The 72,089-nt window shown below is 44.9% G+C and overlaps 1 protein-coding gene across 1 annotated transcript; it reads right to left on the bottom strand.

The window, feature by feature from the left end:
• Positions 1-30,838: 30,838 nt before the first annotated feature.
• LOC141072950 (uncharacterized) lies at positions 30,839-69,035 on the bottom strand. Its single transcript, XM_073560234.1, has 6 exons — positions 68,967-69,035; positions 59,220-59,327; positions 59,010-59,100; positions 36,301-36,625; positions 35,054-36,190; positions 30,839-30,848 (listed from the first exon to the last, which is right to left on the bottom strand). Exons 1-6 carry the CDS (start codon positions 69,033-69,035, stop codon positions 30,839-30,841), a joined length of 1,740 nt encoding a protein of 579 aa, XP_073416335.1.
• Positions 69,036-72,089: the final 3,054 nt, after the last annotated feature.

Here is a 72,089-nt window from a genome sequence, read left to right as displayed (position 1 = left end):
TAGTAGAAAACCCTCAATTCTAGCTCCAACCCTAACCCCAACACATCCCTAATCCCAACCCTAATTCCAATCCCAACCCTAATGCTAATCCCTAACCTTAATCCTAACCCTAATCCCATGCCTAACTCTAATCCTAATCCCTAACCCTAATTCCAACCCTAACCCTAATGGAAAAATGAAAATAAATATATTTTCTTTATTTCCTTTTATTTCCCTAACTAAGGGGGTGATAAAGGGGGGGTTATTTACTATGTTTTTTTTATTTTGATCACTGTGATTGGGTTTATCACAGTGATCAAAATGTACATTGAATGAACGAATTCAATCTGCTGGCCATTTTCTTCCAGGACCAAGATGCCGGTGCCCACCGAAGGAGGAAGAAGGCACGAGGACCACCGGGAGGTACCGGGGGGATCGGGGACTCTATTTCTCTCTCTTCTGATGTGCGATTACATCAGAGGAGAGAGAAATTAAATGCAAAATTGCGGCTTTTTTTGCGGTTGCCGTTATACAGTGGGGAAAAAAAGTATTTAGTCAGTCAGCAATAGTGCAAGTTCCACCACTTAAAAAGATGAGAGGCGTCTGTAATTTACATCATAGGTAGACCTCAACTATGGGAGACAAACTGAGAAAAAAAAATCCAGAAAATCACATTGTCTGTTTTTTTTTCATTTTATTTGCATATTATGGTGGAAAATAAGTATTTGGTCAGAAACAAGCAATCAAGATTTCTGGCTCTCACAGACCTGTAACTTCTTCTTTAAGAGTCTCCTCTTTCCTCCACTCATTACCTGTAGTAATGGCACCTGTTTAAACTTGTTATCAGTATAAAAAGACACCTGTGCACACCCTCAAACAGTCTGACTCCAAACTCCACTATGGTGAAGACCAAAGAGCTGTCAAAGGACACCAGAAACAAAACTGTAGCCCTGCACCAGGCTGGGAAGATTGAATCTGCAATAGCCAACCAGCTTGGAGTGAAGAAATCAACTGTGGGAGCAATAATTAGAAAATGGAAGACATACAAGACCACTGATAATCTCCCTCGATCTGGTGCTCCACGCAAAATCCCACCCCGTGGGGTCAGAATGATCACAAGAACGGTGAGCAAAAATCCCAGAACCACGCGGGGGGACCTAGTGAATGAACTGCAGAGAGCTGGGACCAATGTAACAAGGCCTACCATAAGTAACACACTACGCCACCATGGACTCAGATCCTGCAGTGCCAGACGTGTCCCACTGCTTAAGCCTGTACATGTCTGGGCCCGTCTGAAGTTTGCTAGAGAGCATTTGGATGATCCAGAGGAGTTTTGGGAGAATGTCCTATGGTCTGATGAAACCAAACTGGAACTGTTTGGTAGAAACACAACTTGTCGTGTTTGGAGGAAAAAGAATACTGAGTTGCATCCATCAAACACCATACCTACTGTAAAGCATGGTGGTGGAAACATCATGCTTTGGGGCTGTTTCTCTGCAAAGGGGCCAGGACGACTGATCCGGGTACATGAAAGAATGAATGGGGCCATGTATCGTGAGATTTTGAGTGCAAACCTCCTTCCATCAGCAAGGGCATTGATGATGAAACGTGGCTGGGTCTTTCAACATGACAATGATCCAAAGCACACCGCCAGGGCAACGAAGGAGTGGCTTCGTAAGAAGCATTTCAAGGTCCTGGAGTGGCCTAGCCAGTCTCCAGATCTCAACCCTATAGAAAACCTTTGGAGGGAGTTGAAAGTCCGTGTTGCCAAGCGAAAAGCCAAAAACATCACTGCTCTAGAGGAGATCTGCATGGAGGAATGGGCCAACATACCAACAACAGTGTGTGGCAACCTTGTGAAGACTTACAGAAAACGTTTGACCTCTGTCATTGCCAACAAAGGATATATCACAAAGTATTGAGATGAAATTTTGTTTCTGACCAAATACTTATTTTCCACCATAATGTGCAAATAAAATGAAAAAAAAACAGACAATGTGATTTTCTGGATTTTTTTTCTCAGTTTGTCTCCCATAGTTGAGGTCTACCTATGATGTAAATTACAGACGCCTCTCATCTTTTTAAGTGGTGGAACTTGCACTATTGCTGACTGACTAAATACTTTTTTGCCCCACTGTATGGTTAATAACGGCCATCGCAAAAGGCGGGGTCGGTAAAAACCGACCTGAATCATGTTCTCTAGGGTCTCAGCTACCCCCGGCACCCGAGACCCCAGAGAAAATCCAACTCTGGGGGGGGCACTATTTACTTTTTCCACAGCGCCGTTAATTAACGGCGCTGTGGTTTAAGTACCCTTAACAACCACCGTTAAAAGGCGTATCGGCAGTCGTTAAGGGGTTAAATAATTAACATAAAGTATTTAATAAATATTGTCGGGGCGACTTTGATGATAAGTAACCACTGGGTGGTGTTCTATTTTTTCATCTATGTGTTTATTATGGAACAATGTAACATCATGATTATTTTTATACACCATCAGTGGTCTCTACATTTGCATTAATAGAGGCGATTATTTATTGCCGTATATTGCTAATAGATTGCTGGACGCTATGTCCTTGTCTGTATGTTTTCCTTATCAATCATACTGGTAGCAATTTATGGTTATTTTTGGCTCATTGTGTATCAATAGGCAAATGCTATTGTTGTATTGTGAGGGCTAGCAGTAATAGCCCTAATTTAGGGTTACCTTTACTATAATTATATTTGTGGGCCTATTGCCCGGGTTACTCTTGCATTGCATTCTGTGTTCATTAAGGTTTTTTCCCTTCCTTCATATCTTTTCTATCTGGCATTGTTTTCCCAAAATGTTATCATACAATGTTAGGGGACTCAACAGTCCAAATAAGAGGTATGCGGTATGGAAGGAGATCAACCGAACCCGTGCCAAATTGGTATGCCTCCAGGAGGTTAAACTGGCCTCTGATCGACACCCGGTCTTCCAGCACAAGAACTTTCCACACATGTACAAGTCACTGTCCACAAAGAAAAAGGCTGGGGTCATTACACTGGTAGGTGGCACCGTTCCTTTTCAGCTCATCAAAGAAATACCTGACTTGTTGGGCAGGTTTCATATACTCATATGCTTACTCCATGAAAGGCCATGCACAATAGTGAATGTATACGCACCTAACAAGGGACACATTCGTTTCTTGAACAAGCTAATCAAAAAAATAGACAAAGTCAAAACAGGCGATCTGATCTTACTAGGCGATTTAAATATTGTCCCAGATAGTAGCATTGATTCATCCTCATTAGTTCGCCACAAGGTTCCAGCTTTGAAAAACTGGTTAATTCAAAATGAGCTTTATGATGCTTTTCGTTGCTTGAACACATCGTCTCGTGAGTATTCTCACTTTTCAGATGTACATAAGACAGCATCTAGAATCGATCTACTACTTACTAATATATTTACTTTAACCAAAATTAAAGATATACGGTTCATGCAAAAGACCATCTCGGATCATACCCCGGTTCTCGCTGAGTTCCTCGTGGGTCCTCCCTCTGACAAGCCATTCCGCTGGAGACTTAACCCAGCCTTGTTATGTATACCAGAGTACAAGCAAGAGATAGAAAACGTTCTCTTAAACTACTTCAAGGAGAATGTATCTGGTGAAGTAGATCAGTTCACGGTCTGGAACGCCCATAAGGCGGTCCTGAGGAGATGCCTTATGCAGATCCTCTCTAACCATAAGAAGAGAAATAGGGAAAAAATTACAAACCTACAGGCCCAAATTAATGATCTAGAAAAAAAACAAACCAGCTTGAAAGTTCCTTCCCAAACCATCCAGGCTGAGATTTTGAGACTCAGACAGAGTTTGAGATCTGAAATCTACCAGGAATACGATGCAGCCATCAAAGCATCTAGGTATAAATCGTATACATCTCTCAACAAGCCTACGAAGTTTATGATGAGGAAATTAAAAAGAGAAAAAAACAAGGATAATTAAGATTGCATCTCCCTCGGGTGATCCCAAAATTCACCCTAGGGACAATGTCAACTCGTTTGCAGATTTCTTTAGAAATCTTTATAATCTGAAAGATGACCCCCAAACACCGGTGGTTAACTCGAATTTTGTGGATTCTTTTCTACAGAGTATCGATTTACCAAGAGTTGATGAGCTGGACTTGAATTATGTCAATAGCCCTTTTACAGAGAGTGAAATAGTTGACGTTATCAAGAAACTGCAGTCCCAAAAATCACCAGGGCCGGATGGCTTCTCTGGGGAATACTATAAATCCTTTCCAAAAATTCTGGCTCCACAGTTGGCTTCCGTCTTTGGTCTGGCATCCTCTCAAGGCTCCTTCCCAAAGGAGATGTTAGAGGCAACAATTGTCATGATTCCAAAGGAGGGGGGAGACCCCGAGAGGATACAGAACTATAGGCCAATCTCGCTCATAAACAGCGATATTAAAATCTACTCAAAGATCATCACAAACCGACTAAAAAGCATCCTTCCACGTCTGTTGGTGGATGATCAAATAGGGTTCACAGAGGGCCGCCAGGCCTCAGATGGGACTAGAAGGGTGTTGAACCTGATAAATTTAGCTAACAACTCGAGAACCCAAACTGCTTTTGTGGCACTGGACGCCGAGAAGGCATTTGATAGACTAAACTGGCTTTATTTAAAAGCAACTCTCGCTAGATTTGGCTTTGACGAGAAGTTTCTATCAACAGTCTTCGCCCTATACTCGGGTCCTAGTGCCAGTATCTATGCAAACAACTTCCTTTCTGACTTGTTCGACATTACTAATGGCACGAGACAGGGATGCTTCCAGTCTCCCCTTCTATTTGTGCTTGCCATAGAGCCCCTAGCCGAAAAAATTAGATTAAACAATGATATTAAAGGCTTTGAACTGCCATCACGAAATTTTAAAATCTGGTTATTCGCAGATAACGTCTTCCTCACACTTCTTGATCCTGCAAATTCCATTAAAGCCCTTTCAGATAAACTAGAAAAATTCTCTAGCGCATCCTATTTTAAGATAAACCCACACAAATCCAAATTTATAACTCTAAACATTAAACAAACCGAAATTAACGAAATAAAGACTCAAACCCAGTTCATTTGGGAGGAGAAAGAGATTGTCTATCTAGGCATTAGAATAGCATGATCAATCCAAGCCACAGTTAGGGCCAATTTAGACAGCATTATAAAGACTATTACAGGCAATCTATCCTTTTTGGCTCAGTTAGAGACTTCCATTTTTGGGAAGATACTGGCAGTCAAGGCCTTTATCCTTCCCAAAATTTTATACATATTTAGGACTTTGCCAGTTAGCTTTCCACGCCAATCCATTGATAAAATTCAAGAGCTCATCCGACTATTTATTTGGAAAGGTAAGAAAGCAAGAATATCTGCAGACTTACTTTATAAAAATAAAAAACATGGGGGCGCAGGACTGCCCAACATATATGCTTATTATCAGGCCTCACTTATTAAACAGAGCTGGCACTGGTTTATGGAAAACATGACACATCCGGCTTGGTATGGCTTGGAGAGAGATGCTAGTGATAGAGGTTCCACGCGAAAGCTTTTCTTTTACTTCCTTCTGCAAAAGCACAGTGCGAACTCATGGCATCCTATATTTCGGTCGACTAAAAATATCAAAAAAGCAGAGCAAATCTTAAAACTACCCCTATCTTCATTTGCACTGATGGATGATCTCCCGATGCCGGAGGTATGGGGGAAATCTGGAATCAAAAAGGTTGGGGATGTTTTTAGTGGAGTGGAGTTCTTGAAATTCAGTGAGGTCAAGGCTAAATTTAATCTACCGTCATCTGAGGTGGTCTTTTACACCATGTTGAAAGACAGAATTTGTAAAATCATAAAAGGGAAGACTTTAAACTATGAAATGCTAACTTCACTGTTGTGCAACCTTAAAAATAAAAATCTCTGGAGTCTGTGTAATTTGTATAGATCTGTCGTCAAGGACCTAACGAGCCACAAAAACATATATATGAAGAGATGGGAGTCCGATTTAGGTGCTGATATCTGTCTCGAGAATTGGAACGATGCCATCAAAATCACTTACAATTCAATGGGTCTTCACGAGGGTTATTTTAAACTGTTAGGCTGTGTGCCCACGATGCGATTTTTAAGCTTTTTTGCCGCGATTTTCGGCACGAAAACACTGTGAAAATGTTTAAAAATTGTGTACAGAACTCACCCCATGCATTCCTATGGCACTCCGCACATGCTGTGCTAATGCTGCGCTTTTTTCCGCGGTGGAATCGTATCGCGGAAAAAAATCGCAGCATGCTCATTCTTTTGTGCGGAATCGCAAAGCATTGCCGCGATTCCGCACCCATAGGAATGCATGAGAATCGCTTACTTCCCGCATGTGGCTAGGCCCACCATGCGTGAAGTTAAGCGTCTCATGTGCGGTTGGTACCCACGGTGTGGAGGAGACTGTCCTCCAGGCCCTGGGTACCATACCCCTGTAAAAAAAAGAATAAAAAATAAAAAATTGGGGTATATTTACCTTCCGACGTCCCGTGCTGCCTTCCCGGCCTCAGCGTTCCCAGTAATGCCTTGCGGCAAGGTCCTGTGATGACGTAGTCTCGCGTGACTCTAGCGGTCTCGTGAGATCGCTATAGCAACGCGAGACCAACGTCATCACAGTTCTCGCAAGGCATCGCTGGGAACAGGAGTGCCGCTGAGACTGCGCGGGACGTCGGAAGGTAAATATACCCCGATTTTTTTTAAATTTTTTTTAGCATTTTTAACATTCTATCTTTTACTATTGATGCCGCATAGGAGGCCTCCATAGTAAAAAGCTGGTCACACTCGTCAAACATAATGTTTGACAAGTGTGACCAACCTGTCAATCACTTTCCAAGCGATGCTTCAAATCTCTTGGAAAGTGCTTGAATATCGCATGCGAAAATCACGGCAAAATCGCGAACATAATCGTGGTGAAATCGCGCTGAAAAAAACGAGCGATTTCTGGGAAGGAGTCCGGTTTTCATTGTCCGGATTAAATCGCTATGTGGGCACATAACCTTGTTGGGGTATAGTAGCACCTATTTAAGGCTATCACATTTTAACACAGAATTATCTTCCTTGTGCTGGAGAGGCTGTGGACATCAAGGGAACCTCTACCATATATTTTGGGGTTGTTCAAAGATCACAAACCTCTGGTTCCAGGTCACACAGCACATTAACCTCATTACTAAGTACTTCACAATTACGCCTGAAAGAGCACCTCTTTCATTAGACATGGAACAATTTGATGATTCGGTAAGATACATTATCATACACATCCTCTTAGTGACTAAGACCATGTTAGCACAATGGTGGAAGAAAGTCGAGGTTCCTAAGTTTTCGGACATACTTGATCAGATAGGCCAGCATAGCGATTTAGAATGCAGATTTGCGATTAACAACAATCACATCCACAAATATACAAAAAAATGGAAGACTTGGAACAACCAATTCCATATCAAATAGACCTATTAAGAGGTATTATATTTTGAGGCCTAAACATGGCCGATGTACTGGAGTACCGGGATGTTGTATCTCCTTCCAAGAATGTTACCCCATAATAAGGATTGGCGATTTTCTTTTCCTTTTATGTTGTTATTCGCTATATGCTATTTATTGCCTATTTGTGGGTTCTCTAGTTTTAAATTTTTTCCGTACCTGTACAAGGTTCTTTACTTCCCATTCCCTTTCCTCCCATCCTTCCCTTACCCTGTTTAATTACTGAAAACCAATAAAATTATTTGAAAAGAAAAGCAATGTCTGACTTTCATTTGTTCATTTTCATAGATTTATTATTTATTACTTTTGTATGATTCAAGTTATTTCTGTGACCATTGTGGATTTTTCCATCATAAAGCGAGGGGTACCAACAATTTTGACCACGTGTGTATATATTACATAGGGTACACTTAGGCTGCTTTATACATCACATAGGATACCCTGAGAAGGCTGCATGCATCACATACTGTAGTATCTGCAGAGACTGTTGTATACATCAAATATGAGACATTAGATTGCTGTTTATACTGTACATAACATAGGAGACATGAAGGCTGCTGTGGATATCATATAGAAGAAACTGAAACTGCTGTACACATCATAGGAGACACTGAGACTGCTGTTTATACATAAAATTAAGGGTCTAAAAGTGTATCAAGGTAACATCTATCCTATTCCCTATTAATACCGATGTTAGCTGCCTTTAGTGTAGGGATAGCTGCTAGTTATCATCTGCTGGAAAAGAGTGTTCATTCTGGTCACACACATCTCTTCCACAGTCAGTTGCTTTTTGCATGCACTCATTGACAGATTCCTGTTTTTTAATAATCTGTATGCAAAAATTAACTGATTTAATGTGTCCATTCGCAGTTTCACTGTAGCAACTGTATGTAAGAGACAGTGGTGGGAGACTTTATGCTACTGGAGCTAGAATTACCACTTCTGAACTCTCCAGTGCTTTATTTCCATCCATTTTTGGGTGCTTCTTTAAGTATGTTTGGGTTCATTGTCCTGCTAGAAGACCGATGACCTAGGATGCAAACTAGACCAGGAACTAGACCAGGAACTGTACAAGAGATGTCATGCTTGTGTCTTACGGGAGCGGATGGACTATGACTATGAAAAGAGAACTGTATATATATATATATATATATATATATATATATATATATATATATGTGTATACAGTAGTATTCTTGTCACAGGACTCTCCATCTTCGCTGGTCCTGCACGACCCCAGCTCCACTGACCCATAGTCCTTCCGTTCCTGTAAGAAGCGAGTTTTCTTACACAGCCGTGCCAGTCCCTTACTGCTCCGGGTAGCCAGACATGGGAAAAAGGAATAGCTGCCAAAATCAACATCACTTTTCATCCTGATCTGGAAAATCAGCCAAGAGTTCACATAGAATCATTTTCCCTTCAGTCCTGACCCCTTGGGTCACAAATGTTCCATTCTGGTCCAGAGGACCACTCAATTGTAATTTTCTCTGTCCTGGCCCTTTGGGCCCATTCAGCACACAGGTGTTTCCCCCTCCCTTCTTTGAGACCTCCAAGACTTACACAGTCCGTGATGTTTAACCCTATCAGGGTTGTAGTCCTGTAATCCAACAGGGGAAAGCGCAATGGGTGCACAAAACTTGGGAAGGGGGAAACAAAATTCTCTCTTCTTCAACTGCAGCTAGTCTGACCACTTTCACAAAATTCTCTCTTCTTCAACTGCGGCCAGTCTGACCACTTTCACATCCGGCTCCTGCACGCAAAACACAAACAGTCTTCATTCAGGCATTAATCCAGACGTTATCTGGGCAACTTCTAGGGCTCCTGCCCTCAGGGATGCAGAACAGTCCCAACAGCTTCATGTTCATAGGTGAAACAGGCACAACTGCAACAGCATTCCTATTGTGGAAGGGGCTAGTTTCAATCACTGTCCCTTTATCCTGGGTGGGTACCGGATTCCTCCCGGTCCCATTCATCATCAGCCCATATGTCAGGTGCTCCAAGTGGCACCCATTCTCATGGAACATCAGAACCATGAACTGCAGGCCGCATCCGCTCAGTGGGCCTCAGGTGCAGGGCCTCCCGCACCCGATCCCACTCTACATAAGCCCGCAGCGCAACTTCTCGCGGGGGCAGGAGATGCACTGCCACTGAATAGAACCCCCGAGGTCCTTTTTCTTTGAGGAAGGCCACCCGATGTCCCTCCTGCAGTGGCCGTTGGTAGCAGATGGAGCTGGCGCTCACAAAGACCTTATGAAAGGTCCAGGAATCCCGTATGAACCCGTATCCTGCTGCCTGGTTGGTATGCACCAGGATGCCGTCTGTCTCTCTGCCTGCCATGTCTCCTTCTCCCGGCCACCGCAACTCCTTCCATATCTCCTGCTCCCGACACTTCTTGGCCTCAACCACCTCCGCAATCCAGGCTGCCTGCCCGGGAGATGGATAGGGGCCCTCCCCTTGTGGCGGTTGAGAGGGGGCCAAGGAGGAACGGGGTCGCACATCCGCCGATGAGCGCTGCAGCTTCGGGGTCACAGCACGCATAGGGAGTTTCCGGGGGTTGCAGGAGCGTCGCCCTTCATCCCTTTGTGGTGGTCCCGATTCAGGGGGAGGGGGAACGGGGGCGCCGGGCCCGGTAACATTCACCGATACTCCCGATGCCTCCCAGCCGACCACTTGAGGCCACTCCGATACCAGCGTTCTGTCACTGAGCCCGTGGATGAGGTCGGGGTGTCCTCCAGGTCGTCAAAAGCCAGGTCCCGCAGCGAGGATTCCTCCCAATCTGCTTCTCTCTCTCCCCATGGCCTAAGCTCTCCTTCCAGTTCAACCTCCGACTCCTGGGGCTCAGGTCCCCAAGGCCAGATTTCCGGCAGCCTCCAGAACTCTCCATGATCCTCTGCGGGGAAGCGGTCCAGCTGAAACGCCTCCCCGAAGTCGCATACTCTCCACAGATGGCCATGGTGAGCCTTCTCCTGATCTCTCCTCCATCGCCACTCGATGCGGCCGCTGCAGGCCCATGTGCAGAAGTGTTCCATTTGTTACGCCTTTGTCTGCTGTAATGGTGTCTGCCAGCCCGCCACGTGGGATCTAGCTTCCTGTCCCCCCCATGGCCAGGGAGGGGCCGGTCCTTGCCGCTCCTCCTTCAACTCCTCAGTCTCTTCCCATTCAGGGATCTCATCCAGGATCTGCATCTTCTTCTTCCTTTTCCTCTTCCACTCCCACCGTGGGAGGGTTCTGCCCAAACCAGAGGGGTACCAGGACATCAGGCTTCTTTCACAGCGGCCGAGTTCTGGGGCCACAGGGATTTTTTGCGCCAATTTAGGGACAAGACGCCCACGATGGGCGTAGCTGTCGCCAGCCTCCGTGCCACTTTCTGCGCCGCTGGTACTCACAGCTACCATCTTGACCATGCTGGGGTTTCTTCCATCTTCTTTAGGCAACAGTCCGTCACCCTGCTCCCAGTGCCACTTTGTAACGGAGGCCCAGGTGCCAGCTGTGAGGAGGGGCTTTAACTCTTCAGCACCCGGGCTATCAGAAACTACAACTTTGGAGTGTGTTTTGGTGTTGGTGCGGCATGCGTGTAGTTCTTCACCCACCTGCGGGACCGGAGCCTGGTCAGGATACAGTGTCCCATGGGGCTGCAAACACACACAAATATCTTCAGGAACCTTTTTCTGGCAAACCTTAATAGATGCAAGTTCTCTTTTCATAGTCATAGTCCATCCGCTCCCGTAAGACACAAGTATGACATCCCCTGTGCAGTTCCTGGTCTGGCCCTGCCATTTCTTGTCCTGCACATTCTCTATCTCCAAGGCCTGAAGAATCCTCCCGTTGGCATCCACTGGATGTTCCCCGTCTACGTTGCCCATCTTAGGCAAAAGTGACAGACTGCTGCTTGCAGTCTCAACTGGACCTTAGGTCCCTGTCAGTTCCAGACGGTGTCCCCAGACTCCAACCTCCTGGCTTCTCCTGAGAGTGCTCCCCAGAAGGTCTGTTCTGTCATCACTAAATGAAGCAGACTTCACGTAGCTTTACAGGCAGCTAAACTGCTATACCAGGGTCCAATAAGGAGACTGTAGGTTGAATCTGTGCTTTATTGAATGTAATGGTATACTGGCGTTGTGAAACTACAAACAAAAACATATATGCATACAATCAGTACTGGTTTCATCAGGGATTCAAATATACATAATACATCATCTGCACTAATAGCTAACCAGGGGGAACTAACTAAGCAGGCTAATATGAGACAGGAATTGGATACAGGAAACATAAATACATACCAGCGATGCTGCCACAAGGGGAGAAGAGAAATGAGATGCTTCCTGAATGCAGGCAGAAGGAAAATAGTGGACTGGGGGGAAAATGGGGCTGAACTAACCATAATCCTTTGCAAAAGGCTACCAGGGTGCATTGCAACCTTACCGGAATGCACTGCAAACGGAGGGAAATAACAAATTGAAAGTAAAACACACAATAACACTGCGGTTATGACTGGTCACTAGATGGAGCCAGAAAACACTGTAAACATTGCCAAGCAGAATAATCAGGGATTATGAATTAAATGTCAGAGACAGAATAAGGCCACTTCCAACTATCTTCCGTATACTCCAGACCACTGAACTGCGTCTTGCCTGTTCTCACACTCCACTACAACTGACTTGACTCCTCACACACATCTTACCTAATCAACTATATCCTATCTACATTTCTCTATATCTATGGCAACGACTTATATTCTAACCGTACAGTGCCCCCTAGTGTCCCAATATCCTAACTACATACCTATGCTGTCACTGTATTACTTTCTGTGTGTGTTTGCAGCCCCATGGGACACTATATCCTGACTAGGCTTTGGTCCCGCAGGTGGGTGAAGAACTACACACATGCCGCACCAACACCAAGACACACTCCAAAGTTGTTTCTGAGAGCCCGGGTGCTGAAGAGTTAAAGCCCCTCATCACAGCTGGCACCCGGACCCCCGTTACATCAGGCGGCATTAATCTTCTTAAAGTGGCATTATTAAACAGTGGATCCCCTAATCCGTTGTAGGCTATGGTGTGAGTGGATGGGCTGCCAAGAATTACGACGCACCCTAATACCCCTTTCATAAGATGTACAGGAGGGCCTCCATAAAAAAGGTAGCATTGAATGCAAGGCCTGCCCCACTACCAATTCATATGCACCCCATTACACCTTGGTACCCACATACTGGATGGGACCAGGAAAATCCACATCACCATATTGATTTGGTACTCCCGTACTCTTTGTTTTACACATTGCCAGCAAGGTCAGCCTTGCTGCATAGTCATATTCATCGCATTACACCTTGGTACCCACATACTGGATGGGTCCAGGAAAATCCACTTCACCATATTCATTTGCTACTCCCAGGGGCGTAACGACCACGGTCGCAGCAGTCGCCACTGCGACCGGGCCCGGGGAAAGTCAGGGGCCCGGCAGGTCAGACCATGATATCTTCCAACCGTCCTGATTCTCGTGGGACAGTCCTGTTTTTGACCCCCTGCTTCCCGCCTGGGAGTCTATTTTTCCTGCACGCCACTGAGCCGCCACACCCCCCCATGCACCCCATCCTCGCCCTCACAGATAGACCCAACGCAGCCCCCCACAACCTGCAATGATGACCTAGGCTGTGTTCTTTTCTGTGTGCACAGGACCTGTGATGAGGTCACAGGAAGGGAGGAGTCATGGGTCACATGGTCAGGGGCCTCCATGTCTGCAGGACTCTGCTGTGCTGGTTGTCATGGTGCTGGATGAGGTAAAGTCTCTGTATGGGGTCAGGAGGGGTTTACAGTGTGGATGTAGCAGAGCTGTGTGTGTACAGAGCAGAGCCATGTATGTACGAGGTGTATGGAGCGCAGCCGTGTGTGTACAAGGTGTACGGAGCGGAGCCTTGTACGTAGGAGGTGTACGGAGATGAGCTGTGTGTGTACGAGGTGTATGGAGCGGAGCCATGTGTGTACGAGATGTACAGAGCAGAGTCGTGTGTGTATGAAGTGTACGGAGCGGAGCCGTGTGTGTACGAGATGTATGGAGCAGAGCTTCGTGTGTACAAGGTGTACGTAACGGAGCCACCTGTGTACAAGGTGTACATAGTGCAGCCGCGTGTGTACGAGGTGTATGGAGTGGAGCCATGTGTACGAGGTGTACTGAGCGGAGCCGTGTGTACGAGGTGTATGGAGCGGAGCCGTGTGTGTACGAGATGTACGGAGCAGAGCCGCGTGTGTACGAGGTGTATGTAGCGGAGCCATGTGTGTACGAGATGTACGTAGAAGAGCCGCGCGTGTACGGAGAGGAGCTGTGTGTGTACGAGGTGTATGGGGCGGAGCCGCGTGTGTACGGAGTGGAGATGTGCATGTACGAGGTGTGCGGAGTAGAGATGAGTGACTTTGCCTCCGGGAGGGTCGAGTTGGGTTTGGGACCACCCGACTTTACAAAAAGTCGAGTCGAAGTAAATCGGCCGACTATCGGCAAAAGTCGGAGTTCCGACCGAAACCCGACCCCAATGCAAGTCAATGGGGAATAAAAGTCGGCAGTGAGTGGAGGACAGTAAGCACACCTACAGTGCCCATTTCAATGGCAATTACATCAATTCTTATTACTTAAGCTTGTCAACCTTAATTTACTTTATAATAATAGTAAAGCATTGAAAACTGGGGGTTATTTGGCTAAAGTAGGGGGGGGGGGGTACAGCCCAGTTAGGGAGGTGGAAAAACTGGCATATGTTGAGGTGTAGGCTGGACGTTCAGCAGCTGCAAATGGAGGAATTGGAGAAGTCGGAGGAAGAGGAGGACAAAGCGAGCCATTTTGCTGGCAACCTATGTGTCATCAGGGGAAGGTGGTACAAAATCCTTTGAAACCCAGGCATGGTTCCTTTTAATGAAGGTGAGATCACCTACATTTTGGGTCTACAGCCGGGTCCTTCTTTCTGTCAGGATTGATCCAGCAGCACTGAAGACTCTTTCTGATAGCACACTACCAGCAGGGCAAGCGAGCTCCTGAAAGGCAAATTGTGCCAATTCAGGCCAGGTGTCCAGTTTACAGGCCCGGTAGTCAAAGGGGAATGAACTGTGAGTGAGAACATTGATAGGGGAGGAGAGGTAATTTTGAACCATAGTTGACAACTGCTGTCTCCTGTCTGTTGGAATCGATTCATTATTACCAATCGTGTGAGCGGTACTCGATAAATCAGTCCACAACATGGTCATGAAACCCCTGTCTCCAACGCCACTTCGGCTGTGTGCACCACGAACACCTCTTCCATGTTGCCAAGTATGGCTCGTGGTAGAACCTGCACCGCTGCGGTGTGCTGGGAATGCCTCTAACAAACGGTTTACCAGAGTTGCTTGTTTGTTCGCCAGTATTAGCTCTAGGTTCTCCTGTGGCATGATGTTCTGTAATTTGCGTTTATAGCGTGGATCGAGGATGCTGGCCAACCAGTAGTCGTCATCCTTCATAATTTTGGCAATGCGGGGTCCCTTTTTATGATCCGCAAGAGATAATCACACATGTGGGCCAATGTTCCAGATGTCAATGATGCACTGCCAGTGGTGGGTGGAGGAGCACGTTCTGCCAAATCCACATCGCTCCAGTCACGCACAAACCCTGTACCTGACCTTGGCAAGCCAACATTTTCTCTTGCCCCCTGAGAAGCATCCTCCTCCCCAAAATAATCATCCCCCTCATCCTCCTCCTCTTCCTCTTCTTCCTCCACCTCGTCCAGGACAGTTCCCTGAGCAGACAATGCCTGACTGTCATCAAGGCTTCCCTCCTCCTCCACTGCAGACGCTTGATCCTTATTGTGCGTCAAAGTTTGCATGAGCAGACGCATAAGTGGAATGCTCATGCTTATGATGCTGTCGTCTGCGCTTACCAGCCGTGTGCATTCCTCAAAACACTGAAGGACTTTACAGAGGTATTTCATCTTTGACCACTGCACACCCGACAACTCCATGTCTGCACTCAAACTGCCTGCCCATGTATCCTCCCACAAATGCATTACAGCTGGTCGCACAGCCTCTCAACCATGTGCATGGTGGAGTTCCACCTTGTTGCAACGTCTATGATTAGGCGGTGATTGGGGAAGTAGAGCGATCGCTGCAGCCTCTGCATATGACTGGAGTCTACAAGCGAGCTACGGATGTGTGAGCACAGTCTTGGCACCTTATGGAGCAGGGCTGGTAACTCCAGATGATTATTTATGAAGCACTGCACCACCAGGTTCAAGGTATGAGCCAGGCAAGGTATGTGTATGTGAGTTTTGCCAGGGCTATGGCCACCACAAAATTACGTCCGTTATCACTGACTACCTTGCCTGGCACAAGATGTAGACTGCCCAGCCATAATTCAGTTTCTCGCTGCAAGTAGTCGGCCAGTACCTCCGCGGTGTGTCTGTTGTCGCCCAAAGACATCATCTTTAAAACAGCCTGCTGACGCTTACCACTAGCTGTTCGACAGTGGGACACCTCGTGTGCAACACTGGCAGCTGCGGATGGAGTGCTCGTGTGACTGCGCTCTGTCGACGAGCTTTCGCTTCTGGAGGAGGAGGAGGCGGAGGGTCGAACGCCTACAGCCAACTGTTGCCTATGCCATGGGCTAGGCAGCACTATCCCACCGCCGCTGTCCCCTGTGGACATTGCATCCACCAGATTCACCCAGTGTGCAGTGATGGACATGTAACGGCCCTGGCCATGCCTACTGGCCCATGCATCTGTTGTGAGGTGCACCTTTCCACTCACTGATTGTTTGAGTGCATGGACAATGCGGTCTTTCACATGCAAGTGGAGGGAAGGGATGGCTTTTCTAGAAAAGAAGTGCTGACTGGGTAGGTCATAGCGTGGGAAAGCGTAGGCCATGAACTCTCAGAACGCTGCGCTTTCAACCAAACGGAAGGGCATCATCTCTAATGAGATCAGTTTGGCAATGTAGGCATTCAAAGACAGTGTACGTGGATGAGAGGATGAGTACTTTCTTGTCCTACTCAGAGTCTTTGCTAGGGTGAGCTGGACTTGAGAGCTGCATATGGTGGAACTAGCAGTGGACATGGCGGACTGAGAGGGGGTTGGTGATGGTGGTGGTGGTGATGGCCTAGATGCAGTCTTTCATTGGAAAAACATTGTGATTCCCTGACTGCTTTGGCCTTGTGACGACACCTCAACATTTCTTGCTGGTGGTGTGCTAACTGGTGGGCTTACAGTGGGGGAAGCGATGTAGTGTTGCTGGCTACCTTCAGTCGGAGCAGGTGCACGTGAGCTACCTGAGGTTTTGTAGTCCGTCCACACTTGCAAGTGCAGGGTGTTTACATGTCTAAGCATGCAACTGGTATTCAAATTTCGGAGATTTTTCCCTTGGCTAAAGTTCCTTCCGCACTTTTTACAGATAAACTTTGCCTCATCAATAGGATTTTGGTCAAAAAAGTGCCACACTGCACTCTTCCTACTATGGGAAAAATTTTCAGGGCTTGCACGCTGTGCTAACTTGACCGTCTGGCCAAGCTGTCCTGCAACTCTTTTTGTTTTTTTAACACGTTTTTGGACTGCTACGGGCCTGCCAGATAACCGCAGCTGCGATGTCGATGCCTGCTGCGGATCCTCCTCCTCTTCTGAGCTATTGCCAGCGGCACCCTCTTCCCCCAATAGATGCCAATCTGGGTCAACAACTGGGTCATCCATCACCTCCTCTTCAATTTCATCTGCACCTTACTCTGTGTCACCGTGTAAGGTGGTATAGTATGCAGGAAGGGGCACCTGAGTTTCATCAGGGTCAGAATCTGGCTCAGTAGACTGCGAGGGCAATGCAGTGCTCTGGGTGTATGTACCAGCAGAATCATATAGCACTGGCTGTGCATCTGTGCACTCCATGTCATATTCATCTTGGACTGGGGAACTCAGGATTTCACTTGATAACTTAGGCATGGTATGTGAAAAGAGCTCCAGGGAGTAATCTGAAGTGTGGTCTGCCACATCCTTCACTTTTAGTGGGGGTGAAGGACACAAGGAAAGGTGTTGCTCCTGACCAGGAGCCTGCACTGACTCAGTGCTTGCAGTTTTTGAAACTTCAGAAGAGGAGGCGATAGAGCTGGAGGTTGTTTCGGCAATGTAAGCCAAAACCTTTTCCTGATGCTTCGGCTTTAAAAGCGGTTTACCAACTCCCAGAAAAGGGAGGCTTCCGGAACCAGACGATGACGCAGGCTCAACACCTCCTGCCTTAGGTGCTATTGTGCTTTTGACACTACCAGCAGATACACCACCACCACCATCAGTACCAGCTGGCCCCCCCGCCCACATCCGCGGCCTCTTCCACCATACTTCCTCATGTTTGGGAAAATGTACCAAAAATACCAGCAGATATATAATACTGTATGAGGAGCTTACAGCTGTATACGGTGTAGGGAAAAATTTAAATCTCTGTATACATTTCTGGAGTCACACACAGACGCTCACTCAGTATGGATTTGACCGTAATACAAACAGCAGATATACGGTACTGTATGAGGAGCGTACAGCTGTATACGGTATAGGGGAAAATTTAAATCTCCTTTTTTTCCCGGACTCACACACAGACGCTCCCTCAGTATGGATTTCACCGTAATACAAACAGCAGATATACGGTACTGTATCAGAAGCGTACAGCTGTATACGGTGTAGGGAAAAATTTAAATCTCCGTATATATTTCCGGAGTCACACACAGACGCCCACTCAGTATGTATTTGACCGTAATACAAACAGCAGATATACGGTACTGTATGAGGAGCGTACAGCTGTATACTGTGTAGGGGAAAATTTAAATCTCCGTATTTATTTCCAGAGTCACACACAGATGCTCTCTCAGTATGGATTTGACCGTAATACATACAACAGATATACGGTACTGTATGAGGAGCATACAGCTGTATACGGTGTAGGGAAAAATTTAAATATCTGTATTTATTTCCAGAGTCACACACAGACGCTCCCTCAGTATGGATTTCACCGTAATACAAACAGCAGATATACGGTACTGTATCAGAAGCGTACAGCTGTATACGGTGTAGGGAAAAATTGAAATCTCCGTATATATTTCCGGAGTCACACACAGACGCCCACTCAGTATGTATTTGACCGTAATACAAACAGCAGCTATACGGTACTGTATGAGGAGCGTACAGCTGTATACTGTGTAGGGGAAAATTTAAATCTCCGTATTTATTTCCGGAGTCACACACAGATGCTCTCTCAGTATGGATTTCACTGTAATACAAGCAGCAGATATACGGTACTGTATCAGAAGCGTACAGCTGTATACGGTGTAGGGAAAAATTTAAATCTCCGTATATATTTCCAGAGTTACACACAGATAGTCAGCATGTATTTGTCCGTGATACCAGCCGGTACACGGTAGTGTGTGAGGAGCGTAACAGTCGGTAACTGTGCAGAAAAAAAGAATAAAAGTATTAGTGCTGTGTAAAAAGCAGTCTGCACAGCAGTGTACACACAGCAATAGAGCTATCAGGCAGTCTAATAACCAGCGCTGCTGCACACAAGAAAATCCTCCCCTGTCACTGCACACTAACTGTACAGCACAATTGCTATCAGCACAAGCACATAAGAACTTCTTATATCTTTACAGCCCTAACTCTCTCCCTACTGATAAACATCAACCTCTCCCTACTGTTAAGATCGGCAGAAAGCAACCAACACACGAGTAGTCAAAAAGTCCAATAAAAGGTAAAATTTTATTCAGAAATCACATGATAAAAACATGGACACAGAAATACATGGAAACAAGGGGAAGAGCAATAGGAGCGTGTGCAGATGGCAAAAATAGGCCAGAAGCAATGCTCAAAATGACCCAGGTAAGCCTACCATATAAAATATCATAGACCACATGGCAAGTATATCAATAAAAGGTCAATAGGGCATAAATGGCAAGAACCGGTTATTGTTATATTAAAGTGACATTTGTCAACAGACAAACATAGAGCAAGTGCTCATAACAACCACCGATCACAAAGACCTTAAATATATAACACAAGGGACAATCATGAAGCAAGTGCTAATGTTGAAAAAAATAGGTCTTTAGGCAAATAACATTACCTGGGCACTACGAGAGAGAAGTGCTGCCGGCCTGACCCCGACGCGCGTTTTGGAGTGCTGGGCTCCTTCCTCAGGGGGCTCCTTCCACCGGTTCTTGCCATTTATGCCCTATTGACCTTTCATTGATATACTTGGAAACTGGCGTACACGCTGGTTTCCAAGGTAAAAACCGGGTATCTAAGAGCCGCGCGACTCCTGGATACCCGCTGTTTACCTTGGAAACCAGCGTGTACTCCAGTTTCCAAGGTAAACAGCGGGTATCCAGGAGTCGCGGCTCCTGGATACCCAATGTTTACATTAGAAACCAGCGTCGCTGATCGCTGGTCTCTCTGTTATGAGCTCATTTTCTGCTCCTCCAGTTGAGAGTTCTCCTTCCGTTCTCCCTCTGGTGGTGACAGGAGATAGTGAGGTTGGTTTATGTGGTAGTGATGAGAAGGATAGCGATTGGATCTCTGGAGTATCAGACTGGATATAAGACAGCCGACGCCCTATCCTACTGCTGGTGATTCAGTCTGCTTCTCAGGTCTTGGAATTCAGCTCTCTTCCAGTCTTCTTAAGTTGTTTGTTTTTTGCTAATGTTCACACTTGTGCTTATTGGTCAATTCAGTTTCTTGTGTGGTCAGCTTGCCCCCTTGCCCCTTCCACTCCTATTTATCTGTATTTGCCAATTTGCCTTTTTGTCCCATATTAGATTGGCCTTTTTTTTGCTCTGTTTCAGAATATTTCAGAGTGCTGATATAGTGGGAGAAGTCTAGTGACCAGCGTCGGACTGGCCCACCGGAGAACCGGAGGATTCTCTGGTGGGCCCTGGCATCTGGTGGGCCCTGGCACCTGCTGGAATACAGGGCCAGCAGTTGCCTAGGACCCCCGCTGCTCCAGGGGCCCCCAGCCAGTGGTGTGTTGCACACCATGCAGCTGCTATGGGGGCCCCTGCCAGCGGAGCAGCAGCGGGTGTCAGGAGGCAGGAGCCCCTGTCCCCGCTGCTAAAGAGAAATGAATATTCACTGCGAAGCAGTGAATATCATTTCAGGTCTCCACACCCCCAGAGGCCCCGCCCCCAGCCCAGTAAGCTGCTCTGCAGACTACAGCTGTAAATCAGGGCCGGCGCCGCCCTCAGTCCTCTCTGCTCCTGGCTCACAGCCAGTGCGCGATGACGTCACTACATCGCGCACCCGCTGTGTGTCTGGCAGAGGGGGCAGCTCCTGACACTGAAGCCGGCTGCCGGAATCAGCGTGGGAGCGAGGAGGAGAGGTGAGTATTGTGTTTTGTTTTGTTTTTTATATCTCTCTCTCGCTCTATCTATCTATCTATCTCTATATCTCTCTCTATCTCTCTTATATCTATCTATCTTCCTATCTCTATCTATTATCTATATCTATCTATCTCTATATCTATCTCTATCTATTATCTATATCTATCTATTTCTATATCTATCGCTCTATCTTTATATCTATCTTTCTATCTCTACATCTATCTATCTATCTCTATATCTTTCTATATCTATCTATTATGTCTATCTATCTATCTTACTCTATCTATCTCTATATCTATTATCTCTATATTTATTATCTATCTAGCTACCATCTATATCTATCTATCTTTATCTATATATATCTCTAATATCTATATCTATCTATCTCTATACCTATCTATCTATTTATCTATCCGTTATCTATCTCTATATCTTTTTTCTGTATCTATCTATATCTATATCTCTCGCTATCTATCGCTCTATCTCTATATCTATATCTATCTCTATATCTATCTTTATATCTATATCTATCTCTATCTATCTCTATATCTATCTCTATATCTATATCTATTTCTCTCTATATCTATCTCTATATCTCTCTCTATAGCTATCTATCTATATATCTCTATCTATCTCTATATCTATCTCTCTGTATATCTATCTATCGCTTTATCTCTATATCTATCTTTCTATCTCTATATCTATATATCTATCTTTCTCTATCTATTTATCTCTATATCTTTTCTCTGTATCTATCTCTCTCTATATCTATATCTATCTCTATATATATCTATTATCTCTATATCTATATCTATTTCTCTCTATATCTCTCTCTATATCTATCTATCTATCTATTTATCTCTATCTCTATATCTATCTCTCTGTATATCTATCTATCTATCTTTCTCTATCTATCTATCTATTTATCTCTATTATCTATATCTATCTCTATCTATCTATTTATCGCCCTATCTCTACATCTATCTCTATATCTATCTTTCTATCTATCTCTATATCTATCTATTATGTCTATCTAGTTATCTCTATTATCTATATCTACCTATCTCTATATCTTTCTATCTTACTCTATCTCTATATCTATCTGTTATCTCTATATTTATTATCTATCTTTATCTATCTATCTCTATCTATTATCTATATCTATATCTATCTCTCTATCTATTTATCGATCTCTGTATCTATCTCTCTCTATATATCTATCTCTCTCTCTATCTACCGCTCTCTCTATCTCTATCTATCTTTATATCTATATCTATCTATCTCTATATCTATCTATTATCTCTATCTCTATCTACCTATCTATCTCTATATCTATCTATATATCTATATCTGTTTCTCTCTATATCTATCTCTATATCGCTCTCTCTATAGCTATCTATATATTATCTCTATATCTATCTATCTATCTATCTATCTATCTCTATATCTATCTGTTATCTCTATATCCATATCTATCTCTATATCCATATCTATCTCTATATCCATCTATCTCTATATCTATCTATCTCTATATCTATCTTTCTATCTAACACTATATCTCTATATCTATCTCTATATCTCATTATCTATCTATCTCTATCTCTATCTCTTTATCTATCTATCTATTGATCTATCCATCTATCTCTATATCTATCTCTATATCTATCTATTATATCTATCTATTATCTCTATTATCTATATCTATCTATCCATCTATCTATCTAGCTATCTCTATCTCTATATCTCTCGCTATATCTCTCTATCTTTCTAACTCTATATCTATCTATCTCTATACATATCTCTATATCTAGCTATTATCTCTATATCTATCTCTATATCTATCTTTCTATATCTATCTGCCTCTATATCTATCTCTGTATCTATCTATCTATCTATCTATCTATCTATCTATCTATCTATCTATATCTATTATCTCTATATCTATCTATCTCTATATATATCTCTATATCTATTTTTATTTATAGCCATCTATCTATATATATTTATCTCTATATCTATATATGTCTATATTATTATTATTATATCTGTATATCTCTATCTATTATCTATCGCTATCTATATATCTATATATCTATCTATCTCTATATCTTTCTATCTATAGCTATCTATCTATCCATTATCTATTTTCTATCTATCTCTATATCTATCTACCTATCGATCTATCTATCTATATTTCTTTCTATATCTATCTTTATATATATCTCTATCTATCTCTATCTATCTCTATGAATCTTTCTATCTATATCTATCCATTATCTACTTTCTATCCATTATCTACTATCTATCTCTATATCTATCTATTTCTACATCTATCTTTCTATCTATATCTATCTAACTCTATATCTATATATCTACAGTGGGGGAAAAAAAGTATTTAGTCAGTCAGCAATAGTGCAAGTTCCACCACTTAAAAAGATGAGAGGCGTCTGTAATTTACATCATAGGTAGACCTCAACTATGGGAGACAAACTGAGAAAAAAAAATCCAGAAAATCACATTGTCTGTTTTTTTTTCATTTTATTTGCATATTATGGTGGAAAATAAGTATTTGGTCAGAAACAAGCAATCAAGATTTCTGGCTCTCACAGACCTGTAACTTCTTCTTTAAGAGTCTCCTCTTTCCTCCACTCATTACCTGTAGTAATGGCACCTGTTTAAACTTGTTATCAGTATAAAAAGACACCTGTGCACACCCTCAAACAGTCTGACTCCAAACTCCACTATGGTGAAGACCAAAGAGCTGTCAAAGGACACCAGAAACAAAACTGTAGCCCTGCACCAGGCTGGGAAGATTGAATCTGCAATAGCCAACCAGCTTGGAGTGAAGAAATCAACTGTGGGAGCAATAATTAGAAAATGGAAGACATACAAGACCACTGATAATCTCCCTCGATCTGGTGCTCCACGCAAAATCCCACCCCGTGGGGTCAGAATGATCACAAGAACGGTGAGCAAAAATCCCAGAACCACGCGGGGGGACCTAGTGAATGAACTGCAGAGAGCTGGGACCAATGTAACAAGGCCTACCATAAGTAACACACTACGCCACCATGGACTCAGATCCTGCAGTGCCAGACGTGTCCCACTGCTTAAGCCTGTACATGTCTGGGCCCGTCTGAAGTTTGCTAGAGAGCATTTGGATGATCCAGAGGAGTTTTGGGAGAATGTCCTATGGTCTGATGAAACCAAACTGGAACTGTTTGGTAGAAACACAACTTGTCGTGTTTGGAGGAAAAAGAATACTGAGTTGCATCCATCAAACACCATACCTACTGTAAAGCATGGTGGTGGAAACATCATGCTTTGGGGCTGTTTCTCTGCAAAGGGGCCAGGACGACTGATCCGGGTACATGAAAGAATGAATGGGGCCATGTATCGTGAGATTTTGAGTGCAAACCTCCTTCCATCAGCAAGGGCATTGATGATGAAACGTGGCTGGGTCTTTCAACATGACAATGATCCAAAGCACACCGCCAGGGCAACGAAGGAGTGGCTTCGTAAGAAGCATTTCAAGGTCCTGGAGTGGCCTAGCCAGTCTCCAGATCTCAACCCTATAGAAAACCTTTGGAGGGAGTTGAAAGTCCGTGTTGCCAAGCGAAAAGCCAAAAACATCACTGCTCTAGAGGAGATCTGCATGGAGGAATGGGCCAACATACAAACAACAGTGTGTGGCAACCTTGTGAAGACTTACAGAAAACGTTTGACCTCTGTCATTGCCAACAAAGGATATATCACAAAGTATTGAGATGAAATTTTGTTTCTGACCAAATACTTATTTTCCACCATAATGTGCAAATAAAATGAAAAAAAAACAGACAATGTGATTTTCTGGATTTTTTTTCTCAGTTTGTCTCCCATAGTTGAGGTCTACCTATGATGTAAATTACAGACGCCTCTCATCTTTTTAAGTGGTGGAACTTGCACTATTGCTGACTGACTAAATACTTTTTTGCCCCACTGTATGGTTAATAACGGCCATCGCAAAAGGCGGGGTCGGTAAAAACCGACCTGAATCATGTTCTCTAGGGTCTCAGCTACCCCCGGCACCCGAGACCCCAGAGAAAATCCAACTCTGGGGGGGGCACTATTTACTTTTTCCACAGCGCCGTTAATTAACGGCGCTGTGGTTTAAGTACCCTTAACAACCACCGTTAAAAGGCGTATCGGCAGTCGTTAAGGGGTTAAATAATTAACATAAAGTATTTAATAAATATTGTCGGGGCGACTTTGATGATAAGTAACCACTGGGTGGTGTTCTATTTACATAAGTAACACACTACGCCACCATGGACTCAGATCCTGCAGTGCCAGACGTGTCCCACTGCTTAAGCCTGTACATGTCCGGGCCAGTCTGAAGTTTGCTAGAGAGCATTTGGATGATCCAGAGGAGTTTTGGGAGAATGTCCTATGGTCTGATGAAACCAAACTGGAACTGTTTGGTAGAAACACAACTTGTCGTGTTTGGAGGAAAAAGAATACTGAGTTGCATCCATCAAACACCATACCTACTGTAAAGCATGGTGGTGGAAACATCATGCTTTGGGGCTGTTTCTCTGCAAAGGGGCCAGGACGACTGATCCGGGTACATGAAAGAATGAATGGGGCCATGTATCGTGAGATTTTGAATGCAAACCTCCTTCCATCAGCAAGGGCATTGAAGATGAAACGTGGCTGGGTCTTTCAACATGACAATGATCCAAAGCACACCTCCAGGGCAACGAAGGAGTGGCTTCGTAAGAAGCATTTCAAGGTCCTGGAGTGGCCTAGCCAGTCTCCAGATCTCAACCCTATAGAAAACCTTTGGAGGGAGTTGAAAGTCCGTGTTGCCAAGCAAGCAAAAATCCAAAAACATCACTGCTCTAGAGGAGATCTGCATGGAGGAATGGGCCAACATACAAACAACAGTGTGTGGCAACCTTGTGAAGACTTACAGAAAACGTTTGACCTCTGTCATTGCCAACAAAGGATATATCACAAAGTATTGAGATGAAATTTTGTTTCTGACCAAATACTTATTTTCCACCATAATATGCAAATAAAATGAAAAAAAAAACAGACAATGTGATTTTCTGGATTTTTTTTTCTCAGTTTGTCTCCCATAGTTGAGGTCTACCTATGATGTAAATTACAGACGCCTCTCATCTTTTTAAGTGGTGGAACTTGCACTATTGCTGACTGACTAAATACTTTTTTTCCCCACTGTATATAGCATTATACCCTATGAGGGGGTGCATTATTCCCTATGAGGGGGGCAGTATTATACCCTATGAGGGGGCAGCATTATACCCTATGAGGAGGCAGCATTATACCCTATGAGGAGGCAGCATTATACCCTATGAGGAGGGCAGCATTATTCCCTATGAGGGGGTGCATTATTCTCTATGAGGGGGGCAGTATTATACCCTATGAGGGGGGCAGTATTATACCCTATGAGGGGGCAGTATTATACCCTATGAGGGGGCAGCATTATACCCTATGAGGGGGTGCATTATTCCCTATGAGGGGGGCAGTATTATACCCTATGAGGGAGCAGCATTATACCCTATGAGGGGGGCAGTATTATACCCTATGAGGGGGTGCATTATACCCTATGAGGGGGTGCATTATTCCCTATGAGGGGGGCAGTATTATACCCTATGAGGGGGGGCAGTATTATATTCTATGAGATGGCTGCATTATATTCTATGAGATGGCTGCATTATACTATGTGAGGGGTCTGCTTTATATTCTATGAGGGGGCTACCCCAACTCCTGCTACATAATTAAGACATGTACAACTTTATATTATACCCGGATATTAGCGTGTTTTACCGCATAATTGGTGGTCTGGTATTTAACTCTATGCAGCTACATAGTGGGCCCCAAGAATGATTTTCTATGGTGGGCCCAAGGTGTTCCAGTCCGACGCTGCTAGTGACTTCAGGGTTAATTTTGCTATCAGACGTGTTGGACATTATTTTTGGTAGGGTTTTTTGGCAGATTGCAGACAGTGGCTTTCCTTTCCTGTCCTTTCTAGTTAGTCGGGCCCCATCGTTTGCTCAGCCTATTTTCCTGTCTGTGTATGTGTTTTTATCTTGCTTCACCGTCAATACATGTGTGGGGGCTGTCTTTTCCTTTAGGGTCTGCTCTGGGGCAGTTAGTTTTTCCTTTTCTTGCTTTAGGTTTATGTAGTCCTCTGGCGGTGACGAGGCGTCTAGGAACAATGTAGGAACGCTCCACTGCTACTGTTAGTTGTGTGGTTAAGATCAGGGATCTGCAATCTGCATAGTGACCAACCTCTCTGGTTTTCTGGGACTTAGCTTTTTGTTGTTCCTCCTCGGTGACCCATTCATAAGATCTCTCGCTGCCACACGCAGCGATGCGCGCTGGCCAGCGGGAGACCAGCGATAAAAAAACAGCCCTGGCCAATGCTGCACAATCAGTGATAACCGGCAGGGGGGCCAGTCGCTGATCCCCGTCACACACAGCGATCTCGCTGGCGAGATCGCTGATGTGTCACAAAATCAGCGATCTCGTTAGTGAGATCGCTGTGTGTGATGGGGCCTTAACTCAAGTTTCACGCAGCTCTTCAAGTGGCCAGCTTTCAAGGTCGGATGAAACTGAGATATCATGTAGTCATCAGGGCCATAAACCCTTAGAATATAAAAGCCACAAGGATTTTGATAAAACCACCACAGACAGAGGTTAAGTAAACGTAAAGATTTACAATCACAAACCACTAACATATGGAAGCTTAGAACTGTGTGTGAAGTCAATAAAGAAGCAGTTCTCCAGACTGTGGCAGGATGAGATTTTTCTTTCATATTTGTACATCTTTTACCAGAAATGCAGCTAGGTAATTGTCTGAATGCATTCTGTATATTTCAATATGGATTCAAAAGAGCCATTTGTACATTCGCACTACACTATTAGCGGCAATCATATCTATATTCAGCCGTTCTTAAAAAGCTCAAGCTTACCCCATAAACTACTACTGATAATCATGATAATGTTCTTGACCAGTATCTATCGGTAAGTAATGTTAAAACGATCTGCCACTATGTATTCCGGAAATAAAAGAGAGAACTGCAAGAATGTGAAGATGTTCTAAAACATAACTGTGACCATGCTCAATATTCCATGACGGTTCCGTTCTGCTGTGTAGTAAATATTGGAGACTCAATAGATGATCTGACATCCTTTCCAAAAATTTCTTTACAGATAAAAATAGCATTTATTATTATTCCTGTTTAGTATCCTAAAAAGAAAGAAGGAACATGCAGTCTCCCTCATACAAGTTATCTCAGCCAAAAATGATTACTTTACGTACTCTGCATCTACAAGCATTCAGCTGTCACTTTTTGCTATTAAACACTTCCCATTTGATGCAGCCAAAGTAACGGCTTTCAATACGAGAAAAGATATTGTGTCAAAAGAAAGATTTCTAGTTAGCTACTGAGCCAAATTAACAGCATTGCTTTATCAAAGTAATATGCTGTATATTGTGTCCAATGTGATCTACCAGTCAACCAAAAATTGAGCTTTACAAGTGAGGTCTTTAAAGCACGAAAATTTTCTGACGTATTAGCAAACAAGGATGTGGTTTACACATGTGGGGGTACCTTGGTGACAAATATTCTCTTGTCAGCACAGACACACTTGCCCAAAATTGTACTGCCTATAACAGCACAGAAGACGTTCCCCCTGGTCATCTATGGGCTGTTAAGGAGGAGACAGTGCTGAAGGCCTCAGTAACATGTAGGCCAAATGTAAAGGACCGGGTATCTGACACTAGTAATGCCCATACACGCAGTGCATTGGCTGACAAACATTTCCCCATGGAGGTGAACTTTGTAACAAATATTTTAATGCAATCATAGACACACTTGCCCAACATTGTACTTCCATAAACAGAACAGACCACGTTTACCCTTGTCATGTCGTTGCAGAAAAGAGGTAGACATTGAAAAGGATTCAGCACCAAATGTGCTCAAAGTAAAGGACCGGGTCTCTAAGGCTGGTTTCACATTAGCGCTTTTTAAGCGCACGCACGGCCGGGGGTAGCTCCTCCCCCGAGCCGGCTCTCTGCCCGGCGTGCCCGCCCCTTGCTTGTAGCGCCGCCTCCTAGCGCACAGCGGCGCCTGCGATCGGCGCACCCTATCTTTAGCATAGGGTGCGCAGATCGTGCGCAGGCCGTGCGCTAGTTGCGATTTGACCTGCGCTGCGCACTTTTGACGGTGCGCCGTGCGCGCCAAAATCAAACTTTTTGGATTTTGGCGCGCACGGCGCACCGTCAAAAGTGCGCAGCGCAGGTCAAAGCGCAACTAGCGCACGGCCTGCGCACGATCTGCGCACCCTATGCTAAAGATAGGGTGCGCCGATCGCAGGCGCCGCTGTGCGCTAGGAGGCGGCGCTACAAGCAAGGGGCGGGCACGCCGGGCAGAGAGCCGGCTTGGGGGCGGAGCTACCCCCGGCCGTGCGTGCGCTTAAAAAGCGCTAATGTGAAACCAGCCTTACAGTTATAATACCAATACATGCAGTGCTTGTGCTGTCAACCTGTTCCCAGTGGGGGGAGTACACATTTTTAAATACTATACTCAGGGCATCATAGACACCTTTGTCAAAAATTTTACTGCCAGCAAGGAAAAAGAAACAAGGAATCTGCATCTGTTCAAACCAAATTTGAGAACACATCAGAACTTTGGACGAAATGCAACCACAAAATTGGTCAAAAAATTAGTGATACAGATTCCTGTAAATGGTATGAAATCTGTAAAGTAATGTGCCAGAAAATTAGGGATGCTTTTATTAAAGCTTATGAGAAGAAGCAACAATGCAGTCTGACTTACGTGATTGTGGACAGGAGAGAGTTAGTTTAAAAAAATCCAAAAACATTTTTAAAGTGTACCCTGAAACCTCAAGCTGTCAAAGCCTTCCTGAAATTGCAAATGGTTATGGCAGCCCGACAATATGTTGAGAGCTGTATGCAATATATTATTTGACGACCAACATTTCGTACTTTTTTATGGTCTGATGGGACCATCTATGAAGAATTATTTTCTGGATAATATGACGATCAACAGCAATCATATGTTTATTCAGCCTTTCCAGAAAAACCGAAGCTTAACCCATTGAGTACTTGGGAGAATAATTACATTCAACTTTCCCAGGATATACAGGCAAATAATGTACAAAATAGCTGCTACTATGTATTCCACAAATACAAGGGAGAAGTGCAGTAATATGAAGATGTTCAGAAAAAGAACTGTGACCATGCCAATTTTCCCTAACTGTTCCTTTCAGCTGTGGAGTCAATATTGGAGACACCATAGATGATCACAGAGGGTTTAAACAAAGTAATTTAGAAATAATAAGATCATTTCTTTATATTCCTGTTTATAATCCAGTAAAGAAGGAACATGCAGTCTCACTCATAGAAGTTATTGCTTCAAAAATTGATTAAAGGGAATCTGTCACCCATTTTTTGAGAGGTCATGTAAAGATATCATTGAATTGATTGTTACCTAAGTATTCTAGTCGTACTTTTGATCCCCCCGTCCCAGAACCTTTGATGCATAAATACCTTTTATGGAAATCGCCGTGGTCCGGTCCAATGGGCGTGGCTTATTCTCCTCCCCCTTGGCTTGCTGGACGTAATTTCTTCTGTGAATATTACAGATGCCGGTTTATTCGCGCCTGCGCATTGATAAGGCCGTTCGCGCTTGCATAGTATGCTTTGCCCAACTGTGGGCAAAGCATATAATCGCTACTGCGCATGCGCCGGTATTTTTCCCTACGTCTATGACCTGGAAGTCTTCATATGCATATGAAGACCTCCGGGTCATAGACGCAGGGAAAAATACCTTGGACAAAGCATACTGCGCCAGCGCGAACGGCCTTATCAATGCGCAGGCACAAATAAACCGGCATCTGTGATATTCACAGAAGAAATTACGTCCAGCAAGCCAAGGGGAGGGAATAAGCCACGCCCATTGGACCGGACCGCGGCGATTTACATAAATCTTAAGAATGATAAAAAAAAGGTATTTATGCATCAAAGGTGCGCGGTCGGGGGGATCAAAAGTACGACTAGAATACTTAGGTAACACACAATTCAATGATATCTTTACATGATATCTCAAAAAATGGGTGACAGATTCCCTTTAAGTCCTCAGCATTGACAAGCATTCAGCCATAACTGTTTTGTATTGAACTCTTAACATTTGATGCAGCCAAAGTTATGCCTCTCATAGAGATAAGCAAATATAGTGGACAAAGAAATATTAGTAATGAAATGCTGAGCCTACATAACAGCATTGCTTTTTCAAATCTATATGAAGTGTATTGTGTCCAATGTGAGCAACCAGGCCACAAAAAAGGAGCTTTTCAACTGAGCTATTTAAGGTACATACATTTTATGAAGAAAAGCAACAAGACTGGCCTATGCCGAGGAGTGAACACGAGCAGGAGGACGTTAGTACCGGGCCGGTAGGAACTGTTGGGGTTCCTGTTGTAGTAAATGGGCAGACCACCATAAGCTCCTCTTACTGGTGGACCAAGAAAGAAAGATACAAAATGGATACACGGCTTAGTTTGAACCCATCAGAGCCGGATGATCATGATTGTCACAGTCCACTGGGCTTGTTTGAGAAATTCATGGTGGAAATCCCTCCAGATCCTGCATATTTTTCTGTTACTGAAGTACCAAGAGTTTCAGAATCTCCTTCCACATGGGAGTCCAAACATTCCATGGTCAACCCAAATTCTCAAGATGTCATTGCATTCAGCAGAGATAAAAGTGGCTTATTATGGAGAATGTGCTTGGTGATGAATGCAGACTCTGCTGTCAGGAATAGAGCAGAAGATAAACCTTGCATTCTGTTGGTATCCTGGATTGTAAATTCCAAGAAGGTGGAGATACTGGATGAGTTAGGCTAGTTTCACACTTGCTTTTTTTTTGCAGCGCGTTTTTCCCGCAAAAAAACGCATTGAAAAAACGCATACAAATGCATACAAACGCTGCGTTTTTTTCAAGCATTTTTATGCGCATGCAGGAAAAAAACGCAGCGTTTTTGCGCGTTTGTATGCGTTTTTTGTGCGTTTGCGTTTTTTTACAGATTTTGGAAAAACCCCACAAAAAAGAAAAAACAACCATTCAACAACACACAAGACCAATGGGACTTCATTGTGGGTGTGGTATGTTAATATATAGACCCTGTCTACAGTATTCTTCACATTTGCTTGATTCTTCTCGTGACCATGGATCTGCGCTGGAAGAGTTTTCACTTCAACTTGGATTTGGACATCGCGATGGCTCAGGCGTATGCAGTTGCTTGCCATGAACAAAGGAAGAGAGAGAGGCAGCGAAGACGGCGGCGTATGTGAATACATCCGATTGTTGAACTCCGGGAGAGCCGTGGGGCATACCACACCCTCTACAGCGAGCTCCAGTCAAACCCGGAGAAATTTACAGATTATATCCGGATGTCCCACGAAAGTTTCATGGATTTGCTTGCTCGTGTCCAACAATCCATCCGGAGACAGGACACACAGCTCCGTCGTGCGATTCCTCCTGAGGAACGGCTACTGGTGACATTACGGTATGTTTTAAAAACCAAGGGGTGCGGTCTGATGTTTTTTTTTAAATTTAGTATTCAAAACCTTGGGTAATTAGTTTTCGTGAATGTACTAATATTTTATTTTATAGTTTTTTAAAATAATATACATAAATATTAATTTTACTTCTTTGTCTGTTCACAGATTCCTGGCGACTGGAGAAACCATATCTTCACTACACTTCCAGTACCATATTGGAATCTCTACCTTGTCTGGAATTGTTGCTGACACCTGCCGGGCTCTCTGGAATGTTCTTTGTCCAGAATTTATGCCCCTGCCCACCGCTGAAAAGTGGATGGAAATTGCTGACAAATTCTGGACAGTATGCAATTTTCCCAACTGTTTGGGAGCTGTTGATGGTAAACACATACGGATCATCAAACCCCAAAGAACGGGATCTGAGTACTATAATTACAAAAAGTACTTTTCAATAGTACTCATTGCGATTGCGGATGCCGGATGTATGTTTGTAGCAGTGGACATTGGAGCATTTGGCCGTGGTAATGACTCACAGGCTTTTAAAAACTCAGACATGGGCCGGAGGTTGTATGGCAACCAATTTAATTTCCCTATGCCACGGCCTCTTCCTCACACCGAAGCTCCGCCACTGCCCTTTGTAATGGTTGGCGATGAGGCTTTTCAAATGTGCGGAAACTTACTGAAACCCTACTCCAGCCGGGACTTGGACCACACCAAAAAAATATTTAATTACAGGCTGACCAGGGCCAGAAGAACTGTCGAGTGTGCTTTTGGGATTCTTGTCTCCAGATGGCGAATTCTTGGCACGGCCATTAATCATAAACTTGAAACAGTCGATGAGGTGGTGAAGGCCTGTGTGGTTCTACATAACTTTGTGATGGCTAAAGAGCACCCGACCTTTGAACTGGACGATGATGCTCCTAACCCATTGCCTGAATTCACTCAGCACACTCTCAGGTCATCCGTTGAAGTTGGCCAAATGAGGGACCAATTTGCGGCCTACTTTATTTCTGATGTAGGACGGGTGCACTGGCAAGATGAAATGGTGTAATGTTTTTGTTTGTTTATGGTAATAAAAAACCTTATTTGATACCATTACTGAGTGCACTATATTTTTTAAACTCCAATTAAATAAAAAACTTCCCATGTATAACTGAATTTTTTGATGTTCACACACCTGGGCAGGTAAATACACATATGAGTTAAAATGCAGCATTGATAGTCTGCGTGAAATATATTGGAACGAGCAAAGCTGCAGGCCATGAATCAGGAAACCAATTTTTTTCAAGAGAAAATTGTGCAACTAGTTGAAAAAAAAGTATGTGATTTTCTCAAAACACAACCCTCAAAACCCAACCCCAATGAAAGTCCATGGGGAATACAAGTCAGCATTGAGTGGATGAATGTAATCTGCTCCATTCCAACTTACAAGTTATTACACTAGGCCTTGGAATGACTATACTAGGTCGTGGTATTTCAAATATGAGTATAGTAGGCCTTGGGCCTACTAGTATAGTCATATGTGAAATACCACGGCCTAGTATAGTCATACCAAGGCCTACTCGATTTTTACCAACTAGGATCTTGTTTCACGAAAAACAAACTGGTGAAACTTGACAAGTTTCAACAGTTTGTTTTTCATGAAACCAGATTCTAGTTGGTAAAACTAGAGTTATTACACTAGGCCTTGGAATGACTACACTAGGCCGTGGTATTTCAAATATGAGTATAGTAGGCCTTGGGCCTACTAGTATAGTCATATGTGAAATACCACGGCCTAGTATAGTCATACCAAGGCCTACTCGATTTTTACCAACTAGGATCTTGTTTCACGAAAAACAAACTGGTGAAACTTGACAAGTTTCAACAGTTTGTTTTTCATGAAACCAGATTCTAGTTGGTAAAACTAGAGTTATTACACTAGGCCTTGTAATGACTACACTAGGCCGTGGTATTTCAAATATGAGTATAGTAGGCCTTGGGGCTAGTAGTATAGTAATATGTGAAATACCACGGCCTAGTATAGTCATACCAAGGCCTACTGTAATAACTCGATTTTTAACAACTAGCATCTTGTTTCACAAAAAACAAACTGGTAAAACTAGAAAGAAACTTATTTTTAAGACAAGTTTCAACAGTTTGTTTTTCATGAAACCAGATCCAAGTTGGTAAAACTCGAGTTATTACACTAGGCCTTGGTATGACTATACTAGTCCGTGTTATTTCACATATGACTATACTAGGCCTTGGGTTGGTTTTTAACATGTATTTACCCATCAGTGTGTGTGAGCGGCGCAAACAACATTAATGAAACTTTGTAATGGTGAACCACAAATGTAAATTTATTTTTAATCACAAAAATAAACCAAAAAATTATTTTTTCCGGCGTTTGGGGGCAGATGGTTTCAATTTGGGGGTGTGCAGGAAATATGCAACACTTGCAGTTGAAGACGGTGTTTGAGGGGAAGGGGCAACAAAACTTGTGGGGGAAGGTAGTCCAGTTAAGGGAATTAAACTAGGAACACTTGGAGGAGAGGAAATCTGTTCAGGTACATTAGTTGTAATGGCATGTCGCCGTAGGCTTGTGTGCCTGGACCGACTTTGGCCCAATGCCCGCCTTGATAGATTTCGCCTTGAACTAGGGGCAAATATTGAATGTAGGTCCCCCGTCTGCTGGTGTGGCTGCTGCTGCTGCTGAGGTGGCTGCTGCTGCTGCTGAGGTGGCGGCTGCTGCTGAGGTGGCTGCTGCTGCTGCTGAGGTGGCTGCTGCTGCTGCTGAGGTGGTTGCTGCTGCTGCTGAGGTGGCTGCTGCTGCTGCTGAGGTGGCTGCTGCTGCTGAGGTGGCTGCTGCTGAGGTGGCTGCTGCTGCTGAGGTGGCTGCTGCTGCTGCTCTTCGTTGGCAGTGCTCGTCCTTGCAGGAGGACTGGTGGCGGCAGTGATGGTCCAGGTTTGCAGAGTGGTGGTGGCAGGGCTACTACATGTTGTTGTAGCGGCAGGGCTGTTCCATGTTTGCCTAGTGGTGGCTGAGCTCCACGCATGCATGGGAGTGGCGGTGGTGCTCCAGACAGGAGCAGCGCTTGCCATGGTGGTGTAGGTGAAGTGACCAGCTGCACTCAGACTTGTGGTGGTGTAACGGTGGGTGTCCTGGCTTTGAATAGAGGTGTCCGTGCAGTGGTATGCAGCACAAGTCGGTAGTGAGGTGAAGCGAGTCAATGGTGGCACAGGTGGAAATGACACCACTGACTGCTGACCGTACCGATTATGCTGCATAGCCTGCAAGAAAGCATTGTTGCAGGCCTGCAGCACATTCAGCTGTTGCTCAGGACTAAGGTGTTCCGCCATGCCCTTTTCAATCTTACTAAAAAAATGGTGTGCTGGTCTGTTGAGGTCGGCCTCCAGACGGTCAAGGCGCTGTTCTACAGAATTGAAGCGGTGTTCAAAGTGGTTAAAACCACGTTCCATGAGTGCAAAACCGCTTTCAACTCTGTCGGACAGTGACTTGAGGCTGGAATTAAAGGCCTCGCTCAAATGCATAAACTCGGGCAAGACATTCCTGTCCAAGGCCCTCTGCCGCTGGCGGGTAGTGCCCGCATAACCAGTGGCAGAGACCTGGGACAGGGGAACACCTGATGGCCCAGCTTCCTGGTCACCAGCTGTGTGTGTGGTTGACCTGCAAGGTGCTTCCTGGCTGTCGGATGGCTGGGACGGGTCAGAGGACGTCCGAGGAAGGACCGCTCCAGGGCCAGGTTGCAGGGTGCTGCTCCAGGTGCTGTGGAAGAAAGGAAAATCATTACTACCATGCCTTTACAAGAAGCATCAGCTGTGGATTAGAAAAACACAGATTAATAAAAATAAAAACCCAAAATTTATAATACTTACGATCTCGTGGCAAGGACCGGTCTTAGGAACTGCAACGCGTGATAGTGACGGTATCGAGTTCTGGTCCTTGACGCAGATCCACTGCGAACCTGGCCCTCAGCACGAACATCACTGTTGAAGCGGTCCTTGATCGAACGCCAACGTGTTCGGACTTTGTCCACTGTTGTTAAAAAAAAAACAGTGCCGTCAAGGACAACAGTCACTGCGGCACAATATAGCAATACAATACTCAAAGCAGTCACTGTAGACCCCGATGACACTGTTGGGTTTCCTGCTAGAATACACCTAGCACGAAACCCAACAGTGCCGTCAAGGACAACAGTCACTGCGGCACAATGTAGCAATACAATACTCAAAGCAGTCACTGTAGACCCCGATGACACTGTTGGGTTTCCTGCTAGAATACACCTAGCACGAAACCCAACAGTGCCGTCAAGGACAACAGTCACTGCGGCACAATGTAGCAATACAATACTCAAAGCAGTCACTGTAGACCCCGATGACACTGTTGGGTTTCCTGCTAGAATACACCTAGCACGAAACCCAACAGTGCCGTCAAGGACAACAGTCACTGCGGCACAATGTAGCAATACAATACTCAAAGCAGTCACTGTAGACCCCGATGACACTGTTGGGTTTCCTGCTAGAATACACCTAGCACGAAACCCAACAGTGCCGTCAAGGACAACAGTCACTGCGGCACAATGTAGCAATACAATACTCAAAGCAGTCACTGTAGACCCCGATGACACTGTTGGGTTTCCTGCTAGAATACACCTAGCACGATACCCAACAGTGCCGTCAAGGACAACAGTCACTGCGGCACAATGTAGCAATACAATACTCAAAGCAGTCACTGTAGACCCCGATGACACTGTTGGGTTTCCTGCTAGAATACACCTAGCACGAAACCCAACAGTGCCGTCAAGGACAACAGTCACTGCGGCACAATGTAGCAATACAATACTCAAAGCAGTCACTGTAGACCCCGATGACACTGTTGGGTTTCCTGCTAGAATATGCCTAGCACGAAACCCAACAGTGCCGTCAAGGACAACAGTCACTGCGGCACAATACAGAGCAGGGAAATACTCACTAAACGCCTTTTTGGAGGATGCTGTGGCGCTGTCCCAGCCATCCATCAACGCTGCGGCCACCTCATTCCATAGCCGCCGGGTCACCACAATGTCCTTGTGCAGCCGGTCACGGCTGTCCCACAACGGCGAACGCTCCTGGACCAGGCTGATGAGCTGCTCATTATCCAGGTAGACGTCTTCATCCCGTTGTGGAACCTAGACAAAACACATTCATTAGAATAATCAAATTTAAATTGAATAAAAAGTTACAAAAAAAGAAACATAAAAAAGAGTAAAAATAGAAGATAAAAAATAAAGAACATTACAAATCATTTGATACATACATTCCGCATCACCACCGGGACTTGGCTTCGCTGCTCCTGCTCTTCGCCCTCACTAGTCCCGTCCGCAGAAGAAGATGATGATGACGATGTCTTAAAAAAGTTGAAAAAAACGTAAGAGATTTGGAGAAGCAGCAGATATACTTACCAGATGCACGAAAATAATCACCTCACGTTCTGCTTGCGCCAATTCCTGCCGCGATGGGGAATACTCGGATTCTGAAGACATACTGCATGTAAAAATAATAAAAATCATTAGTACATACATAATTTAAAAGGACAGGCATATAATGTAATATACTCACATTCTTCGCTGATAGAAGATGGTTTCCTTGTTGACTGTCTGCTCTCCAATCTGTCAGTGTAGTAGTGGCAGAGTTTTGGCAGGCACCTCCTTTATATAGACTTTTTTTTTTTGACTTTAGAAGATTATAACTAGTACAACAAGTGGACACTACCAAAAAAACGCAGCTCTAAAAAAACGCATACATGAGCATGCCAGTGCGCACGTATGCGCATCCATAGGCTATAATGGCCATTTTTAGCGCAAAACGTGCGCATACGTGCGCATGCGCTTTTTTGCAGGGCCAAAAAATGCAACATGCTGCGTCTGTAAAATACAAACGCACACCCCAAAAAAACGCAGCGCATGAAAATCGCATACGTGCGCTTGCCAGCGCGCAGGTATGCGCACCCATGTTAAATATAGGGGAAAAAACGCATGCGCACGTATGCGTTTTTTTCCAGCGCAAAAAAACGCAAATGTGAAACCAGCCTTAGAGAGACCTTCCGACCAGCCAGAATTGGACCTTCCGATAATAGTACAGGAGGTGTCCGATAATGACGATGTTGTGATTTGCGGAGTAGACACACATGCTATAAAGGTTGAAAATCTAGTTCACTCTGAAAGGTCAACTGACAATCTGCTGGAATCTGTTCCTACAACAAATTCAAAGGTGAAACTAGCAAAAAGAAAGTACAAAAAGCAGACATTTGATATAGAAAATCCACATGATTCTGTTATCCTGTTTTCAGCAAAGTTCCCTATAACTGTTCACATAAGCACCGTACATGCATTGTATGAAGTCCTGATGAGAAGCTCGTTGCCTAGAAGACTGAGTACCACTTCTGTCTGACTTGGTTAAGGAAACAAATAATATTGAGTTGCCTGAGGAAACATTGAAAAAACTGTCAGAAAATGTAGAAGAAGAAAGATTTGGCTTGTATCGTGATAAGATACAAAACTAAGTACAGAAGTCTTCTTTTCAATCTGAAGGACCCCAAAAATAAGGGTTTCTTTCAACATGTGGTATTAGTTACTTATGGAACTTATTTTTTGGACTTATATTAGAACATCAATCATTTATTCCCATTTAATCCCAATGGAATATTTGTCATCCCCTGAAGAAGTGTTTTTCCACTTCGAAACGTGTTGGGATTAAATGGGAATAAATGATTGATCTTCTAATATAATTGGATAGTGCATTATGTCAAGCAGCGCATGAAAGTCCAAAAAATAAGTTCCATAAGTAACGATATACTGGCGGTCACTTGTCTGACCATTTGGATGTGCAGCAGCTGACGATTTTCATACGCCTGATCTCTCCTTTAGCGGGTGAGTGGATTTTATATATCTTTATATCATTATCATCAGATAAGACCCTATTGCACTTCTTTGTTCCTTTAGTGTATTTTATTAACATGTGGTATTAGGTGAGATCACCCCACAACGTCTGGTTCTGATGAGTCCTGCAGAAATGGCTCGCCAGGAGCTAAGTAACTGTAGAAACTGGAGAGGCAGCACACATTGGAGATGATTCAGAAAGCAGAGGAGGAACTAAATCTAAAACAGCAAATGATAAAGCTCACACCCAAGGGGTTGATTGAAATCGATATATCACCAGATCAAATGTTTACCTTGGAGGATCTGTCTCATGCACCTTGGAAAACCAATGATTCACTGAGTTCAGATATCAATAACATAAATGAGATCACAACAGATACAACAGCTCATAGCAAAACTTAACCTTATGGACCTCCATTATCTCATTTGCATGGCAAAAATCAAGCCTTCAGATATGAATAATATGGGCCAATGGGCAAAAATAAAATCAATAATCACAAATGCCAAGGAAAAGAGTTATGGACAGAAGCTACAATTCTCACAGCTAGCAGAGACCTTTGATTGCATGGAAAATGATGTCTTAGGCATAAAAAGGGATGTAATGCTTTAGGAGAAACTACGTCAGAGAGTGGACCCTCTGGATCGCGGATCCGGAGCCCCTGGGCCGAGCACGCCAGGTGAAGACCGACCCCTATACAGGGATCGTTTGGGGCAGGACCACAGAGGACGGAGGCGCGACAGCCGGAACCAAGAGGGACGGCTCCACGGACAAAAGGGGCTGGGAAGGCAGAGGGCTGAGATACGAGCAAGGACCGGAGGCACAGGGGAAGACACAATACGGGGAATGGCAAGAGGATGGGCCAGGGCTGACCGGAGACAGAGGGAAGGGCACAGAGGATAGGAAGGAAGCAGCGCCTGGACTGACTGGGAAGGGCGAGGGAGACGAGGCCGAGGACGGCAGGGAGGACAAGGCAGAGGACGGCAGAGCTACAGGAGAACTGTAGTGGCCAGAGGGTGCAGAATACTACACAATCATCAGGCGTCCTCCTAACAGCGAGGACGCCTGAAATACACCAACCCCCGGAAGTGCGTCCCCCAGTCCAGCCCCTCAGCGCCGCCCACCGCTGGTGAGAGAGAGCGGGAGGGGGCGTGCGCGTGACTGGGGGCGGGTGCCAGGAGCCGCCGTGAGGGCGAATGTGCGACGGGCGCGCGCCCGGACGGGGGCGCGCAGGTAAGGGGATGCTGCGGCGCGCGCTGCCGCAGGAGGGGCATCGGCGGGCATAGCCCAGAGTCCGGTGGCCACAGTGACATTGCCTCTCTCTAAGGGGTGATGTCATGCCTGGAGGCAGGAGAGGGGTCCCCATGCCAGGTAACACTGTGTATATGACAATTACTGCTGCAGGCCAGAAACGTGAACTTCTTTGCAAATTCCGGCCAGCAGGTGGGTTTAGTGAGTCAGTAAGAAGACAGCTGAGAGCATAAACAAGAGAGTTGTAATGGAAACGAGAGCAGTTGGAGCTCATGAAAAGACAGTTGGAGTTGGTCTGTGGAGAGGGAAGGGACAAGAGCTGAGACAAGGGCTCTGGGTAACTAAAATTGCATATAGCTGAACCCAGAGCGAAGCGCTGATAAAAAATGGACAAGAAAGTCCTTTGCTGAGCAGGAGCTGTATGCCCTGACAGCCGAATCTGGAGTGCAGGGTACTGCAGTTCTTTGGCCACACTGAACACCTGAAGGCACGGCAGCAGACCAAGAGCCCGGGGCTGACAGTGAACAAGACAGTGCCCGTGATATAGGCTAACGCTGTCAGCCATACAGGTTAGCAATCATCACGCAGGAGAGGGCTGCACCTTAGCTACAAGCAGCAGGGAAGCAAAAAGAGAGCGCCGAAGGAAGGTCCCCAACCACACCTGGCAGGGTGGATCCCCTGAATGCCTCCAGGTGAGCCTGACTCAATCCATCATCTGTATGTGGTACCCCAGATTGTATTTACGTTCACGTAAAAGGTAAAGAAAACTGCACCTCTCTGTGTCCTTCACTTTTCCTCTGCACCACAACATTCACCACCATCTGAGCAATCAAATATATTTGCCCTGGGGCCCCGCTCTACCCATGGGGAGTGGAACCATCTTTGCTGCGTCAGCATCAGCCCCAGTGGACCAAAAAGCAGCGTCGGCCGCCCATTGCCGAACAACACGGGTGGCGTCACGACCAAACACCACATAATTATCCTCTATTACTGGACGCCCAGGGCCACAAACTGGGTCACTGCCACCATGACATCCCCTTTAACGAACCTGACCAGCCCGGTACCGAGTAACCTAAGGCCCTGTGGGGCGCTCCACATCCTCATCTGAAAATGAAATATGGAACGGCTTGATTCAGATGTTTTCTATTAAGACGTTCAAAGTTACAGCCATGCAAGTTTCGGGATAGAGTGTCTGCCCACCTTTGTCAGAAATTACCAAAGAAGATCAAAACTAAAGACGTCATTTCTCAGGAATCATTCTGGGAATATGTGGATCTCATCTGGCCTGCATTTACCAAGGATATGTGCCTCCTGCGTTTCTGCCCCCTGACCTGCAGTGATGAGGTGTTCTACAGTCGGCTCTATTCCTACCTCAACCGCAAAGTAAGATATGCAATTATTATCAATGCCAACAACATGGAGGCCTTTATATATCCACTTCCAGCATGCCAGCCAATAACTGCCAAACTTCGCCCCTTAGTGAGGCCAGGTCTTGAGGATGAACATCCTCATCTTTTACTGGCTCTACTTTTTCTAAACCCTCCATTCTGGTCTTCATGTCCCAGAAAGGTCCCCAAAATTCAGAGAGAGGAGGATCAGGATATTTCTGATGACATATTAACATCTATATTAGAAGATGTCGAAAGGGAGGAGAATTTGATGGCGGAACAAGGACAGCCACCTGTAGGGCAGGAGATACCTGGTATGTGAGAAGTGGGCATGCCAGAGCTGATAAATATTCTGACTTATCTGTCAAATAACCTGCAGAAAATTGCTGAACAATGCAACATTAATTTTCAGTCTACACCCCCAAACTGAACAGCCAAACCCCATACTAGCAGCAGCCCTTGTTTGGCCATCATGTACTATGGCACCCACTTTTCGGGATCCTGTTTCTTTTGGCAATTATCCAGCTGCCATATTTGATCCTTCGACCCTGTATGATCCATCGGGCAGTAACTCTTATACTTTCTAAAAGCAATGTGGCAATAGTTTTCAAACACAATTCTTAAGGTTTTAGACTAGGTATATATAATTTTTTTTTATGTTTTGAAGAACATTTATGCCTACAGTTTGAAAAGTCTAAATTGTCATCTTATTACAGAGCTATTAAACATTTCTAAAGATGTTTTTTATATTTTTTTGATTGGTTAATGTTTGTATTGTTCACAAAGCATATTCAAATCTAAATCTCATAAATGTTATCAAGTCTTTGCCAACAAGGATGTGGTTTCACCAATGGGGGGGTACCTTTTTAAAAATTATACTATTGCCATCACAGCCCCCCTTGCCCAAAATTAACCGGCCTATAACAGTACACAACACGCTCACCCAGGCCATGTAGTCGGAGATAAGGAACAGACATTGCAGGAAAACAAGTTAAGAAGTAGACCCAATGTAGGGGTGAGGGTCTATGAGACTTGTAAAGGAGTGCATAGGCTGACAAACATTTCACCAATGGGGGTACCTTTTTAAAAATATACTAGTGCCATCACATTTCCTTCTTGCCCCAAATTCACCGGCCTATAACAGTACATAACACCTTCATCTAGGTCATGTAGTTTGAGATAAGGAAGAGACATTGCAGGAAACACAGTTAAGAAGGAGGCCCAATGTAGGAGTGTGGGTCTCTGAGATTTGTAATGGAGTGCATAGGCTGACAAACATTTCCACAATGGGGATAGCTTTTTTATAAATATACTAGTGCCGTCACAGCCCCCTTGCCCAAAATTCACCGGCCTATAACAGTACACAACACGTTAATTTAGGTCAGGTAGTCGGAGATAAGGAAGAGACATTGCAGGAAACACAGTTAAGAAGTAGGCCCATTGTAGGGGTGTGGATCTCTGAGACTTGTAATGAAGTGCATGAGCTGACAAAATTCGCCAAGGGGGAGTTCCTTTTTTCAAAATATACTATTCCCATCATAGCCCCCTCTTGCCCCAAATTCACAGGTCTATAACAGTACAGAACACGTTCATCTAGGTCATGTAGTCTTAGATAAGGAAGAGACATTGCAGGAAACACAGTTAAGAAGTAGGCCCAATGTAGGGGTGTGGGTGTCTGAGATTTGTAATAGAGTGCATGAGCTGACAAACAATTCCCCAAGGGGGGTCCTTTTTTCAAAATCTACTATTGCCATCACAGCCCCCTCTTGCCCCAAATTCACCAGCTTATAACAGTACACAACACATTCATGTAGGTCAGTTAATCGGAGATAAGGAAGAGACATTGTAGGAAACACAGTTAAGAAGGAGGCCCAATGTAGGGGTGCGGGTCTCTGAGATTTGTAATGGAGTGCATAGGCTGACAAACATTTCACCAATGGGGATACCTTTTTTATAAATATAGAAGTGCCCTTGTAGGGAAGTGGACTGACCCATGGACCTGTCTGAAGAAGAAAAGTGAATGTAAAGATGTGCAGTAAATATGCTTGCCGTGAATTTATATATACGTGTTGGGAAACAGCTGGAATCAGGAAGAGATGGTGTAGGACCAAGTTTTGGCCACTAGGGGGAGACAAAGAATAGCAGGAAAAGGAGACGGGGCAGTACTGAGGTTTGGCCACTAGAGGGAGACAAAAGAAAGCAGGGAAAGGACATAACAGCAGCTAATGCTTAAGAAACCTCAAAGTCATGGTGGGCGGAGTTACAGGGACTTGGGAGAGGAATTCCCAGGAAAGGGAATAAAAAGAGAGAGTCCCGGGGGATAATCTAGTCCAGGAGGAGTTCAGCGCAGCTCAGGAGGAGAAGGAAGAAGGACGAGCTCCGGAAGGGACTAGAAGTAAAGACAGTCAGGGGGGTTGCCCTGACAGGATAGCCACAGGACAGAGGACATCCGGGGTACCAGACAGACGGACTCGGCCAGGGGAAGCGCTGTGGTGGTGGGCCTAAGGCAGCCACAGTGAAAGAACCGTGAGGGACGTCGCTTTAGGGGAGAGAAGGAGGTGAAAGGTACCTGGGCCTGTGCGTAGGAGCTGTCGTGGTGCTGTTGTCATCGAGAGGACGGCCAATAAAGAGGACCTGTTTGAACACACGTTGGTTTCTGTCTCCAGTCTGTTTGCGGCCGAAAAAGTACCATCCCCAGTCGGCGCATGTACCTACACCATCACGGCCCCCTTTGCCCAAAATTCACCGGCCTATAACAGTACACAACATGTTAATCTAGATCAGGTAGGTGGAGAAATAAAAAAGAGAAAAATTGCAGGAAACACAGTTAAGAAGTAGGCCCAGTGTAGGGGTGTGGGCCTCTGAGACTTGTAATGAAGTGCATGAGTGTTAGGCGTCGGGTTCCTGTCGCTGCACAGCAGGAATCCCGTGCCTTGCATTCGGCAGTCTCCCATTCCTCTCCGGCTGCAGAGGAGGCTCCTCAGCAGATTCGTCGATCCTGGCGCTCTGCTCAGACCAGCACTGTGGGTTTGGTTGTTGCTGCCACCTCTGGTCCAGCTATAGCAACGCATGCTTGTCAGCCGCAAGCTACTCCAGGAACTAAGTCCTCCTTTTGGTCCATTGTGCATGCTCGTGTGACGATCTCTCATTGGAGATCAGAGGTCACATGCTCAGGTCCTTCTCCAGCTTGGATTAGACCATCAGGAAGGTCCCGGAAGGATGCTGCTATAAATGGGTCGCATTGCCGCTCGGCCATGCGCTAAGATAGACTTTTGTTGATACTTGTGTGAGTGATGATGGATGCATGGAACTGGTGACTGACTCATTAAATAACCCCTTCCTTTGATACGTATGTGTTAGGGTTAGTTTAGCGTGAGTCAGCGCCTCATGGCGGCAAAGCATGTGTCACAGTGCTCCAGTCAAGGCAAAAGGGTTAGCGCCATAGTGCGGCCATATCTCCCGTTCCTCTGGGCGGAACATTTCTATCCGCTGTACCCTGTGACAGCTAACAGGGCACAGAATTTTCCTAGCGTCACTCTCTAGCGCTGCTGCAGCGGTCCCGTGCGCAAGTGGATCTAGAAGGACTCTGACTCCGTGCCTCTGGACAGAGTTCTGTGACCACATCGCTTGCGCTCATAGCATATTAGTGCAACCTTGTGAAGTAACAGGGTTCACCTCGTACACTCCGGGTGAGGTAACCCGAGCGTGCTATTATCCGCCATTAGCTAGCAGCAGGTTACATCTCTGCACGGTGGACCCCGGGCTGCGAACGCACCTCTACCATCATAATTATTTGGTGCGTTCCGCTAGCCCCTAACAATTAGCTGACAAACAATTCCCCAAGGGGGAGTTCCTTTTTTAAAAATATACTATTGCCATCACAGCTCCCTCTTGCCCCAAATTCACTGGCCTATAACAGTACAGAACACGTTCATCTAGGTCAGGTAGTGTGAGATATGGATGAGACATTGCAGGAACCCGAGTTAAGAAGTAGGCCCAATGTAGGGGTGTGGGTCTCTGAGACTTGTAATGGAGTGCACGAGCTGACAAACAATTACCCAAGGTGTAAGAGAATGGTCAGTCATAATATACTGAGCGACCATGTTGTCTCTAGCAGCCATTTTGTTGAAAGTTAGAGAAGATTCAACTTTTACAAAAGAGCTGATAAAATGTATTAAATGGAGGATGGAAAATGAGATCATGTCTCCTAGCAACCTCAGCCGATGTGCGTAGAGGAAGATTGGATCAATCAATAGGGTCACAGGTTACCAAATATATGGTCAGTATGCTTATACGTGATAGTGTGGTAGCGAAGAGTAGAGTAGTTAAAATGTCAGGATGTAAGAATTTAGGGACCTAGACTGGAGACAATGATAAGATTTTAGGACAGTAGCCATAGATACCAATGACTTATGGGTTTTAGTGTTGCTTGAAGAAATGTTAATTAATATCTTCGTATTATGTCATTATATTCTCTTTTCTAAACCACGTTTCTGTAGATTACCATGAAAACGCCTTAGAATTATAATGTTAATGCCCTCTGCGGCAAAATGAAGCTTTCTTTGTTCTGGTAATGTATAAGAAGCCCCTGTTACTGTCGATCGGGGCCATTCCATCGCCATCATGCCACTGTGCCTCACCATGGCCAGGGCACAGAGCCTTATCACCGCTAGACCTCCTAGCGAATCTCTGCCTGTCTGAATTCCTGTTTTTGCCCGCATATTCCAACTCCTCTGTTATTCTGTATCTGTTTTGCCGTGTATCTCCGAATAAACCTTCAACCTCAGCTTGATAAGAGATCGTCTGTGGAACTTCTTCCTGACTCTTCCAGCTCTCAGTAGGACTTTTTCTTACAAGTGGCGATTGCCAGCCAGGAGGAGCGGCTCCGGAGAGCTGCCTCCAGAAGAACCACCGGAAGAAGCCGCAGATGAGGGCTTGGAGGTGGGAAGAGGAAGAGAAAAAATAAAAGAAACGCATGTGGCCACACGTGAAACCGATCAAAGTAAGCCAGCCTGAAGGAGAACCTCTCGTGATCGCTCCGAGACCGCCTGCCCGATTTTTTTTATAAGAAAACCACGGACAAAGAAAAAGACTATAAAAAGATGAGTAACTAAGAAGAAGCTATCTACAAGGACGTGAGAATTTTTTTGTGCCCGGTAGCAAGAAGCTTTAAAAGGGTGTGGGGAGACGGCTGGCAAGCTAACGAGTGAGGCTGGAATTACGGCTGCACCTCTTTTGATATCTGGTCGACCCAGCCTGCAGGAGGTCTTCCATTCGAGAGAGGTGTGAGTATCTAACTTTGCTTAAATTGCATTTGTTGATACTAGAACAGAGTAAAACTCGTCCTTGTAGACCACTGTAAATATGGAGTGGTTACGGAAGCAGGCAGAGAAATATGCTGGCACACCCCAGCTGGAGGGGGTTAATGTGGAAACCACGTGGTTAAATTGTATGCGTTGGTTTACCACAGAGAACAGGGAACTAGATAGGAAAAAATTTGCTAGGTTAAGCTAATAGCCAAGTAGTGGCTTTGTGTAAGACAGTCATAACCTTTGATCAGGCTCTTGATAAATAGTCTACACAACAATATGTTAACATGATCACCCGGGGAGGGGCAGCATATAGGGAGAGATCAGAAAAGCTCAGTGAGATGCTGGAGCTAGCACGGAAGCACAGAGAGGAGGGGTGCGAGCAGCAGCAGCAGCTGAGAGCAGTTATGTCACAGATGGACACTGCAGCTTCAAGACACAGTGCTGATGTAAATACAGTTGTAGAATGGAGAAGAGTTAGGAGAATGAGTAAAGTAGTACATAACAAGATATAGTGTCCCAACAGCTCCAGCTTATGCAGACACAGTTGAGGAAAGATATATTGTCCCGACAGCTCCAGCACATGCAGACCCTAGGTTAGGTGTGATGCTGCTTCAACCCCGAGAGAAAAAAATCCCAGGCCAAATGTTCCTGGTCCATCTTAAATTTATTAAAAAAATGTTGCCTAATTGGGAGGAAAGTAAGTGAGTGTTTTGTTAGGACGATGCAATCCGAGGTGAGGGGTGATGAGTCTAATGTTTTTGCATACCATTCACCTCGGGGTGTATCTGCTGATTCGGGGAGGCCAGGGGTTCCGGGGGGGTATGGCCAGGTACCGAGAATGGGCAGGTCCCGTTCGGCAGAGCCCCCAAGGGATCCCATGAGAGGCCCCCCCTTTGTGTTATTTTTGTGGACATCTGGGACATGTTAGACGTTTTTGTCCCAACCTTGTGCCAGGGATTGTTCCCCGAGAACCCCGGGCACCATTTAACCCCCAACAGACCCGGGAGTTCTCCAGACCACCTTTCGGAGTTAGACCTCCGTATCCAGCAGTGAATGACCCTAGGCAGTATCAGCAGTACAACGTTCTTCAAATGGTTAACCCAGTCTCACAGGAGCCTTCTGCTCCTGCTCCCTCCCCAATAGCTTTCACTCATCCGCACCCGGAGATCCAAGCTATTCAGGGAGGGGTCACTCCTCCTCGTCCCTATGCTCCGCTGATTAAGGAGCCGCGGGAACATGAGGACCGGACCCTGACTAAGGATCTCTTTGGGGCGGAGGTGGCAGCTGTTGGACGGAAGCCGAGTCCAGATGGGGATGATGGATTTTTCGGGCTTCCCACGGCAGGTAACACTGATTGATGGAGTGCTCCCCCTGTTCCCTTTACCCTCCTTGCCCCCCTTTCCCTGGGCAAGGACGGTAGACCTTATGTCAGAGGGAGAATAGAGGGGCTGCCTTGGGAAGACATCCTCATCGATACAGGAGCCTCAGTTTTAGTAACAAGACACAAATTGCAGTCACCCCCTGGACTGCCTGAGACTACCAATTTTGGTAGAATTTGGGGGCTCCTGTATTCAAGCAGTAAAAAGTCGTTCAGTAAACCTGAGATTTCAGGACACAGGGGGATCGAAGCAAAGGGGTCTTCGATGCGCTTTTTGGGTAAACCCACAGTTACGGCACACTATTTTGGGAACTGATGTTTTGGGAGCAATGGGAATTGTTGATTTATGTAACAAAGTCTTGTGGCGGAACAAAGAAGCCACTATCTGTTCTGTAATTGTCCCTGTGGAGGAGGAGGAGAGTCATAAATTACTCATTGCTAGTTTCGGAGCATGTACTGGTGAAAATGTTGAAAATGCTGACAATGATGCTTTAAAGAATGAATTGAAGCAAAAGTTCCCTGAATTGTGGATCTCAAAGAAAACTGATTGTGGGTTAATGCAAACTCAGGTTAAAATTGATGGTGAAAAACTGCCACCTTTCCAGCTCAGTACCGTATTCCGGAGGACGCCATCCCTTACATAAGGGTAGCAGTCAGTGAATTGGAGAAACAAGGTGTTGTTGTGAAAGGTAATTCTCCATGTAACAGTCCTATTCTACCTGTAAAAAAGGAAGATGGCAGTTTTCGAATGGTAGTAGACCTGAGACTTGTAAATAAGTACACTCCCTCAGCAGCCCACCTTGTTGCATCTGTCCCTGAAGTTATGTCGCAGCTGAGGAGTGATTGTAAGGTATTTTCTTGTTTGGATATTGCAAATGGCTTTTTCTCAGTACCCCTAACACCTGAATCTGCACTCCGCTTCGCACGCGGTTGCCCATGGGATTTCACAGTTCTCCTGTGTATTTCCATCAGGCATTGGCTCAGATGTTAGAATCCCTTGGTTACGGAGACAAAGTCTTACAGTATGGGGATGATTTATTGATTCAAACTGTCGATGAATGTGAACACAGAGAAACCCTTGAAAATGTTTGTCAGGCTTTACAAGAGGCAGGACTCAAAATGAGTCTAGATAAAGTACAATTGATGAAATCAGAGGTTAAATTTCTGGGTGTGTCTGTCTCAGCAGAAGGAAAGAAGCCCATGCATGATAGGGTTAAAGCTATTCAGGCTGTCCCCATACCAACTAATATTACTGAACTCAGAAAATTTTGGGGTCTTATTAATTTTTCCAGAGAATTCATTGAAGATTTTGCTTATTTGGCTAAACCACTGTATGATTTATTGAAAAATGTTGATAATGACTTTGACCCTGTTAATGTAGAGGGAACCGCCTTACAGGCTTTTGAGGGATTGAAGCGCGCCCTTACGGCAGCTGCTGCATTGATTAACCCTGACTAGAGTTGAGCGATACCGTCCGATTCTTCAAAGTATCGGATCGGAATGGATCGGCCGATCTTAAAAAAAAGTATCGGTCTCGCCGATTCCGATACCGGAAGTCCCATTCAAGTCTATGGGACTTCCGGTATCGGAATAAGAAAAATCCTGTTTTTCCCTTGTACAGCCTCTCTGGGGTCTGTACGGGCCTTTCGGGGGGCTGTGCCGGCCTGCCAGGGGGGCTGTGCAGGCTCCGGTGGGCTGTGCCGGCCTGCCGGGGGGCTGTGCCGGCCTGCCGGGGGGCTGTGCCGGCCTGCCGGGGGGGCTGTGCCGGCCTGCCGGGGGGCTGTGCAGGCTTCGGGGGTCTGTGCAGGCATCGTCCGATGGGACTACAAGTCCCATCGGGCGATGCCTGCTACCATGACAGTGATTGACACATTAGCCAATGATGGGACAGTAGTAGTCCCATCATCCGGCTAATGTGTTGAATGAAAAAAAAAAAATTAAAAAAAAAATTACATGCTACATACATGCTACATACATACAACATGCATACTACATATACTGTATACTACATTCATACTACATACTACATACATACTACATACATACTACATATATACTACATGCATGCAACATGCATACTACATATATACTACATGCAACATACATACTACATATATACTACATGCAACATACATACTACATATATACTACATGCATGCAACATGCATACTACATATATACTGCATGCTACATACATACTACATATATACTACATACATACTGCATGCTATATACATACTACATGCTACATACATACCACATACATACTACATACATACTACATGCTACATATATACTACATATATACTACATGCTACATACATACTACATATATGCTACATACATACTACATACATACTACATGCTACATACATACTACATATATACTACATACATACTACATACATACTACATGCATGCTACATACATACTACATACATACTACATATATACTACATGCATGCTACATACATACTACATGCTACATACATACTACATATATACTACATGCATGCTACATACATACTACATGCTACATACATACTACATATATACTACATACATACTACATACATACTACATGCATGCTACATACATACTACATACATACTACATATATACTACATGCATGCTACATACATACTACATGCTACATACATACTACATATATACTACATACTACAATGGCCCAAAGAAAGCCCAGAAGTGTCTAGTCAGTTGTATGCCCTAGGTTATTACTCCAGGTGCTGACCCCCGTGGAAAAAGGATTCACTCAGTGCATGAAGCACCTACTGGGCGTGCACTGGACTATGAATCAAGTGAAGCATTGCTCCTTTAATTCTACAAACCCTGCATGTCACTTTAAAAACTTTGCTGAAGGGAAAAGCTTCAGGTATTAATTCACAGAGAATGGCCCAATGGATCATTGATTTTGAGACTAGAGACTTACAAATCGAAGTGGGTGAGAAATATCACTTAGCCCAGATGATGCAATATGCAGGAAAAAGTCACGATTGTCAAATTGAACAGGCTAATGTTACTCCCTCTCCCTTCCGAGCAGACTTTCAAGAGGGAATCCCATGTGCCTATATCGACGGAGCTCGCTATTGGCATGAGGGGCATTACGTCACAGGCTTCGCTGTGTGGTTTCCAGCTATGCCATTGCTGCTGCAGTATAAACTCCCTGGTCATTTCTCCGCTCAAAGAGCTGAGTTGGAAGCAGCTTTACAGGTCATGTGTCCAGAGCCAATGAATATCTTCAGTGATAGCGCATATGTTGTGTCGTCACTCACTCTATATCTTAATGTATGGGCCCTTAGGGGGATGGTTGATTCTCAGAACAAGCCCTTGCAGCATGCAGACATTCTAAAACAAATTGAGCAACGGGGTAAAGAATTCCCAAAATTATGGTCCTTCTGTAAAATCAAAGGACACCAGAGGTTGATTCCTGACCCCCACATCCTTGGCAATGCATATGTAGATCACGCAGCCAGGGAAGCTGCACTCACAGGCGAGGACAAATATCCCCAAGAAGTCATCGCTGCAGTTACTAAAAAAACCCCGAGAGCCCCCCCTTGTTTATTCTTCTCTTCAAGATCTCGTAAAAGCACAGGAGAAGGATGGAGACTCATCTCTGTTCAATTCCCTTGAGTCCCTGCCCATTGAGGGGGAGTGCTTGTACTACAAACGGGTTAATGATAGACTAGTGCTTTACATCCCAACAACAATGATTAAGTCTTTGCTCAAATTTTCTAGCTAAAAAGGTGATTACAATGGTTCATATCAATCAGTGTAGACTTCTTAATTATTTTACTGAGATTTCTGGTAAGGACTGATACTCCACTTTTTTTTTTCCTATTTCCTCCAGGTCAGCTGAAGATTTTCATACTCGACTCCTGGGACCATGAACCTATTGGATGATCAGGAGAAGATGTTTCACACTATACAGTGGGACTCTGATAGTGTGAGAGGGGGAGAAGATCAGGAAAATCCAGAAGACAAAGAATGAGAAGAAAAAGATCAAAAGACTTGACTATTGTGCAACTTATTTTTTCGGGGCTATTTGAATTATTTTTTGAATTATTTTTTTATTATGTGTTTGTTCTATTTTTAGGGACATTTGCCTTACACACACACGTGCATAAAGTGCTGAATTACCTCAATATTCTTATTTTCAGTAATTCACCCATGAATATTACAGTACTGTATGTTGTACTCTGGATAGAGTACAAGAGGGGGACTTGTAAGAGAATGGTCAGTCATAATATACTGAGCGGCCATGTTGTCTCTAGCAGCCATTTTGTTGAAAGTTAGAGAAGATTCAACTTTTACAAAAGAGCTGATAAAATGTATTAAATGGAGGATGGAAAATGAGATCATGTCTCCTAGCAACCTCAGCCGATGTGCGTAGAGGAAGATTGGATCAATCAATAGGGTCACAGGTTACCAAATATATGGTCAGTATGCTTATACGTGATAGTGTGGTAGCGAAGAGTAGAGTAGTTAAAATGTCAGGATGTAAGAATTTAGGGACCTAGACTGGAGACAATGATAAGATTTTAGGACAGTAGCCATAGATACCAATGACTTATGGGTTTTAGTGTTGCTTGAAGAAATGTTAATTAATATCTTCGTATTATGTCATTATATTCTCTTTTCTAAACCACGTTTCTGTAGATTACCATGAAAACGCCTTAGAATTATAATGTTAACGCTCTCTGCAGCAAAATGCAGCTTTCTTTGTTCTGGTAATGTATAAGAAGCCCCTGTTACTGTCGATCGGGGCCATTCCATCGCCATCATGCCACTGTGCCTCACCATGGCCAGGGCACAGAGCCTTATCACCGCTAGACCTCCTAGCAAATCTCTGCCTGTCTGAATTCCTGTTTTTGCCCGCATATTCCAACTCCTCTGTTATTCTGTATCTGTTTTGCCGTGTATCTCCGAATAAACCTTCAACCTCAGCTTGATAAGAGATCGTCTGTGGAACTTCTTCCCGACTCTTCCAGCTCTCAGTAGGACTTTTTCTTACACAAGGGTGGGTTCCTTTTTTCAAAATATGCTATTGCCATCACAGCCCTCTATTTCCCCAAATTCACCGGCCTATAACAGTACAGAACACGTTCACCCAGGTCATGTATTCGGAAATAAGGAAGAGACATTGCAGGAAACAAAGTTAAGAAGTAGGGCCAATGTAGGAGTGTGGGTCTATGAGACTTGTAATGGAGTGCATGACCTGACAAATAATTCCTCAATGGGGCTTACCTTTTTTAAAAAATAGACTATGGGCATTATGGACACCCTTGCAAAAAATTGGACTGCCTGTAGCAGCACAGAACACGTTAACCCTGGTCATGTAGCCGTGGACAATGAGGAGATATAATGAAATTAAAAAACTAAATTACAAATGTGAAGCCATGTATGAAAGAAAATAACAAAACGGAGGGGCGAACACAGCTTCATAGATATGAAGCCACAATGTGTTCAACGAGATAGGTTTGTCCCTAGCAACAGCTCAGAGACAGTGATATGAATAGAAATATTATCTAATACCCTTGCCAAAAGTTGAGTTACTTTTGCATCACACAATCCCTTCAGCCTGGTGTTCTACTGGTTGTGGATGATGAGGATAAGGAGGAGGCTAACAGCAAACAGACCAACCCAGGAAGCGGATAGATACCCATGTGTGCTTGTCAAGACTTGCCTGATAATACACCTCTCCAAAAAAGACAATGCATTTAAGGTTATATTTTGGTGTTTTCATTTGGAGGTGTACCGAAGTCTTGCCCAATCCAGCCCTTGCTCATTTTGACAAGGGTCAGCCTGTCAGCATTGTCAGTTGACAGGGGAATGCGCTTACCTGTTATAATTCCCCCAGCGGCACTCGAAATCCACTCTGACAGAACACTAGCAGCAGGGCAGACCAGGACCTCCAAGGCGTAGAGAGCCAGTTCATGCCACATGTTCAGCTTGGATACCCAATAACTAAAAGGCACAGAGGAATCCCGGAGGACATTTGTACGATCTGCAATGTACTCCCTCACCATCTTCCCAAAACATTGAACTTCTAGTGACAGCACCCCTTGCCTCTGCGGCGGCACGATGGGAGGGTCGGAGAAAATTTTCCCATGACTTTGCCATTGTTCCCCTGCCTGACCTGGATTGTACTTCTGTCTCTCTTGCTTGGACTCCTTGGCTGTACAACAAACTCTGACATCTGCTGCCAGCGTTCTCAGATGGGAATTTTTTTAATAATTCTGCTGCAAGAGCCCTATGGTAATGCACCATTTTTAGACACCTGTCTAACTCTGGAATAAGAGATTGAAAATTTGCCTTGTAACGTGGGTCTAAAAGTGTCACCAACCAGTAATGATTGTCCCAGAAAATTTTTATAATGTGATGGTCACGGGAAACAGCGCAACATAAAATCAGGCATGCGTGCCAAACTACTAACAGACATGCCTTCCATGTCCTCACCAACAGGACAACTGACCATGATGTCCTCTTCCTCCTCATACTCCTCCTCCCTGTCCTCAGGCAATCCCCGCTGAACAGACAGTATGACAGCTGTGCTTGTAGTACAGTCTACAGCGCATGAAAGTAGCTCCTGTTCTTCCTCCTCCTCTTCCTCCTTGTCTACCAATCCATGTTGCAACGACATGAGGCTGGGCTGAGTGTAATCACCTGGGAAGTTTTCTGGCTCAATGTCCTCATGGTCTTCCTGCAATGCATTTTCTTTTATTGTGAGCAGAGAGGTTTTCAGAATGCTGAGAAGTGGGATGGTCATGCTAATTATGGCATCATTGCTGCTCACCATCTTGGTGCAGTCCTCAAAGTTCTAGAGGATGGTACATATGTCTGACATCCATGTCCACCCTGAGGTCTTATACGTGGTGTCTGACCTGAATATCGACGGCCTTGTTCAAGCTGGTACTCAACAACTGCCCTCTTCTGCTCAGAAATCCTTTGCAACATATGTAGTGTAGAGTTCAAACGCATGGGGACATCACACACCAGTCGGTGAGGCAGAAGCTGCAAACGCTGCTGAAGCCCAGCAAGGGCTGCTAAAGCTATCGCTGACTTTTTGAAAATGGGCAGACATACAACGTACTTTCAACAGCAGATCAGGCAACTCGGGGTAGCTTTTGAGAAAACGTTGAACCACGAGGTTAAGCACATGGGCCAGGCAAGGTACATGTGTGAGCTTCTGGCAATTGTCACACAAACCATGCCTGGCTGCAGGTTCAGTGGGGTCAGCCAAATATCTGAATGCTCTTTCAGCGCTGTCCACAACTCTTCTGCATTGTGTGGTTTGTCACCTATGCAGATTAGCTTCAGCACAGCCTGTTGCTGCTTGGCTGAGGCAGTGCTGCAGTGCTTCCAGCTTCTGACTGATGTGTTCATTTCAGAGATGGAGGCTGAAGAAGAGGAGGAGGAAGAGGTGCAGGAGCTGTATACTGTGGGAGCAACCCTGACTGACGTAGGGCCAGCAATCCTCAGAGTGGGAAGGATGTGTTTCATCCCAAAGTCCGACAGGGTGCCGGCTTCCACTATATTAACTCAGTGTGCCGTCAGTGAGATGTACCGTCCTTGCCCATGTGTCCGTGGTTAGGTGGACTTTACCAGTAACAGCATTGTTGAGGGCACGGGTAATGTTGTGAGACACATGCTGGTGTTAGGCCGGTATGGCACACAGGGAGAAATAGTGGTGACTGGGGACCAAGTACCTTGGGACGGCCGCCACCATTAAGTTGAAGAAAGCTTCCATCTCCACGAGCCTAAAAGGCAACATTTCGAGTGCAAGCAGATGAGAGATGTGCGAATTAAGTAATGTGGCCTGTGGTGCATTGGCTGGGTATTTCTGCTTGCGTTCCAATGACTGGGGTATAGACAACTGAAGGCTGGGCTGGGACAAGGACGCGGACGGACTTGATGATGGTGCTGATTGACTGTGGGCAATAACAGGTGCAGGCCTGGAAGCATCTTCACAGGCACGTGGAACTGGGGATTGGCATGTACGCAAAACAGTGAAAGAAGAAGTGTTGTCACCTGCAGACAGTGTTCCTGGAGACAGGTTCTGCCCACAAAGTCGGGTGCTTTGCTGCCATGTGCCTAATCATGCTAGTGGTGGTCAGGCTAGTAGTTTTACTACCCCTGCTGATGCAGGAAGGGAATGGACTGTTTTAATGTATGCAATGCTGTATATACACACATACAGTGCCTGCAGCCCTTGCACTGATGTGTATAGAGTGACGTACGCTACCCCACCTGCCTATAGCTGGAACCTATATACTCCGTTAATAGTCCTTAGAAGGACTGTGGGTTTAGCTGGATGTGAGGATTTTGGATGCTAGAACCCACACCTATAAAGCACCAATTCTGACCCTATATCGGCAGCAGCTATCCCTGCTCTGTCTGATTCTGGATGTGACTGTGACGAGCATAGCGGTGCCCGGTCTCTTATAGCTCTGATGATGCTGTGCGGCCAGTCAATCACTGCACGACCACAACAAAGATGGCTGTGGCGTTTCATAGCCTGGCAGACAATCCCTGCAGCATGATTGGGTCTCTAAAGTCCGCCAAAATTGCTGGGTGGAGACATGAGTTCCTGCTGAGCTATCCCGGAAATGCTCGCTGCTCGCCGTGTACTACGAGCACACTAATACTCGGGCGAGTAACGAGTAGTGGCGAACATGTTCCCTCATCACTATTAATTACTTTTTTTGAAAAATGCACGCTGCCCCTTTAAGAGACCTAGAGAGTGCACGCACGGCCGTAATCTCATACCAGGGGATGTGCTGGCCGCACGCCAGGGAGCAGGGGAAGAAGCAGGACAGCAAGCAATGGATTGAGAGTGAGAGCCCCGCCGGAGGTTTCGCAGAGGTACATGAGGACGGGGACCCCGATGAGGGTCTCGCTGAGGTACGACCACTGCAGCATGGGGACAGGGACCCCACTGACGGTCTCGCTGAGATACGGGCACAGATGAAACAGTATCCGCCTCTTTACGCCCCCTCTTTTTCAAGCCTGCGTAGAATCTCTTTAGTAGGAGAGGAGCCTGGATGTTCTCTTTAGGCTCCCATGACCTCCTCAGGACCAAAGCCCCTCCAGTCCACCAGATAAAAGGTCCTACCCCTTATTTTCTTAGTGGCCAAGATACATTCTACCTCAAAGACATCATCCTCAGAGACAGGATCAGGAGTGGCACCCGGGTCTTTAAAGAAGGAGCTCAAAACTACTGGTTTGAGGAGGGAGACATGAAAAGAGTTAGGCACATGTAAAGAAGCAGGTCATTTCAGTTTGTTAGAAACCGGGTTGATTTGTCTTAGAACTTCAAAGGGAACAATGAAACGGGGACCTAATTTGTAAGAAGGCATCTTCAGACGGATGTACTTGGAGGAGAGCCATACCTTATCACTGGGTCGGAAGGTGGGAGCATACAAAAGTCTCTTATCCGCATGCTTCTTCATTCATTGAGAGGCGCTTTCCAAAGCGAATTTGGTGTCACTCCACACCTTTGAGAATTCTTCCGCGAAGGTATCCACTGCAGGAATGCCAGAAGGTCCATAGATAGGAAGGCAAACTCCGGGTTGGAGTCCAAAGACAATCTGAAAGGGAGATTTTTCAGAAGACTCACTTACGTGGTTGTTGTAGGAGAATTCCGCCCAGGGCAGTAACTCTACCCAGTCATCATGGTGCGCATTGATGAAGTGGCAGAGGAATCCAGACAGGATTTGAATGGTCCTCTCCACTTGCCCATTGGCTTGTGGGTGGTACGCAGAAGAGAAGTCCAGTTCTATTTTTACTAGTCTACAGACTGCTCTCCAGAACTTTGAGGTGATATTGACACCCCTGTCAGACACAATGTGGAGAGGGAGTCAATGGAGACAGAAAATGTGCTGAATAAAGTAATTCGCAAGTTCTGGGGCAGACGGAAGACTGAGTAGTGGAATAAAGTGAGCCATTTTAGAAAAGCAATCCATGATGACCCAAACAAGAGAACAGCCGGAAGAGATGGGAAGGTCTGTGATGAAATCCATTGCGATATGCTGCCAGGGAGTGGACGGAATCGGAAGAGGCTGAAGTTGACCGGCTGGCAGATGTATAGCAGTCTTGTTACAGGCACACGAAGGACAGGCTGAAACATACTCCCGAATATCCTTGCCCATGTTGGGCCACCAGTAGTAACGGGTAATGAGTTCCAGGGTCTTTTTGTGACGGGCGTTACTGGCTAACTTGGAAGAGTGACCCCACCGAAGGACACGGTTCCGTTCCGAGGTGGTCATGAGAATTTTTCCAGGGGGAAGCCAGGCCAGATTAACAGAGGCTACCGACACTAACCTTGATGGTTCAATGATGTGTTGGGGTTCTTCTTCAAGGTCAGGAGGCAAGAAGGCTCTGGAGAGTGTGTCTGCCTTAATATTTTTGTCAGCTGGATGGAAATGAAGAACAAAATTAAATCAAAAACAAGGCCCACCGGGCCTGATGGGGATTCAGCCTCTGTGCGGATTGGAGGTAAGCAAGGTTTTTATGATCGGTGAAAATGATTACCTGATGAACAGCTCCCTCAAGGAGGTGTCTCCATTCTTGAAGGGCCAACTTGATTGCCAACAGTTCCAGATTTTCAATGGAATAGTTCCTCTCTGCGGTGGAAAAAACCTTAGAGGAAAAAACACACGAGATCATCCGACCGGTAGACGATTTCTGGATGAGAACCGCTTCTGCACCTATGGAGGAAGCATCTACCTCTAGAAAAAATTGCGTCATTAGAATTCGAATGATGGAGAACGGGTATGGAAGCGAAACAAAGGCCTCCTCTGCCTCGGGGGACCATTCCTTGGAGTTTACACCTTTACGGGTTGAAGCTGAGATGGGTGCCACTTGGAAAAGTGTGGAATGAATTGCCGGTAGTAGTTGGCGAACCCCAGGAACCATTGTATGGCTTTCAGCCCAGACGGACGAGGCCACTTGAGGACAGCAGACAGCTTCTCGGGGAACCGAGGAAAGGCAAAGAGGATTGTTGAAAAAGGCATTTCTCAAACTTGGCATAAAACCAGTTCACTCTGAGTCTTTGTAAGACCAGACGTACTTGCCTCCGGTGCGAGGCCAAGTCTGCAGAGAAGATAAGAATGTTGTCCAGGTAAACAACAGTGTGAACAAATAGACATGTGCACAGCCATAGGGAGGTGCCAGAGTAGGTTCCCACACCATAAAGTGTATAACAAGAGACTCGGCACTCAACTTAATGTGATCAAGTAAGGATTTTAATGGTACAGTATCCACAAAGTAGTAACAGAAACGTTTCGGTCCTAATAATGGACCTATATCTGTCACTACAAAACAATAGAAATAAAATAAAAAATGAGCAAACAAACAAGGTATATATAAAATTGATGGTCAATAGAATATATTGAGATAATGCAGAACAATGCTGGCTGTCAAGAAAATTAGACCAGAGTATACGTGAGGACAGCATGTGAATCTTACGTAGTGGCTTGGGTGATATAATGAATGTATCCGTTATAGTTTGTATAGGGATATGGGGGTAAGCCTGGCCAGATTAACCTCCTCAAGACCGGGTCACAGATCATCAACCGAACTCTCGACCTCTGGTTCAGAACAAGACCGTGGAGGCCCCTCATCAACCTCACAACCTTTTTTAGGCCAACGAAGGAGACCCCAAAGATGAAGATGACCAGACGGGAGCAAAGACCAAAGGGGCAACCAGACCCAAGCATTCACCACCTTGTCTCAGGTATGTGCCTTTTAGTGATAAACATTTCATCACGAACACTAAGGCTGGGTTCACATTGCATTAATGGCCCTGCGTTCAACGGGACCCGTTACATAGCGGCACTAATGCTATGTTACGGATGCGTTAACGCGCCCATTGGCAGCAATGATACTAATGCATCCAAACGCATGCCAAAATTGGCATGATGCATTACTTCATAACGCACCTCCGAATGCTGCAGACCATGAACCCACTCTAAGCATTGTGGAATATAATGTCCTTCAAAAGGGGCTCTCATTTTGTCCTTCCTATAAGTATAGGACTTTTGACTTGGAAATAGACCTCTAGCGTTTCTTTCGTTCTCTTAGATTAAGGGTTTATTTCTCTAAACCCTCACCTAATATGTCAGCCATAACAGAGGTTAGCCAGGATTCAGACGACCTTTCTGTAGTTAACCTGGGTTTCAGGTCCAAGAGTTTTTTCAGGCCACCGACCGGGTATAACGCTTTAGAAACTTTTATCAACTTCATACAGACCTCCTTCTGCAATCTTAAAGCCAACATGGAGAAGGGTCATTTACATTATCCACCTAATCTCACAGCAGTTGACCACCATGCATTAAGATCACTACAAGATGACAGTCACCTCATTATAAAACCTGCTGATAAAGGAGGCGCCATAATTGTTATGGATCGGTCCTACTAAATTGAAGAGGCCCTACGTCAGCTTAGTGACACTACCATTTACAAGAAAGTTACCCCATGACTCAACTAGTTGTATAAGATCACACATGCAAGAGGGCATACAAGAGGTTCTTAAAAAACATAGCGACTCAGGCATTCTTGATAAAAAAATAGTGACTTCCTCACCAACCATAACCCTGTCATTCCAGTTTTTTACACACTCCCCAAGATCCATAAGAATCCATTGAAACCCCCTGGCAGACCCATTGTTGCCTCTACTGAATCTATTCTCTCGCCCATTGCCATATATCTAGAAAAAATTCTCACTCCACTCATCAAAACCAGCAGATCCTTTCTCATAGACACGGGGTCCTTCCTTGAAGTCATCAATTCTATTGGTCAGGTCCCTAGAGATTCCTTACTTGTCACTCTAGATATGAAAGATCTCTATACCTCCATCCCCCATGAGCATGGTTTGCTTTCAATCAAACGCCTCCTTGAACTTTCCAACTTTAGTATAGCACAGATCAATATGTGTATGGAACTTCTCACCTTAGTTCTAACTAAGAACTACTTTATGTTCCAGGATGACTTTTTCTTACAAATCCGCGAGACTGTGATGGGCTTGAACATAGCACCCCCTATGCTAATTGTTATATGGCTCACTTTGAGGAGACTATTATCTACACATGTTCCCTCTTCCTAGACAATGTCATCATATGGAAGCGCTACATCGATGACATTTTCTGCATATGAGGGGGCTCGTTCATGTCCCTATCCGCATTTCATGATCTACTGAATCACTCCTGGCCAGGCTTGAGCTTCACCATTTCCTATGATCCATCTATTATCAATTTTCTCGATACAATGGTTATTAAAGACCAACACGGCTCATTATCCACTGACCTCTACTCTAAGGTCACGAACCATAACAGCCTACTTCATTTCGAGAGTTTCAACCCCACCCCTATGAAACCCTCAATTCCAAAATCTCAATTTCAACGTGTTAAAAGAATTGTTTCTGACCAAACAACCCGGGAGGTCCGTATGAATGAAATGAACTCCAAAGTTAGGGAAAGAGGTTACCCACAAAATGTTCTTGACAAGTCTAAAACATCCAGCATAAATAGGAACCAAGAATTCGGGAGTAGGATTGCGTTTGTCAACTCCTATCACCCATTCGCATACATACTCCACAAATCTATCAGCAAACACTGGTCTCTTCTACAAACAGCACACCCTGATATTCCCTTAGTTTTCTAAGCCATTTCTACCCTGCTTCAGAAGAACACCTAATCTCAGGGACTTTTTAGTTAGGGCCGACATAGGTCCAATAAAATCCACCAAAACGCAACGGTTTCTACAACGACCCAAGCTCGGCATCTTTCCCTGCCTTAACTGCACACAATGCAGTAATGTACAAAAAGGTGATTGCATTCATCTCCCCTATACAGAAAAATCTTACAAGATTTGTTTTTTTTTCACATGTGACACCTCCTTCGCAATTTATATAATCAAGTTCCCCTGCGGGCTATTGTATGTCGGGGAAACAACTCAAGTCATGAAGGACCGCATATCCAAGCACAAGTCCACAATCTGCTGTAAGAACTTACTTCTCCCTATTCCTAACCATTTAATTTCCTCGGACATACAATAGCCCAACTCAAATTCCAGATCTTAGAACAGAACCGAACTGTGTACTGGGCCATTGTAAGAGTCTCTTGACGTAAGCGTAGAAGAGCTGAGGCTGTTGACGTGACATGACCAGGTTCATCGAAGGTCCTGTGGAATGCTTCTAGAAAAGACTGGAGATTATTAACCAGAGGACCCCCTCTCTCCCACAGCCGATTCAGCCAGGCAAGGGGCTCTCCAGTGAGGTGTGACAATATGAAGCCCACCTTGGCTCTGTCAAAAGAAAACATATGCCCCAGGAGTTCAAAGAGCAGCGTGCACTAGTTGATGAAGCTCCGACAATGGACGGGGTCGGCATGGAAGCAGGTGGTTACAAGATTCGAGTTTTTTTCACATGTGACACCTCCTTCGCAATTGATGTAATCAAGTGCCCCTGTGGGCTATTGTATGTCGGGGAAACAACTCAAGCCGTGAAGGACCGCATATCCAAGCACAAGTCCACAATCCGCTTTAAGAACTTACTTCTCCCTGTTACTAACCATTTCATTTTCTCCAGACATACAATAGCCCAACTCAAATTCCAGATCTTAGAACAGGTACCTCAGCCCAGAAGAGGTGGTGACTGTATAAAACAATTGAAACTGTGTGAGGCCTTCTGGATCCACTCTCTGGACACTTTGTCACCAAAAGGCCTGAACCGTGATTATGACCTCCTATCCTTCATGTGATTTTCTACCAGATTTTCCTATCACTGTGACTATGTAATCCCTAACTTGGTGCCACTTGGCTGGTTCATAATCCCATGGTTATCTCTGTATTTGATATCTAAATCACTTATGGATGTATTTATGTCAGTTATAATATGTACCATTATTATGATCATTGCATTTCATGAAATGTGACTCAGTGCTAAATAAGCCTTACTGGCTGGTTCATAATCCCATGGTTATCTCTGTATCTGAAATCTAAACCACTTATGAATGTATTTATTTCAGTTATAATCTGTACCATTATTTATGATCATCACATTCCATGAAATGTGACTCAGTGCTAAATAAGCCTTACTGGCTGGTTTATAATCCCATGGTTATCTCTGTATCTGAAATCTAAACCACTTATAAATGTATTTATTTCAGTTATAATATGTACCATTATTATGATCATTACATAACATGAAATGTGACTCAGTGCCATATAAACCCGAATTGACATGCTTTATGTAATGTGTTAGGCTGGCGGAACGCACCAAATAATAAAGATGTTAATGAGGTGTGATCACAGCCTGGAGTCCACCGTGCAGCGATGGAAACTGCTAATAGACAATGATGGATATGATATAACACGTGGAAGCCGGGCACTGGTGAGTAACCACTGACCCGGTTACCCGGTGCTTGCAAGAGCGGACACTGTTACCTCACGGAGTCCGCACTAGCCTTCATATAACCGTGCCCTGTTAAGCTTCACAGGACACGACTGTGAGCAGTACACCGCACAGAGCGGATGCTACAACTACCCTGGCGGTCACCACTAACCAGCGTGAGAACAGTGCAGGAAAGCGCTAGTAACTGCGCACGGCGCCGCACGGATAGCCGCTGGCTGCGGTAACTGCGGAGTTGTGGTGTCTGCACTGTCTGGCGCCCACTGGCGCAAATGGAACCAGAGCTAACTGCACTGCGGCGCTAAGCAGTACTAGTGCTAGATGCAGAGACTAAGTCTAAGGTCCTAACTCATACACAACCAAGGAGGGGGATCTTAATGAGTCAGTCACCATAATCATACATCCATCATCAGACACACCACTAAAGCAAAAGACTCAATGTCTATCATAGCGCATGGCGGGGCGGCCATGCAAACCTTTTATAGCAGTGTTCTTCAGGGACCTTCCTGATAGTCCAATCCGAGCTGGAGAAGGACCTGAACATGTGACCTCCGATCTCCAATGAGAGATCGTCCCACGGGCATGCTCAGTGGACCAAAAGGAGGACTTAGTCCCTGGAGTCGTTCGCTGCTGACCAGCATGTGTTGCTATAGCTGGACCAGAGGTGGCAGCAGCAGCAACCAAATCTACAATGCTGGTGTGAGCCGAGCACTGGGATCGACGAGTCTGCTGAGCAGGCTCCACTGCGGCTGGAGAGGAATGGGAGACTGCCGAAGGCACAGCTTTGGAATTCCTGTTGTGCAGTGACAGGAACGTGATGCCTAACAGTAATGTGTGCAAAATTATAACACTGCATTTCTTATCTCTTCCAGAGCCGCTTGTACTAAACACCAAGTATTGTATGTACTTTCCGGACACCCTGCCTCTTTTCATGCACAATATATAGCTCCTCCTGGCACGTAATACTGTGGACATCCTACTCGTGGAACGCATATTACAGCATGTGTAACCAGGACTGTGGAGTCGGTATAAAATGGACCGACTCCGACTCCTAAAATATATAATAAATTGGGTACAGTAGTTCAATGCAGAAAGTGCTGAATATTTTTTCATAGGAATTTAGGAAAGTTATGAAATGTCCAATAAATGGCTGTTCTATTCCTGATCTAAGGCTACATTCACACACAGCGTTTTTGCTGCGATTTTTGAGGATACGGTTTTCAGCTGCAAAAGCAGATTATCTTTTTAAAAACCGCATCACCTGAAAGGTTTTTGAGCTCATAGATAATGTTTTCAATAGCAAAAGCAGATTAGAAATCTGCTCTATCTGGTGTTTCTCTGGAAAGAGAAAGTATTAGAAAATTAGTGATTGAAGAAGCCCTTAAACAAAAGGAAGATCTTAAAAAAACTCTCAAAAGACGCTTCATGTTTCTTAAAATGAATGCCTGCACACGTCACAGAGTGAACTATTTTGCCATCAATGTTCGATATGTTTGTGACAACAAAGAAATTGTTACCAAGACACTGGCAGTAAAAGATACTAAAGCTCATCACAGCAGCCAGTTTCTCCAGGCCTTAGTAGAAAAAGTTCTGCAAGATTATGAGCTGAAAAAAGAACAGGTTCTTGCTATTGTAACAAACAAAGCTTCAAACATGATAAGTACAATTACACTGATGAATGAGAGCAATGAACAACAGCTAGAAAAAGCTAGAAGAAAATTTAGGATTCAGTATGTTTGAGATGGAAGGTCACAGTGCTGATCATGTAACTGAGGAACAAACAGATATTACAACAGAAGAACAGCAAAATTATACTGTAGAAATAGATGATCTTGCTGAAGCTGCTTCAAAACACTTTTCATATTCATGACATGCTCTGTGTTGCAGCTGGAAATAAGAGATAGTCTGCAAGAGGGACATGCTGGAAATCTGATTGGAAAAGTGAGGAAATAGGTTATTGCTGCCAGAACCCCTAAAATTGATTCCATCTTGAAGAGACGTGCTGGGAAAGGGGCAATTGTCGATCAAACCACTCGGTGGGGCAGCACTTATTTAATGGTTGAGCGATTGCTTGAAATAAAACATTTCTTATAGATATGGCGAACCCTCAGGTAACCCTAAACGAAGGTCAATCGATACAGGTGGCTGAATTGAAGCAATTGCTTAATCACCCATTTACCGTGACTAAAAAATTACAAGCTGAGGATTTAACTCCTGGCATTTTCATAAGGGAGTGGAAGAACTTGCTATTTTGCCTGTCCCAAAGAGAAGGTTTAATCGCAGATGGCATTTCTGCTTCAATGAAACGGAGAGAGACACGGCTATCGGAAAATGAAATTTTTCTGGCAGCTGTTTATGTGGACCCAAGTCATCGTATACTGCTTGTTGATCAACAACTTACTAAAGGAAAAGAAGCTCTGACTGAGGTAGCAGTTAGGATGAGTGGCCTACAAGAGGACTGCCAGGCGCAAGAGGACTTGGTTCATGACAGTGCTACTGCTGCCATATCTTCATCCTCATCAGATGAGGAGTTTGACTTTGACAAGTATTTGGATGACATGGAGCAGGCAAAGCGTTGCCAGAAGGAAAAAGATTTCACTTCGTCTCCTACAGCAAGCAGATTGACCATATTTTAGCAAAATGTTTCACTTGCTCTCAAAGAAATAGCAAAATTCATCTGTTCATCAAAACGGACTGTGCATGAGGCAATTCCTTTATACCCGGACATTGTTAGAGATGTTGCCCATGTGGTTACGGCTTTGCCTCCAACCCAAATTAGTGTAGAGAGGTTGTTCTCTAGCCTTAAAATTATTAGGTCAGATTTGAGGTCATCTATGAAGGAGGATCTGATGGAGGCAATTCTATTTCTTAGAACAAATTCATAGACTGCACAAATGTTATTTAGTATGTTTTTGTTGAAAACTGTTTTTTTTGCCACTTACATAGTTTATTACATAGTGTTATATATATATATATACAGTATATATATATATATACACACACACACACACACTATATATACAGTATATGTAATCGACATTACATAGTGTATAACAAATTTACAATTTATTACAGTTTTTTGGGTTCTAAAGTTGTATTCCAATAAATATATATTATGTTCTATCTAAATATCTTGATTATTGTATCATAAAAATGATTAAATGTCTGATGTTCACATTGTACTACAATAAATTTTTCACTTAAATATAAGCAATATATGTGGGAGACGGAGTCGGAGTCGGTGTAAGGGAAATTGAGGAGTCGGAGTCGCAGGTTTGGCTTACCGACTCCACAGCCCTGTGTGTAACGTACTAGCTGACACGCACGGCAATTAGCTTCCTGTTACATCACTTCCGGTTTCACATACCAGCAGCTCATTAGCCCACTGGCGCTTCTATGACCGCCCCCTCCCCCTTTTTAGCCCTGTCTGTCAGACCGCACATTAGCACGGACTAGCGGTGGACACCACGTACCCACGCTGCACAGGCACGACACACACTACCTGGATTCTACAGGTTAGTTACCGACTCCACAGGCAGCGCTCATCCTTTATGCTTCTACCCACTTTTAACCCCATACTCTATCTACAGACCTGCCAGCCCTCATTCTGGCCATACCTCCTCTAACAGAGGCAGCAGTCTCATAAATAGCCTGGTATGTTTCCATTTCATATTATTTCTACCACATGATTTGCTTCCACTGCCACCAGTTGTTTCTCTCCTATTTACAGATTATTTCTATCATCAAGTGATCTTATGGGTCCACCCATATACCTACACAAACTATAATGGGTACGTTCATTATATCACCCATGCCACTACGCAAGACTCACATGCTGTCCTCACATATACTCTGGTCTAATTTTCTTGACAGCCAGCATGTTCTGCATTTTCTCAATATATTTGATTGACTATCATTTTTGTATATAACTTGTTTGTTTGTTCATTTTTTATTTTATTTCTATTGTTTTGTAGTGACTGATGAAGGTCCATTATTAGTACCTAAACGTTTCTGTTACTACTTTGTGGATACTATTAAAATCCTTACTTGATCACGTTAAGTTGAGTGTCGAGTCTCTTATATGTCCAGGTAAACAATGACACATGTATAGAGCAGATCCCTGAGAATGTCATTTACAAATTCCTGAAAAACCGCGGGTGCATTGCTTAGGCCAAACAGCATTACCAAGTATTCGTAGTGGCCATCTCTGGTGTTGAAGGCTGTTTTCCATTCGTCTCCTTCTCGAATTCGGAACAGGTTGTAGGCCCCTCTGAGGTCCAAATTGGTGAAGATCTTGGCCCCTCAGAGACGATCAAACAACTCTGAAATAAGAGCTAATGGATACCTGTTTTTCACCATGATCTGATTTAGGCCCCGGTAGTTGATACAGGGCCGCAGGATCCGTCCTTTTTCTTCATGAAGAAGAATCCTGCTCCTGCCGGTGAAGATGACTTCCGGATAAATCCTCTGGCCAGGTTCTCTTGGATGTAGTCAGACGTGGCTTGAGTCTCTGCTTGAAATAGAGAATAAACTCTCCCGCGAGGAGGGGATGATCTGGGGAGAAGATCAATCTGACAGTCATACGACCTGTGTGGAGGTAGTCTCTCTGCCTCCTTTTTCCCAAAGACATCAGAGAAGGACCAGTAAGAGTAAGGTAACCCTGGCAGGGTAACTGCTTGGGCTGGAGGCGAAACAGGTTGAATCTGGGTTAGACATTGATCCATGCAGGAATCTCCCCAATGTAGAACCTCTCCTGTTCTCCAATTTAGGACTGGTTCATGCATCTGAAGCTATGGTAGACGTAAGAGCAAGGGGTGAGACAAACCGGGGTACACATAAAAATGGATTCTTTCTGAATGCGTTAGACCTACCTGGAGTTCCACAGACTCGGTCTGACACTGGACGCGCTTGGTCAGGGGTTTGCCATCTACGGCGGTCATTCGCAATGGGTCAGGAAGCCCAGCGGCTCCAGAATACAGCAAACAAAGTTGAGACAGTTTTATTGCTCCGAAGGACACGGAGACCGAGATTTGCAGTGATGGAGAGGAATGGCTAGGGTGGCCTCTCCTACCGAGCCTAGGCATTGGAGTTTTCCGACCTCTTTGGACAGGTACGAATCAGATGCTCAAGACTACCGAAGTAGAGGCAACTTCCCTCTTTGCGACACGCCTCCTGGCGGCAGCTGGCCAAATTTACACAGTCAACCTCCATGGCCTCAGGGGAGGAAGACAAGGTAGCCGACTCAGGAGAACTAGGATCCAGGTGGTAGGGCCTCTTGTCCCGTTTGGTCTGCTCGGCACGTTCTTGAAATCGCATATCTATCCGGGTCGCTAGGGATATCGGATCTTGCAAGGTAGTAGGCCTGTCCCATCCCGCCAGCTCATCCTTTATTCTACCAACAAACCTTACCAGAATGTGGCCACCAGGGACTCATTGTTCCAGGATAATTAAGATGAAAGAGTGCGGAACCGAACTGTGTACTGGGCCACTGTAAGAGTCCCTTGACGTAAGCGTAGAAGAGCTGAGGCTTTTGACTTTACATGACCAGGTTCATCGAAGGTCCTGTGGAATGCTTCTAGAAAAGACTGGAGATTATTAACCAGAGGACCCCCTCTCTCCCACAGCCGATTCAGCCAGGCAAGGGCCTCTCCAGTGAGGTGTGACATTATGAAGCCCACCTTGGCTCTGTCAAAAGAAAGCATATGCCCCTGGAATTCAAAGAGCAGCGTGCACTAGTTGATGAAGCTCTGACAATGGATGGGGTCGGCATGGAAGCAGGTGGTTACAAGATTCGAGTTTTTTTCACATGTGACACCTCCTTCGCAATTTATGTAATCAAGTGCCCCTGTGGGCTATTGTATGTCGGGGAAACAACTCAAGCCATGAAGGACCGCATATCCAAGCACAAGTCCGCAATCCGCTTTAAGAACTTACTTCTCCCTATTACTAACCATTTCATTTTATCCAGACATACAATAGCCCAACTCAAATTCCAGATCTTAGAACAGGTACCTCAGCTCAGAAGGGGTGGTGACCGTATAAAACAATTGAAACTGCGTGAGGCCTTCTCGATCCACACTCTAGACACTTTGTCACCAAAAGGCCTGAACCGTGATTATGACCTCCTATCCTTCATGTGATTTTCTACCAGATTTTCCTATCACTGTGACTATGTAATCCCTATCTTGGTGCCACTTGGCTGTTTCATAATCCCATGGTTATCTCTGTATTTGATATCTAAATCACTTATGAATGTATTTATTTCAGTTATAATATGTACCATTATTATGATCATTACATTTCATGAAATGTGACTCAGTGCTAAATAAGCCTTTCTGGCTGGTTCATAATGCCATGGTTATCTCTGTATCTGAAATCTAAACCACTTATAAATGTATTTATTTCAGTGATAATCTGTACCATTATTTATGATCATCACATTCCTTGAAATGTGACTCAGTGCCATATAAACCTTAATTGACCTGGTTTATCTCAGCTATATACAGTATATGCACTTAGTATGGTCATATTTAACTAGTTGTAATGTGTGCAAAATTATAACACTGCTTTTCTTATCTCTTCCACAGCCGCTTGTACGAAACACCAAATATTGTATGTACTTTCCGGACACCCTGCTTCTTTTCCTGCACTCTATAGCTCCTCCTGGCACGTAATACTGTAGACATCCTACCCCTGGAACGCATATTACAACCATGTGTAACGCACTAGCTGACACGCACGGCCATTAGCTTCCTGTTACATCACTTCCGGTTTCACATACCAGCGGTTCATGAGGTCACAGATATTCTGTGGAAACAAACAGTGTAAGCCGAGTACTAGATGGAGTACTGCAGAAGCACAGACAGAGCAGACACAGAACCGGAACTAGCAACAGTAGATACTCGTTGCTCCGGCACCCTCCCTATGGCGGAGGGGACAGAAATAGCAATCAGTGCGCTGCCATTGGTTACTTTTTTGAAAAATGCGCGCTGTCACTTTTAGAGAGCTAGAGAGCGCGTGTGCACGTGGCGTTAATCTCATACCAGGGGATGTGCTGGCCGCATGCCAGGGAGCAGGGGAAGAAGAAGGACAGCAAGCAACGGATTGAGAGCGAGAGCCCCGCCGGGGGTCTCGCAGAGGTACACAAGGATGGTGTTAGGGCTAGCAGAACGCACCAAATAATAAAATGATAGGAAGGTGTGCAGAGGTGGTAAACTGCTGCTTAATAATGGTGGATGTATATAGCAGTATACAAAAGGTCACACACGGGTTAACATCACCCAGTGTGAACAGTAGCGGACTCTGTTACGACACAGAGCCACAGTACCGCAGGACATAAATGCCGGAGCACTCGGTAAGAGAGCGTTCAGTATATGGTTACAGAACTCAGCCCCAAGGACACGAGGTCTGAGTCCCTCTAGACCTACTGAGCGTGCGGCGTCGCACCTGCGGACGCCTCTAATGAACGCTGACCACCGAGGAGTGCAGACTAGGTGCACCGTGGCGTACAGACAAAGCCACCGGTTGATGCTGATGCCAGTCTCTGACTGCCTCTACCTGGACCTCAGTCTGGGTGCTAGCAGGCTAGGCTACACAACACATCCGTACCAAGGGTAGGGGTTTCATAATGAGTCATTCACCAGAGACATTCATACATGCATACAACACTCACTCCACATAGTCTATATCTTTCTCTATATTAGCGCATGGCCGGGTGGCCATGCTAAGCTTTTATAGTTGCAGACTTCCGGGACCTTCCTGGCGGTCCAATTGGAGCAGCAACAGGACCTGAGAATGTGACCTCCGACCTCCAATGAGAGGTCGTCCCACGGGCATGCTCAGTAGGACAAAAGCAGGACTTAGTCTCAGGAGCGTCTGCTTTCCGCTGACTCTTACATGGTAGAATAGCTGTGCCTGGAGGAACAACAAGACTCCTAGCATTAGACTGGGCAAGACACTGGGACCGACATCTCTGCTGAGTAGGAACCACTGCA

This window comes from Dendrobates tinctorius, unplaced genomic scaffold, assembly GCF_039654945.1.
Source record: "Dendrobates tinctorius isolate UK_male_01 unplaced genomic scaffold, ASM3965494v1 ptg000293l, whole genome shotgun sequence".
NCBI lineage: Eukaryota > Metazoa > Chordata > Amphibia > Anura > Dendrobatidae > Dendrobates > Dendrobates tinctorius.
The sequence above is the reverse complement of the archived record's forward strand: the minus strand, read 5'-3'. Positions and strand labels throughout refer to the sequence as shown.

What these genes read in the sequence shown, in the direction of transcription:
- LOC141072950 (XM_073560234.1), bottom strand. Translation starts at nt 69,035, where the DNA reads ATGACCGCCGTAGATGGCAAACCCCTGACCAAGCGCGTCCAGTGTCAG. An exon ending in TTGAGGGAGCTGTTCATCAG is followed by an intron (nt 59,101 to 59,219) that starts GTAATCATTTTC and finishes ATTTCCATCCAG; the next exon opens with CTGACAAAAATATTAAGGCA. An exon ending in CCGGTCCTTGCCACGAGATC is followed by an intron (nt 36,191 to 36,300) that starts GTAAGTATTATA and finishes TTTCTTCCACAG; the next exon opens with CACCTGGAGCAGCACCCTGC.